A 72,089-nucleotide genomic window follows, 5' to 3' on the forward strand; every position below is an offset into this window, starting at 1 on the left:
AACGGTTACTCAAAACGGCCCAACAATGGTAAGATATGCTCACACGGCACGAGAAGCAACAGTAACACGATTCCCGACCAAGTCAATCATCGCTCTCCCAACGTCTTTCAATCACCCGCTTTTATGGCCATTATAGGCCGGCTAAATTTGCATACTGCGAGAATTCATTTGACTTTGCGAGATATCATCCTTTACAAAAGACGGCGGCCGCCATCTTGATCTTTCTTTATCTATTTTCGGTCGGCGATGCCGAGCCAGTCCCGAGGTAAGTCTTTCCTTTTCGTCCATCTCTCTTACGCACCTACACAACACACAAACATGCGGGCGCTTGTCTCCTGGATGCACATTACACTTTACTAATTATCTTAGAAGCCGACGTGAAAACATTTTTCATTATGAACTTTTTTTTATGTGTAATTTTTTCCAATATAGATATTAACTTTAGACAATAATCTTTCAAACACAATCAAGAAATAATGGGGAATACATAAAAAATATATGATAAAATGACTTTCTAAACTATGTTCACCTATCAGTTTCACCATTAAATTGCACGTGCAACGAATTAGAGAATTAATAAAGATGAAAATTTTAGCTGTTCTCTCTCATGTAAATATAAAAATGTTAAAATTTTATCCGTAATATTCACGAAATAGATCGACTATATTTCGAAATGATTTCTTTTTTATTTTTCCTCTTCAATTTTGTTTTCTGCAAACTTGCTCTTCCGTTCGTCATCTTGAATGTTAACTTGAGTTTGTAAAGTCAATCACATTTGAAAAATCGTTTCCTTTATAAAAGCAGATAAAGTTAATCGAAAGCAGATTATAAAACAAAAACGTAAGTATTACTACATGAATTTAGTATCGATTTTTGCGCATTTGCAGAGTAAGTTAAATATGTAAGGAAGATAACTCCATTAACTAAGCAAATAATCCTAATGAAAATGTTGATTTGTTGGTGAAAACGTTTTCGCTGTCAATGTTTTTGTTTTTCAATACTGACTTAAACATAAAAATAACTTCTTTATCATTTACCAAGGAAAAAATAATTTTATAAATTTTAAACGTTTTTAACTATTTCAAAAGTTTAAAGTAAAAAAAAATTCTTTTGCTTTCTCATTTTTTTCTCTGGATTATTTTATAGTTTTTCGGGTGTGCTAAAAACAAATATATACTTCAAAAGTAGCACAGAGAATTATTTTTCATGATATGAGTAAATTACTTTTTCAAAAAATGGGGATCAGTTTTCTATATAAATTTAATGTAAAATAAGCACCCACTTTCTGGCCACATGGTGATAATTTTTTTATGTTTTGTTGGGCTGCCTGAAAGCCGTTTTGGTACATTGTTATTTACTTTCCTCCTTAACGATCATCTTTAACCTTACAACTTCCATAGGTTTTCTGGTATGCTGAAAACAAATATCGCATTTAAATTTGCTGCAAACAAGTAAGTAACCCACCGACATTTACCAATAAGAACACCATTTAACATTTTTCGGATATTTTACTGTTTATATTGGCGAAGGAGGCAGGGTGCGAGGTGGTGTTGGGGCGCGAAAGCAGTAAAAGTTAAAAATGTTATTTTTCTTTTCTAGATGCAAGTGCATTTATTTATTTCAGTTTTTAATCTTTATTTCATTGTTTTATTTATTGTATAAATGGGTTTCTCGTGAAAAAAATGTTCCGATTCTATCTGGCAAATTCATTTGAAATAGAGCATAAATAGATCTGAAAATGCTGTTCTCTACCCCCCCATCCCGTCCAAAAGTTACTACTTATAAAAGAACATGCTTGTCCAAGTTGCAAGCTATATCACGTGATGATCGTTTTCTTTTCAAAAATGAAAAGACTGAAGTTTATTTCAAGCAAAATCAACTCTTATTTGCAGTCACGAAGGATGTGTTATAGCAGTTAAGTTATGAAGTTGTAATATTTTTCTTTTCTAGATGCAAGTGCTAATATATTTATTTCAATTTTTAATCTTTATCTTTATTTCATTGTTTTATTGATTGTGTAAATGGTTTTCTCATGGAAAAATGTGCGGATTCTATCTGGAAGGTCATTTGGAATATATATAATTTTATTTTTTTATAATAGATTTTTCTTGTCCATAAATGTTGTTCGTATTTTCCAAGTTGATAGCAAAAACAGATTAGGCAATTATATTCATTTTCACTTAGTGAGAGGGGAATCTTTCACCATACCTTCCCTTAAAAACGCCAAATGGAATTTTAATATATATTTTTTTAATGGAGAGTAGACAATGCATTGTAGATGCATTATCGGTAGCTCCCATTACTATTGCTTCTCTTTATTTGTCACTCAGTCCTCATATTTTAATGAGTGATTTTTCTGACAAAGGGAGAAGAAAAAGCTGTATTCTAGGTTGGCAGTATATTCCATGAACAGCTGCCAGAGATGTCGGAAAATTTCTGTTTCTATGTAGCCATGTCACTAGTAAGGGTGCTGGAGGAAAACGTTTCATCTGGGCTGACGTTATCCGCCTGATAGTCAGTGACCCGAACCTTGGATTAGCCACTAAGGAGGCTGTCCTATCAGCAAGTACTGGGTCTGCCATTTGGATTCTGGACCATGCAGTAGCTTCTGGTGGGGCCTCTCGATGCCATATTAGTGGCTAATTGTTACGGCTTTACCTTTTCATGTGCTACAAAAAATATTTCTCTATTTCTATTTCTCTCTTACTTTCCCTTTTTTCCCTGCTTCAAGCAAGTCTTTCGACCTAGTCCACAAATCCCAAAACTCTATCATGAAAAGTTTCAATAAAAAATACACAGTTAAACCCGGATCTCTTACTTCTAACATAGACTTCCACTAACATGTCTCATTCTCGAACATCAAGGGTCTACGTTCTAACCTTCCAGAGGTTTAAACCCAATTACAGGAGACAAAAGCAGACATATTTCTTAGCGAAACTGGCATTGAACAGACTATTTCCCTAGGTCTTCGTTCTAACCTTCCAGAGGTTGAAACTCAATTACAGGAGACTAAACCAGACCTTTTATTTTTAAGTGAAACTGGCATTGGACAGGCTATTTCCCAAGATGAGTTTGCAATTACAGGATACTCTAACTTAACTTCTAAATCTGACCCCCAAGATCGCCATGGGCATGGAATATGTGCCTGTATTAAAGATAGCTTTCCATGTGGGAGAGACATCTCCAGGGAAGATCCTAACTTACCCTATATGTGCTTCCGGGTTGCTTTAGCTCACACTACTGCATTTATATTTACTCTCTATCGCCCCCACAACAGCGGAGTTACTATCTTTCAAAGCATATCTGAGAAAATTGACCAAGTCCTTTCTACTTATCCTTCAGCTAACATTCACGTATGTGGAGACTTCAATGTTCACAATGTCGAATGGTTGACCCACTCAAACAAGACCGATGATGAGGGGAGGTTCTGTCATGATTTCTCCATTGCCTATGACCTCACTCAGATTGTTCAGGAACCTACCCGTGTGCCCGATAATGACGGCCAGTATGCGAGCCTACTAGACCTTTTTCTCACAACTTGCCCTGAACTATGTTCAGTTTCTGTTTTGTCGCCTCTTGGATCTTCCGACCACTCTGTTGTATCAATTAAGATAAAAATGAAATGTAATAAGTCCCCAGACGTACCTCTTCATCGTACAGTATATCGATACACTAAGGCTGACTGGGATAGCTTCCGTACATTTATATCTGATCTACCTCTGCATTCCATGTTTAAAAAGGATGTGTCCTCTATAGTATTAGACCTGACTGAATGGTTAATTGTAGATATTGACCATTTTATACCCTCTAAAAAGTTTCAGCAAAAACCTAACATCCAGCCATGGTTCTCTCCAGAATGTGCTGCTGCCATTGCGCACAGAAATCACTTTTTCCACTGCTTCAAACGTAATGTATAGAAACTGAAGCCGTTTTCAGGACTGCCAGCAACCATTGTAAGAAAGTAATAAGGAACGCAAGAGAGTTGTATGCTCAATCTGTTAAGTCCAAAGTAGCTGAGCAGCGGCTTGGTTCCCACCAGTTTTGGCAAATAGCAAACAGAATCCTGAACAGAAGCGTGTGCTCCATCCCAACTATTATCAATGGACCTGAGGTAATCTCGTCAGCATCAGACAAAGCCAAACTCGTTGTCAAGAACTTTGCAGCAAATTCTACCCTTTGCGACCAAGACCGCCAACCCCCAATATTTCCTCCTGTATCAGAAAACACGCTATGTGATATACGTATATCTGTACGTGATGTTGCGAAGCTAATCAAAAACCTTGATTCGAGTAAAGCAACTGGCCCTGATGGTATTCCAATTATAGTACTCAAAAAACTTCAACCTGAACTAGCACCCATACTTACAAAACTGTTTAAACATTGTCTTAAGGAGAATAGTTTCCCATCTCCCTGGAAAATCTCATCAGTATGCCCTGTATTTAAGAATTCAGGTGATCGCTCATCCCCCTCTCAGTACAGGCCAATAAGTCTCCTGTGCGTCATGAGTAAGTTGCTAGAATCTGTGTTAAATACAGAAGTAATCAACCATCTCAACAAAAATAACCTTCTTAGTGACACTCAATATGGTTTCCGTTCTGCTAGATCTACAGCATATGTCCTTACAGTTATATCGCATAGGATTAGCAAATCTCTCGACGGTGGCAATCTTTCTAGGGCAATTGCTCTTGACATATCTAAAGCCTTTGATAGGGTATGGCATAAAGGTTTACTTCATAAGATCGCTAGCTATGGTATAGCTGGAAAAGTCTTCTCAATTATTAAATCATTTCTTTCTGATAGGTTCATAAGAGTAGTAGTTGAAGGGCAAAAATCAGAAGCTCTCATTATTAATGCTGGTGTCCCTCAAGGATCCATCCTGGGCCCAACTCTTTTCCTGATCTACATTAATGATCTTCCAAATCATATCCTTACATCATTTGTAGACATTTATGCTGACGACACTACCATTTATGGTACCACATCTAAGACAGTAAACGACCAAGTTCTCTCCAATTCTCTCTCCTCTGATCTTGAGCATATAGTACAATGGGGAAAGGAGTGGCTGGTTACTTTTAATGCATCTAAAACCAAGCTTCTCTCTTTACATCATCAACATTCTAATTCACATTTGTCATCAATTGAAATGAATGGCTCTCGTCTTCAGGAGGCCTCAAGTTTTGACAAGCTTCTGGGCTTGACCATTACTCCTGATCTTAAATGGAACACGTATATCAAATCTGTTGTCAAGGCCGCTGGAAAAATGGTGGGATCTTTCTATCGATCCGGTAGATATCTCACTGCTGATGCTATTCTCTATCTATATAAGAGCCAGGTACGTCCAAGGATGGAATACTGTTGCCACATCTGGGCAGGAGCTGCTAGAAAGGACTTGTCCTGCCTTGATAGAGTTCAAAATAGACTTCGTAGCCTCATAGGAGATGTCCTTTTCTCCTCCTTGCAACCTCTATCTCACAGAAGAGATGTTGCGAGTTTGTCTCTGATGTATCGTTATTTTCATGGAAAGTGTTCAACTGAGCTTCAATCTATGGTCCCCCCTCGCAAAACTTTCACAAGAAACACTCGTCTAGCTGTAAACACTATCAATAATTCCCCCCACTCTTTATCTGTGCCTAAACCTAAACGTAGATTCCATGAACAAAGCTTCTTTCTTAGAACTGCACGCCTGTGGAATTGTCTTCCGTTTTCCTGCTTTCCGGCTGACTACAATATGGTTGTGTTCAAGTCTAAAGTAAATAAGTTCTTGATGAGCCGTTCCATGTAGGTTTTCAAATTTTCCAAGTTTTAATTACTAATGATTGTTATATTGACCGATTTCTACTGTACACTCTTTAACCCTTATCCTTGAGTGGCCTCTTGGCCTTGATAATGTGGTGATGCCTTTGTAAAAAAAAAAAAAAAAAGGTGAGTTTGTAATTAAAGGATACTCTAATTAAACTTCCAAATCTGATCCCCAAGATCGCCATGGGCATGGAATATGTGCCTATATAAAAGATGGCTTTCCATATGGTAGGGATATTTCCAAAGAAGATCCTAACTTACCCTATATGTGCCTCTGGATTGCACTTGCTCAAACTACTGCATTTATATTTGCTCTCTACCACCTGCACAACAGCAGAGGTACTATCTTTAAAAGCATATTTGAGAAAATTGACCACGTCCTATCTGCTTATCCTTCAGCTAATATTCATGTTTGTGGAGACTTCAGTGTTCACAATGTGGAATGGTTAACTCACTCAAACAAGACCGATGATGAGGGGAAGCGCTTTCATAACTTCTCCATTGCTTATGACCTCACTCAGATTGTTTACGAACCCACCTGTGTGCCCGATACTGACAACCAGTATGCAAGTCTCCTAGATCTTTTTTCTCACAACTTGACCTTAACTGTGTTCAGCTTCCATTCTGTCTCCACTTGAATCTTCCGACCACTCTGTTGTATCAGTTAAGATAAAAATGAAATGTAATAAGTCCTAAGATGTACCTCTCCATCGTACAGTATATCGTTACTCTATGACTGACTGGTATAGCTTCTGTACATTTATATCAGATCTACCTATGCGTTCCATGTTTAAAAAGGATGTGTCCTCTATAGTATCAGACCTGACAGAATGGTTAATTGTAGGTATAGACCATTTCATACCCTCGAAAAAATTCCAGCAAAAACCTAACAGTCAGCCGTGGTTCTCTCCAGAATGTGCTGCTGCCATTGCGCACAGAAATCACTTTTTCCATTCCTTCCAACATAATAGATGTACTGAGATTAAAGCCGCTTTCAGGACTGCCAGCAACCAATGTAAAAAAGTAATAAAGAACGCCAGAGAGTTTTATGCTCAGTCTGTCAAGTCCAAAGTAGCTGAGCTGCGGCTTGGTTCCCGCCAGTTTTCGAAAATAGCAAACAGATTTCTGAACAGAAGCGTGTGATCTATCCCAACTATCATAAATGGATCTGAGGTAATCTCGTCAGCATCAGACAAAGTCAATTTACAGCTAATTCTACCCTATGTGACCAAGGCCGCCAACCTCCAATATTTCCTCCTGTATCAGAAAACACGCTATGTGATATACAAATATCTGTACATGATGTTTCCAAGCTAATCAAAAACCTTGATTCGAGTAAAGCAACTGGCCGTGGCAGTATTCCAATTATAGTACTCAAAAAACTTCAACCAGAACTAGGGTCCATCATTACAAAACTGTTTAAACAATGTCTTAAGGAGAATTGCTTCCCATCACCCTGGAAAATCTCATCAGTATGCCCTCTATTTAGGAATTCAGGTGATTCTCAGTACAGGCGAATAAGTCTCCTGTGCGTCATGTGTAAGTTGCTGGAATCTGTGTTAAATAAAGAAGTAATCAACCATCTTAGCATAAATAACATTCTTAGTGACACACAATATGGTTTCCGTTCTGCTAGATCTACAGGAGTCCATCCTGGGCCCAACTCTCTTCTTGATCTACATTAATGATCTTCCAAATCACATCCTTACATCATTCATAGACATTTATGCTGATTGCACTGCTATCTATGGTAGCACATCTAAGACCATAAACGACCAAGTTCTCTCCGATTCTCTCTCTCCTCTGATCTTGAGCAATGGAACAATGGGGGAATACTAAAAATTGTTAAAGAAAAAACTGTATGTTCTTCCAGTCTGTGTAAGTGTGATGTGAAACTACATTCGATCATTTTCTGCGCAAGGAGATCCATTTTCTGCACTATTTGTACATCTAGAAACCAACCTTAATACACAATCTTTTTTGCATTTGTTTTGATGGCAGTTTCTTCTCCTGACAACAAGCATGGGTGTTTTCACTTCTTTTTCTAACATGCATAGATTTATTTCAGCGTCTGCCTTTTTGTGTTTTGAAAGTTTGAAACTAAATTTACTTGCTCGCTTTTTTGTTTATTCACTTTCTTCTAATTCGAAAGCGCTTTTTATCGGCTAATCAAACGCCCAGCCAATGAATTAAAAAATAATTAGCAAAACTGTTGACCTCTAAACATCACCGAAAAAATACTAAAAACATAAATAAATGAAAAAGTCGATTTAGTGTTTCAATAATTGAACAATGCTCAGCTTAAACGGATGATGTTTTGATGGCAGGTTCTTTCCCTGACAACATGCATTTGTTTTCATTTCTTTTTCTAACATTCATATATTTTTTCTGTGTCTCCCTTTTTCTGTTTGGCGAGTTTGAAACTAAATTTGTTAGCTTTTTTGTTTATTCACTTTTTTCCAATTCGAATGTCGTCTGCTTCCATTTCAATAGTGTTTGTTTTTATCGGCTAATCAAACGCCCAGGCAATAAATTAAAAAACAATAAATAATCAGAAAAAACTGCCGACCACTATACAAGTCAAAATCAATATTTGTTAAGAAACAAAAAGGAGAGAAAAAATAAGCTTAACTGAATATGACATTTCTTTATTATGTATGCACAGTTACGTATAGGCTTCTTTATTCTTTGTTAGAATAACTAGTAAAAAAACGGCACCAAATGAAGCTATTGTGCAGTGGATTTTTCGTCAGCCAGAAAACAAAATTGTACACTTCATTTTGTATAAAATTTTCACACCTTTTTTTCTGTTTCTTTACTGCGTCATATGTGTGTGCCCTGCTAAAGATGAAGAGTGTGGGCCAGACGGTGGATAGATTGAGCCATGCTTGTGACATTTTGATTGACGGCTGATTATAGACCTCTCTTGTCTTTTGCCTTTTTCTCTCGGCTATACATGTGACCTGCATTTGCAGGTTCGCTTACCTTTAACAGCTACGCATGTAAGAAAAGTTGATCTTTAACAACTGACAATATCAATTCTGACAACCTGACCCCATCGTTCAGTGCATTTACTACTGGCTGTCATGCGTGTGACATGACACAAAGGAATTAAACTCTTGTCGCTTTTACTTTCCAAGTCATATGATGCCACATAGGGTTAACATCATTAAAAGACTCATAATACAACAACAATAATAATATATAATACCTTTAAATATGTAATCAGTATCAAAATTCCTTCTCTTCTCTACTGCATAGGTAAAATTCTTAATCGAGTTACGTACTTAATATCCTGGTAGCTGCATGATTGGTCCTAGTGATGAGGTTTTGGATTGAATCTATATATGAAACGTGCTACAGGAGGAAAATGTTGCTTCCTTTCAATTTCATTTTGCAGGGTCATTTACCTTTAACAGCACCAATTCTGACAACTTGACACATAGGGTTAACATCATTAAAACATTCTCATGAAAACATTCTCAGAAAAGTTGATCTTTAACCAGTGACAATACCAATTCTGACAACCTGACCCCATCGTTCAGTGCATTTGCTACCAGCTGTCATGCGTGTGTGCACCTTCAACATGTGACACAAAGGAATTGAACTTTTGTTGATTTTACTTTCCAAGTCATGTGATGCCACATAGGGTTAACATCATTACAAGACTCTCATAACACAACAATAATAATATATAATACCTTAAAATATGTAGTCAGTATCCAAACTTTAATTCTCACAATGTATATTATGTAAAGAAAGTAACAATCTGTTTCATACAACACTGAACAAAAGCAATATGTACTAATAACAATACATATCAAAAATCGCTCCTGAATGTTGCTGTCATGTTATATGGATAACAGTTTGTACACCATACATGAAGGTATACTTAAAAACTACTAAATCCTAAAAAATCATGCAAAGAAGAAGTAGTCTTATTACGTATTTGGATAGAACACACATACATCACTCACTTCTACATACTAAAAAGTGAAGAACATCCCAAATGTATACCATGTCCCAAACCTTATACAGTGAAAAACCTTTTACTTGACTGCTATGACCTCATACAAATCCGTCAACACTACTACAAGGCCAGAAACTGTAAAGAAATCTTCGAAAAAGAAAACCCTAAAACTACTCTTAATTTCATACAAAGAGCAAACGTTTACCATAAAAATAAATGCTATCAAATAAACTGTTCCAAAACATCCAAGTGAAACATCTGAATATACCCAAATCGACTCAGAAAGTACGAAAAAATGTAATCCTTACATGCAGCATTAAATGATCCAAAGAATATCGATATGTTGGTTACAGTATGAAACAAGCATCAAAATTTTGTATAGATTTCTATGTTCAATAGAAAGATTCCAAGTTCGACAAAATACACCTGAATAAGATCGAAGATAAGATAGAAACGTTGTGAAAATAACACCCAAGATGAGAACAGTATTTTGAAGAATCCAAATAATATGAATAATCAATTCTCATCTCTACAACGAATGAATATAAATATTTTAGTTAAATATTTGAAAACAGAAACAAATTAATTTGTAAACAAAGAAGTATTGATTAAATATATAATCATTTTATTTTATATTTAATTAATAATAAATTTATATAATTCAATTTTACTAATGTATTCTTTTCAAATTTATTTTATATTTCCAGAATTTGCAACAAGGAAAAGAACTCCGTTAATGCATCAGAAGGACCTTTCGTCATTTCTTATTTCAATAAGTTTATAACAATCAAATTTCTTCATATTAATTTTATAAAGTCAAAATTTATTAGCATATTTCATCATACTATCCATTGTTTATAATTTTTGTGGAATTATATTCGGGCAAATATGGGAGACAAACCTCATTCTTGTGAAGTATGTGATTATTCATTCCCATGGAAATCACATTTGTTGCGTCATATGAAAACACATATGGGAGACAAACCCCATTCTTCCTTTGCACAAAAGTCAACTTTGTTGCGTCATATGAGAACACATACGGGAGAGAAACCATATTCTTCTAAAGTATGTGCTTCGTCTTTTGCAGAGAAGTCAACTTTGTTGTGTCATATGAAAACACATACAGGAGAAAAACCACATTCTTGTGAAGTATGTGGTTCTTCCTTTGCACGAAAGTCAAATTTGTTTAGTCATATGACAACACATACGGGAGAGACACCACATTCTTGTGAAGTATGTGGTTCTTCGTTTGCACGAAAGTCAACTTTGTTGAGTCATATGAAAACACATACGGGAGAGAAACCACATTCTTGTGGAGTATGTGGTTCTTCTTTTGCATGGAAATCAAATTTGTTGTCTCATATGAAAACACATACGGGAGACAAGCCACATTCTTGTGAAGTATGCGGTTCTTCTTTTGCATGGAAATCAAATTTGTTGTCTCATATGAAAACACATACGGGAGAGAAACTACATTCTTGTGAAGTATGTGGTTCTTCTTTTTCACTAAAGTCAACTTTGTGGCGTCATATAACAACACATACAGGAGAAAAACCACATTCTTGTGAAGTATGTGGTTCTTCCTTTGCACGAAAGTCAAATTTGTTTAGTCATATGAAAACACATACGGGAGAGACACCACATTTTTGTGAAGTATGTGGTTCTTCTTTTGCAACAAAGTCAACTTTGTTGAGTCATATGAAAACACATACGGGAGAGAAACCACATTCTTGTGAAGTATGTGGTTCTTCTTTTGCATGGAAATCAAATTTTTTGTATCATATGAAAACACATACGGGAGACAAACAACATTCTTGTGAAGTATGCGGTTCTTCTTTTGTATGGAAATCAAATTTGTTGTCTCATATGAAAACACATACGGGAGACAAACCACATTCTTGTGAAGTATGTGGTTCTTCTTTTGCACGAAAGTCAACTTTGTTGAGTCATATGAAAACACATACGGGAGAGAAACCACATCTCTGTGAACTATGTGGTTCTTCTTTTGCACATAAGTCAAATTTTTTAAGTCATGTGAAAACACATTCGAAAGCCTGACATAGTGTTATGGAGCAAGAAGGAGAATATGGAAACCCTAGTTGAAGTAAGCGTCTATTATAGAAACAACCGGGATAATGAAGAAGAATTTAAAAAACTATCTTGCGAATATACCTGATGAACCAAGTGCAAAAGAAATATAAATAATAGCACTTAAAGGAACGGTTAGAATCTTAAAAATATCTCTCAGTTGGAGTAATTTAACTAATGGGAGAATGTTTGGCATCCGCTAGAATGCCCCATCTCCAGGAAAAACAAAGTAATACGAAAACTGAAAATAAAAAGCGACAAATCTCATTCTTTTGAAGTACGTGGTTCCTTTGGACAGAAGTCAGATTTATATGCTAACACATACCGGAAACAATATCTGATGATCTTCCAAAATCCATACCTCAAAATCGTATACAAGTATCTTGAAGCGAGAGCCAGGAGGACAACCTCTATTACATAGTCAGCCAACTATTTTGCACAAGACTGTTTTACAAATATGTCAGAATCAGAAAACAAGTCTACTATAGAAATCACCAAAACAAATCTTTGAAAATACTCGAGAACTTTCATGAGAGAAAATTGGACACATGAGCCAAACAATAACATGACAAATATTTTCTCGATTTATTTACCCAAGAATTTTTAAATAAGGAAGGTTTTATAGACTGGCTTAAAAGAGGATAGCGCTACTATTATCAGGACATAATTATAATGGCTGCTCACGATCAAAATTTTGTTCCAAATGCTTCTAATAAGATTAAGGATCTCAGCATGACAAGTGTAGTTTGTGCAACAGAGAAGTTAGTTTGAGTGGTTTGACATTTGCTAGAGGATGGCTACTATATAATGAAATACAATGGATTGTGTAAATATATCCACATCATCTATAAAATGTTGAATATTGAATGCTGTTGGAAGTCCTGGGAACAACAGTTGGACATATCATACACCATCGACTATGACTCTACGATTCCTACAGCTACATGCTTAGAAAATGGAGCTATTAAAGCTCACATAATAAAATGTGAAAAGTAAGAGAAAGAATCAACGTTAGAAGTTAATGTCCCCAATATTATTTGGTTAAACATAGTGACAAAAAATACAACGAAATACCAGGTTTTTATGTACGACATAGAAAAGAAACTGTAATTCTTAGAAAATCTGTATTCCACTAAGATTTGTTGAGAAGGAACATTTGTTGTGTCATATGCAAAAATATACTGAATACAAAAGAACTTTAATAGAACGTACAAATATCTATGTATCTCATATAGAGTTTTAGTCTGACCCCAGATAAGGAGCCCTCTGATTTCTGAGAACTTCGAATTATCAGATTAATTCGATATTTTTAAAACTTCCAATTCCAAAATTTAACATTCTGCTGTTAAAACCTGCAACTCAAATACTTACACTTTGTTTTCAAAACGTCCAAATCCACAAGACAAGTGAAACCTATTACCTCCAAAACCCAACATTCTGTTGTCAAAACTATTAACTTTACAACTCGACATTCTGTTGTCAAAACGTCCAACTCCAAAACTCGACACTTTTCAAGTTCACTTACACATGCATACATACGTAGCACATTTTCTTTTAACTCGTCCTCTATTCTGTACAAATCTTTTTGATTCACCTGTTTTTTTTGCATAGAAATGGCGACATTCTGCATTGTTGTCATGACCGTTACCCATAAAACCAATTGACTTTAACCATTTTATGCTTTCAATTTTTGTAATACGATCAACTCATTAAACACATGTTAGCTAAGTAAGTTTCGATCTTGCCTTCAAAGTAAAATAATAAAAACTAAAAAGCCATATTTTTGTAATGTATGTTGGTCTTCTCTGATGAGAGAAATAATATGATCCTTTGATTATGTTAATAATTCTATTTAAATATTTTTTTAAATTTAATAAATCTAAATAAAATTTAATACACTTCAATAAAATTTAATGAATCTAAATAAAATTTAATACATTTCAATAAAATATAATAAATCTAAATAAAATTTTATACATTTACATAAAATTGGGAAAGAAACTCAATAAAATTTGGAAAAAAATCAATAAAATTTGATACATCTAAATAAAATTTGATAAATCTCAATAAAATTTGATAAATCTCAATAAAATTTAATACATCTCAATAAAATTTAATACATTTCAATAAAATTTGATAAATCTCAATAAAATTTAATACATCTCAATAAAATTTGATACATATCAATAAAATTTAATACATTTCAATAAAATTTGATAAATCTCAATAAAATTTAATACATCTAAATAAAATTTGATAAATCTCAATAAAATTTAATACATCTCAATAAAATTTTATAAATCTCAATAAAATTTACTACATCTCAATAAAATTTAATACATTTCAATAAAATTTGATAAATCTCAATAAAATTTAATACATCTAATTAAAATTTGATACATCTCAATAAAATTTAATACATATCAATAAAATTTGATACATTTCAATAAAATTTAATACATTTCAATAAAATTTAATACATTTCAATAAAATATGATAAATCTCAATAACATTTAATACATCTCAATAAAATTTGATACATCTCAATAAAATTTGATACATCTCAATAAAAGTTGATACATCTCAACAAAATTTCATACATCTCAATAAAATTTTATACATCTCAACAAAATTTCATACATCTCAATAAAAGTTGATACATCTCAATAAAATTTGATACATCTCAATAAAATTTGATACATCTCAATGAAATTTGATACATCTCAATAAAATTTAATACATCTCAATAAAATTTGACACATCTCAATAAAATTTGATACATCTCAATAAAATTTAATACATCTCAATAAAATTTGATACATCTCAATAAAATTTGATACATCTCAATAAAATTTGATACATTGGTTGTTGGCAAAAGAGGGGACCTAAGTATTTTCATTACACCCAGAACTTCGGCAACACCCCTCCCCCAATTGGTGAACAACTAGCTTACCAGTCGATCATCAAATTCTGAACGACCTGGTATAGAAGAAAAAGAAATAAACTGACACTTGAAATTATTGAAGATAAAAGGGGTTTTCGGTCTTAACAAGCCTCTTTTATTATCCTTATTTGAATGCGTCATTGGGCTATCATTTATTGCCCCACGATCTCTGTCCCAACCGAATTCTGAATTACTAAAATATCAGTAAAAGCAATAAAAATCCACGTGGATTCACTCGCAGCTGTCATCCTCAGATTGTTTCGTCTCTCACAATTGTAATATTTTAGATGAATACTTGACAACCAATATATATATGGCTAATCAGTTCATAATTGTTTAAGACGTTATCTTTGCAAATATATATATATATATATATATATATATATATATATATATATATATATTTGCAAAGATAACGTCTTAATTTAGATAGTAAGTTGTGTAGCAGTTTTATTTTGCAGGATAGATTTATATTTATGTGAACAAATCTTTCTAATAAGAATAATTGCTCTATTATTATCAGAAAATACCTTGTATGAGGTGTATTTCCAACTGAGCTATTTACACACTTTTCTCGTGTCTAAATCATGTAACCTGCAGTACGGCATATTTCTGGTTGACGACAGTATATATATATATATATATATATATATATATATATATATATATATATATATATATATATATAAGAACAGAGTTGCAAAGTAGAATGTTACAAAAAATTTTAATTGTTCGGTAGAATACTCCAAAGCTGGGTGCTCCTTAATCCGCAGCGTTCAAAGAATGCTATTTCTTCTCATCAGAGGAAAAAATTGTTAGCAAAATAATCGGAAAGTCACGTTAAAAGTTTAAACATTTCTATATATTTTCTGGTTGTGTGATACTATAAAGTGGCCCTGAGGTGGGCTTGAGCCACTAAGTGCTGAGGGGGGGAATAGACAAAGGAATAGGAAATGGTTTAGAATAAGCAAATAAATAGGAAATATCCTACAATCAACGATAGGAAGTAGCATACAATAACAATAGAAACCTACAGATAAAACAGGGGTGGGCGACCTGAGATACCAACGTAGAGGCGACAGTCAGTTGACAACTACATGCCCTTAATGATGAATGGGAGTTGATAACGACAACAGTTGGACATTTAGAGTTGACTGTGAAATAGAGATAGAGACGAATGTAACATCGATAGAACGGGGAGATGACACACACACTCACAAGTCCAACAATGTATATGTGAACATTGGCGTTTGTGTTTTTCCGTTCTTTGTTCCACGATTTATCATATTTCTACTTTTGTGAAACCACGCGTGTGTTCCATCGACAGTCGCCAGTGAGAAAATGACAATCAGGCCATAAGAGGAATAGTCGAACGAAAAATCCACAATACACAACGTTGGGAGTCAGCGATCTGTCAGGGGCACACGTTTGATTACAGTTGCTGCATAGATTGAAACTTATAGTTTTAAAACTTAAAAACACAAAAGATGTAAATATGGAAAACTGTTCATGGGACAGTTCATTCAGAGTTTAATATTTCAATAAAAATAAACAACCGTATTAAAAGTTCAGTATAATGGAGGTTAACATTTGTAGCTAAATGAAGCAGTTGGTGTTCGCCTCAATAGTTGAAAAAAGAAAAACCAAGCGTGAAAATTTAGAGTTCAAAGAATTTGAAGACAGCCCCAAGAAATGCTTCCATTTTTGCTCTACTACTCTCATCGAATGTATTGAGCTTTTTTATTTGGTTGGAATCAAGATACAAATAATTATATTTATATTTGGTTTTGGAATTTGATTTTCTTGATTAGTACATTCCTCCTCATAAGGTTTTCTGTATATATATATATATATATATATATATATATATGTATATATATATATATATATATATATATATTTAATATTTTTTTATTCAATTCAATAATTACCTGGTATCGCAAAATCATTCGAATGTATTTATGTGATGATTGCTTAAAATGAAGACAACAAAAGGATAAAGTTTGTCATTTTAACATTTAATAAACAACTTTATTTGCCATTCTTCATTAGTAGGAGAGAGAAACGTATAAGAGAGTTCAGTGTTGTTCGCGCACATGATTTTATAGTCGTGAAAAGTTCGTTGAAAGAGAGAATTAATATCATGCCGGCTGGTTGAAGAAGAGAGAACAGTTCCGTTCAATGTGTTTATAGGTAGTAGCCATCGTTGCAAATGAAGCCGGTTAAAAGAGAAAGAAAATGCAAAGACTTCAGTGTATTATTGTTTTGGCGTGCATCAGAGTATGAGTTGTATATTCTTAAGCATGACAATGAATTTCGTTTGGATAGAGCACGTGGAAATAAATGGTAGTTAGAAGAGAGCCATTGTTAGCTTGTAGTACTCACGTTCAGCTTGGGGACCAAAGCCCCCACCGGCGATGTGTGCTGCCTGGCAGGGCCGCGAGAAAAAGGATTGGGAGTTAGGGATTTCGCCTTTTATATACTCTGTCACATGATAAAGAGCTGGCTTGTGATTGGACAAGCCAGGAGGAAATGAATTTCAAATCTCGAAGTCGTGAGAAGTAGAAGTTTGTAGCGGGTGTCAGCTGCTACAGTTCTTACTCATCAGATCAGACTGCCACCTCCGACCTGTTATCCAATTTAACCGGTCACCGCCTTGTAAAGATTTGCTGTTCTTTTTATAATTCCCGTTCGTCTTCATATGTTCCAGGCATCCTTGTTGTTCTTTTTCTTAACTGCCCAAAGTAGGAGAAAGTTCAGCTTAAAGTTTCTGGGCATCAGTTTTCTTCCCCGCTCGTCATGAATGAAGGAGAAAATAGCGAATGTACTTTAGGAAGATGAATACAATATTTTATTGTTTTGTTTGATTTGTGTGCAGCGTAAAATAAATATTTCAAAATATTTTAAAGTTTCTTTTTAATTAAAACAATGCGAAAATATTATCTCGTTATTGACAAATGAGGGTTGTTCTTTGTTTTTGTGTTATGTTATAATAGAAACAAATGAAACAAACGAACGTTACGTCTTCCATAAAAGGAAACATCTAACACTAACATCTACATAATTACTAGGACACATGAAAGCCAATGAGGGTTTACGTCCTGATCCTGAAAAACTAAAGGCCACAAGAAATATGTGCAAGGATTTCGAGGATTTGTGAATTATTATTATTATTATTATTATTATTAGTAGTAGTAGTAGTAGTAGTAGTAGTAGTGTCATCATTGTTATTATTAGTACTATCATCATCATAATTATTATTACTATCATTATTATTATTATTATTACTATCATTATCATTATTATTATTATCATCATCATTATCATCATTATTATTATCATTATTGATAATAATAATAATAATAATAATAATAATAATAACAATGTTGAAATAGAAGGTCCACACTTGAAAATAGGTGTGTCAGAAATTTCGTGAAAAATATTAAATAATTCCACGCCGTCTTTCCAAGCTTATAACTCCTCGAAAAATGTAATTCAAGCCCTAATCTAATGCTTTTTTTTAGTTCTTAAACTTCAGACTTTAAAGTTAAATTTAAAAAAAACAGTACTTTTTTGTTTTAAATTTGAATATATTATTTATTGATCTGTTATCTTCAATTTGTGATATATAAAACTTTGGTGAGTAAATTAATCATTTACTTTTTAATAGACACTTGAAAATGGAGGGGGAGTGAATTAAAAAAAAACATTTGTCTAAAATATTATGTTCAATTTATTGGAAAGAGCAGAAAATTTTACATTGACCCTGAAAATATCGTAAAAATTGAATGAATAGAAGAATTTTGATAGATTTTTAAATTTTAAAAATTGAAAAATACTGAGCTCGTAAAATTCAATTAATTCCATTACTATTTAAAAAAAAATTCCATTACTTATGAAACAACGTTAAATAGTTTATTTTGGAAGTATAATCCATAAAGAAAATAAACAACCCACTTTTAAAAGAGAGATTACGAGTTTTTTATATTTTATTCGCAGTTTCGTTTTAGAGGTGTCAAAAATTCCTACAAAAATTCTGATACACCTATAAATGGAGATGATGCTAGAATGTTCTGGAATGAGATTTGGTCTGTCGAAGGGCGACATAATGAGGAGGTTAGCTGGTTGGGAGAAGTTAGAGCAAGACTATCAGGAATGCAGCATATGGAGAACGTTGAGATAACTAGTGATTATGTGAAGGATGGCATACGAAGGATGGCAGACTCGAAGGCACCTAGTCTAGATGGAGTGATAGGATTCTGGTTCAAACAGTTCCAATGCCTTTATTCACCTATATCTGATGCCCTGCAAATGGTTGTAAAGTCGAAAGATGTTCTATATTAACTTGTGAAGGGAGGAACAACACTGATTTGGAAGGATCCTGCAAAGTGAACCGCTGCCAGCAATTACAAACCAATTACATGTCTACCATTAATGTGGATGCTGTTAACCGGAATCTTTAAAAAAAATGATGGGCATTTTGTGAGTAATGAACAGAAATGGTGCCGGCAAGGCTCGAGCGATACCAAGGAGCAACTAATGATTGTTAAGGCAGTAATGCAGGATGCAAAGAGGAATCTGAGTGCAGCATGGATCGATTTTAGAAAGGCATACGACATGGTTCCTCATTCATGGAAGGTTACTGGGAATGTGATACGACTTTTGGAGACAAGTATGAATCAATGAGAGGTGATTGGACAGGTTGACATTAAACGTGGAATATTCCAAGGAGATTCTTTATCTCCACTTCTTTTTGTAATGATAATGATGACACTGTTCATCCTCTTGAAGAGAGGGAAGCTCGAGTATAACTTTGGATCTGGTGGCAGAAGCCTCGACTATCTACTGTTTATGGATGAATTGAAGATATTCGGTAGAAATGAGAATGAAATGGAGAGACTGCTAGAACTCGTAGAGACATACTCAGAAGACATCGGGATGGAGTTTAGGATTAGTAAATGTGCCGTGCTGGTGATTAAAAGGGCAGTAAAGGTTCATTCGAATGGAATAGTGCTGCCAAATAGAAAAATTACTCAGAAGACATCGGGATGGAGTTTAGGATTAGTAAATGTGCCGTGCTGGTGATGAAAAGGGCAGTAAAGGTTCATTCGAATGGAATAGTGCTGCCAAATAGAAAAATTACTCAGAAGACATCGAGATGGAGTTTAGGATTAGTAAATGTGCGGTGCTGGTGATGAAAAGGGCAGTAAAGGTTCATTCGAATGGAATAGTGCTGCCAAATAGAAAAATTATGAAAAAATAGAAGATACAGGGTATAAGTATTTGTGAGTGCTGGAGCGTGTAGGCATCATGAACAGAGAGACGGAAGAGAAAGTCAGGAAGGAGTATCTTAGAAGAGTGAAGCTAAATGCGAAATAAAAATTGTATTGAGGAAACCTAATGAAAGCGGTGAATGAATGAACAGTTAGTGTTTTGAGATACAGTGCAGGAATTTTAGAATGGTCTGACAAGGAGTTGCATGCCATGGATATAAAAACAATAAAAGTTTTAGCAATGTTTGGTATATTTCACATTCGAATAGCGTACGAGGCTGTATCAAAAAGATGGTAGGAGAGGATTGAAAAGTGAAAAAGATTGTGTTAGAACTGAGGAGATGTCGTTGAAGGAGCATGTGCTTAGAAGTGAGGAGTGGATGCTCAAGGTTGCGGCCAATGAAGTGATGTGAGACCAAGAAATTAAACGTATGGACAGAGAAAGGGCAGGGAAACTGACTAGGAAGAAAATGCAGAAGTGGCTGATGAAAGATCATGGCAATGGCTCAGAGCTGGATATCTGAAGCTTTTAATTTGTGCAGCACAAGAGCAGGAATTAGGAACACGATTGTTCAAAAAAGTGGTTCTAGGAGAGGAAGTTTCTGCAGAATGCCGGATTTATGGTAAGGCCTCACAGTTAATTACGCTCCTTGCAACAGGATGTAGCTAATTGGCCCAGAGAGAGTACCGCAAAAGACGCGATCGCGTGGGACTCTGGATATATTAGGAGGTCTGTAAGAAGGTTGGGGTGAAGTGTGCTGGTAAGTGGTTTGAGGAGGTGGTTGATGAAGTGAGAACAAGTGAAGATAGAAATGTAGAGGTATGCTCGGACAAAGGTGTCATAACGTCCAAGCAATAGGAACATAATCGTTTGGATTTGGTCGTTATTAACAAGATCTAAAAAAAAAATTGGCAAATTGTAGACTTCTCAGGATAATTGAAAAAACTACGAATCCCCGATGTTTTAGGTGGCCTTCAGATCTCTGCTATTGTAGGTATAACCAACATCCTTAAGAAAACCCTTGATCTTTGAAGCGCCTGGTTTGGAGCCGGGATTGAGGGAAATCCTCTGGAAATTAATCCCATCTCTTTTCAGAGAGACGTTGATAAATGAAATCAGAATTATTATTATCATTATTACTATTATTATCGTTATTATTATTATTATTATTATTATTATTATTATCATCATATAACTATTATTATCGTTATTATTATAATCATATCATTATTATTATTATCGTTACTATTATCATTATGATTATTGTTATATCATTATTATTATCATATCATTACTATTATCATTATCATTATCATTATTATTATTATTGTCATTACTATCATTATCATTATTATCATATCATTACTATTATTACTATTATTATCATTATTATGGGCTCGCAAGGAGCTACACACTCGTTATCAAAGATCTCATTGAATACAGCCTGTGATGTTCCCTGGAAGATAAGTGACAACAAGTCTCCCCCGATTTTCCAGTACTCTCTACATCTTTCAATACCACTTGTAGCACTGCGGCCTGTCAAGTTTCCGAGTTGATTGATGTGACGGAAGACAATCACGAGCCAATTGGTTGGATCCTCCACACTTATAGCCGGTTGTAGCTGTTCCCAGGTCCTGCAATCTAACCTGTGATTGTTGTACAGCTGCCGCTTGGTCTATAGTGTTAGGGCTTTTCTTTAGTATTGCTCATGCCCGCGCCAATACTTCCGATATGTCCATCACGTCCACTGAGGATGAGGCATGGAGCAGATCTTCCACACTCTTAGGTAATCCTGCAACAAAGGCGCACACCAAGCCTTTGTCTGACATCCCTCCAAAAAGGACCGATAGCTTTTTTAGCTCAGCCAGATACACATCCACCGTTTCCCCGGGATGTAATTTTCGGGCCATGAATACCTTTCATGCAGTAACTCGATCTAACACAAATGCTGTAAAAAGGGCGCGCTTGATGCAGGCAAAATCTGTTTTCTTCTCATCAACCAACTGCTGGTATACTGCATATGCTCCCCCAGTGAGACGCATTGGGACCACGCATTCCATACGCTTCACCCCACTGAGCTGACATATTAATTCTGCTTTTTCCACCCATTCCTGCACTGAGTGATCAGTGCTACTGCCATCAAACAGAGAAATTAGCTTGGGGTCAAATCCTGACGTCAAGCCGGAATAGCTTGTGTTCGTTACAATTCTACTTTCAACAGAGTCATTGTTTGTTTCGTTCACCACACTCTTTTCTTCTACCTCTTCTTTTACACACGTCCATTCACTTTATTGACTAAAAATCGTCTGTCCTCCCGCTTTCCTTTCCTCGTTATTTATGGAATCAGAGTACGAGATTCTCCGAGATTCCCGAGACTTTTCTCCACATAAACGCATGCGGGCGTCATCTTGATTCTCAATTTGTGCTTTGCATGCACAAACACGCAGCCGCTTTAATGGTAAGCCACTTATTTCTCCACAGTTTCTGCTGGGTTGTTCAGGTTGCCTGTTCGCTGCTCCTGCAAATGTCTATCTCCTTGTCTAGGGTGAGTCCAGATTCACTGAGGAGCCTGGCCGGAACATTATTATTACTGGTGCCTCTTACTATTCGGTCATGCAGTAGCTCATCCTCAAGGGCACCGGAGTCGCACGTTTTTATTAAGTATTTTAGTTTCATCAAATACGCGTCAAATTTTCCGCCCTGTTTCTGTGTACAGGAATTAAACAAAGTACTCTCTCAGTGTTTCCAATTTTTTTTGTATCTGCTTGTTCCTCGTCCGACATCGCCAGGTTTTTGTATATTTGCAGACATTCTTTGTCAATCAGTGAAAGAGGTGTACCTACCTGTACGTTTGCTGCTTTTTCCCCAATTTCCATTGTGACCGTGTAGTTCTCCCATGTTAGTTTTCTCGCAAGTCGCCATCCATTTTCATTTTTTCTGGTGGTGGAATTGCATACGCCATGTTTATTGATGAATAGATGTCAAAATTCCAAGCTTGTTTAAATACACGTTGTCCGATAAATGTCTCTTCCATTAGGAGACGAGGGTGTACGTAAGACAAGAGTCAAGAGTATTATACTGCATGGGTTTTTGCCGAACATGTGTTGGAATTGTTCACTGAGTGTATGGGTAATTCCGAAGAGAGAAATCCCGCTGACACCCCGTTAAGTAGCGAGAAGCAGACAGAATATGAAGCCGATATTGAGTTAAGAATATGCCGCAGCTTTATTGCCTGAAAATGGTGGCCTGCAAACCTAGTCGTGTTTTCGCATGCATAGTTTCGCAGGAGGTTGTAGTCGCAGATACGTACTTTTTTGTAGCCGTAGCTACGTACTTCATAACATCTTTGAATTTTAAAGTATTCATCCAAACATGTCCTTTGTTTTTAGTTGTTTTTTTTACCACAGTGGCGCAACTGAATCATTATATATGTAGCGTTTGCTTGCTCTTTGAAGTGTGTGGAAAAGTGAAGAGAGTTTTATTAGCAAAGATTTTAATCCGATGATGAGCTCAGATGAGTTAAACTAAGGTACGCGCAAAATAAATGGCCGATCCCCAAAAGGTATAAACATTTTAATTCCACCATTCATTTAAAAATTCACGAAAGTTCAGGAAATGGACCAATTTTTATGGAATTTTCAGTATTTAAAAATCACAGAATAAACTGAACTCGTTAATTTTATGAATTTTAGTGAAAATGTATTATTTTTGTAAACCAAAACACAAAGGTAAAGTTTTAAGAATAAAAAAAATAACTCATTAATACATGTTTGCTTTATATATATATATATATATATATATATATATATATATATATATATAAAATAAAACATTGTAGATGTTAACAATAAAAATATTTTTAATATTTACGGAACATTACGATAAGCAGTATTCATTCAATATTTTCACAAAAGATAATATAATTATAAAAATATTTAATGTGGTTTTAATGATAACAATTCCCGCAAAAATTTCAAATGTAATATTATAATATTTTCTTGTGTTAATGATTAGGTTTATCAGAAACCGCCATTAAAAATGCGTGATAAGAACTTGAATAATTAAAGTTACTATATTTCGAAAGTTATACCTGTTGTAGAACCAATAGTAATACCCCCATCCAGTCTTCCTCCCACTCCTCTCCCATAACCCTACTTCCGGTTTCGGGCTCACCGCCAAGCAGTTCCGGTTTGTAAGATTAGAAAATAAACGCGTTTCATTCCAGTCTCTCGGCGTTCTAATTAATCACTAATCATCAGCACATGTAAATAATACATGGTGTTAGAAGTGATTAAATGTAACTAGATATCTACGGTTATAGTAGAGAGAAAAAATTTAAACAAAAAAGAGAAGAAAAAAAAACGAAAACCAATCGACCCTGTCCACGTGCGACCACGACGCAGGAAATCAAAAACATTGTATCATCACGGTGTAAAGTGAACTAACGAAATACACGCGTCAACTGAATAACTCAACAACAAGGAAATAAACGAAGTCACAGACTGAGGAATAAAAGTAATAAAAAAAAAACACAAATAAAGACAAGACACGACACAAGGTAGGCGATTCGCTATTGTTATTATCTTTTATAAAAACAAACAAATACCGTACGCCAATCAGACACTTAAAAAAAGAAAGGAAGAATACAGTTAAAAAAAAAGAAAAAAAGTGAAGACAAGACACGACACAAGGCAGGCGATTCGTTATTGTTATTATTTTTTACAAACACAAACAAATGCCATACGCCAATCAGACACTTTTATAAATAACAAAAAAATCTTATTTCTTCAGGTGCTAATTCCTTATCAACAATGGCTTGTCAAATACCGCCCCCTTCTATGGATTGGCAGAGTAATAATGTAGCAAAAGATTTTGATAGATTCGTTCGACAGGTCATGTTGCACTTTTACGGACCCCTCAAGGATGTAAGTGAGGACGCAAAAGTTAATTATTTGTTATTGTGGCCAGGGATTGAAGGACAGGATCTGAGTGACACATTTCAGTTTGAGGAAAGTGAAACACGTAATGTAGAAAATTATATTAAGAAATTTCGTGCATATATAGAGCCAAGATCCAACTTCCGCGTCTCGAGGTATCAGCTTATACAGTGTCGACAACAACCTGATGAACCAGCCCACGCATTTCTTAAACGATTAAGGCAGATATTGAAACAATGCGAGTACGAGTCCCCCGTTGAAAAAAACTCTTCTGGTAGATATTTTCATTTTATTGGACTGAACAATAAGTCCACACAAAAATCGTTACTTAAGGAAGGATATAATCTCAACGTCGCAGAAGCACTACATGTTGCAGAGACAGAAGAAGCAACATTGAAACAGGTAGAGGCAATACAAAACACACATAGTGTCCCACAATTTTCCGAGGAAAAACCACAAGATGCCCATGCAATAAAGGCTGGGAAAGAATATTATAACAAATGCTATTTTTTTGGGAAAAGCCATTACAGAGGCGAATGCCCAGCAAAAGGGAAAACTTGTGGGAAGTGCAGGAAGACGGGACATTTTTCAGTCGCTTGCCGCACCAGAGACACAAAAGATTCAACTTGGAAACAAGACAGGCCCCCAAGAGCAACAAGAAACACAAGAAACAGAAACGCCCATAATATTACAATGCAGAGCGATGAGGAAGATGACCACTCACCAACAGAGGTATATTTCCATACTATATCAGGGCCAAAAATAACAAAATCCCATGTCCCAGCAGATGCTAGAGAGGCATATGCAGACTTGAGAATAGGGAACAAAAAATCACAAATAAAAATAAATGCGAAGGTGGACACAGGAGCCATGAGCAACCTTATCCCAGGGGAGTGTTACAAACAACTCAAACATGTGCAACTTCTAAACACTCCAATCAAACTATTTGCCTTCGGTGGTGTCCCAATCGACCAAGTGGGTATATGTCACCTAGGAGTCAGATATGGCGACAAATTTATGAGTTCTAACTTCCACGTGGTAAAAAGCAGGGGACCCGCACTACTTGGCCTCCAGACTTCTAGAAAACTGGGACTAGTTACCCTTAATTTTACAATAGGGACCAATACAGTGGAGCATGACCACACCGATTCAACTGCAGCAACGCATTCAAAACCAGGAGACATGAAAGAAAGAAAGCGCATACTGAGAGAGTTTTCTGACGTGTTCAAGGGCATCGGGTGCCTGCCAGGGGAGTACAGCATTAAGATTGACCCGTCAATACCTCCAGTAATACACTCACCCCGGCGGGTGCCAATAGCTTTAAAAGAGAAATTCAAAGCAGAGCTAGACTCCCTTGTAGCCCAGGATATAATAACTCCCGTAACAAAACCGACATCCTGGGTCAACTCCTTTGTGTGTGTCACAAAACCCAATGGATCTGTAAGGCTATGCCTGGATCCTAAAGATCTAAACAAGACGGTGTTGCGACCACATTTTGTCACACCGACATTTGAGGAAATCATCTCCAGACTCCATGGAGCAAAATGGTTCTCAATAGTCGACGTGAAATCTGGCTACTGGAACATGAAACTGGATAAGAAATCAAGAGAACTAACCACTTTCATCACCCCTGAAGGACGCTATATGTTCAAGCGCTTCCATATGGGAGTTAAGAGCGCACAAGACGAATTTCAGCGAGCTATGTTTGATGCCTTTGGAGACATCAAGAATGTTCTCTCAATATCAGATGACACTGTTATTGTCGGATTTGAGGAGGATGGCAGCGATCATGACAAAGCGCTCAAGGAACTACTAGAAAGAGCTCGGTCTAAGAACTGCAAGTTCAACCCAGACAAATTAGTGGTCCGCGCACAAGAAATTTCTTTTTTTGGACATGTCATATCAAGGGATGGAGTGAAACCAGACCCAAAGAAGATAGAAGCGATCGTTCAGATGAAACTACCAAAAGATGAAAAACAACTAACAAGCTTTCTTGAGCTAGCAAATTACTTAGACAAGATTTCACCACACCTGGCAATGCTGACCAAACCGCTCCGAGACCTTCTGTCGACAAAAACGCAGTTCATCTGGACAGAACAGGAACAGATGGCATTCAACAACATAAAAGAGGAAATAGGAAAAGCAATTTTGCTCAAATCTTTTGACCCAAAAGCGCCAATCAGTATACAAGTAGACGCATCATCACTGGACTGGGCGCAGCCCTCATTCAAAATGGAATGCCAGTCGCTCTAGCAAGCAAAACCCTGTCAGGGCCAGAAACAAGCTACTCCAACATAGAACGTGAAATGCTAGCAGTGGTCTTTGGATTGGAGAAATTTCATCACTATGTATGGGGCCAAGCAGTGACAATACAAACAGACCACAAACCACTAGAATCAATAGCCTTAAAGAATCTGGCTAACGCACCACCAAGGCTAGCAAGAATGTTACTCAAAATCCAGGGCTATGAATTCACAGTTAAATACAATCCAGGAAAGTCTATCCCAATAGCCGACTGCATGTCCAGGGTATCACCAAGACCAGGGGAACCAATCAGAGATGTAGACATCAACATACATCTACTTAACGCACACCTCAATAAATCTCCAACTCGCCTGCAAGATATCAAGGCAGAAACATTCAAGGACCCAGTACTACAAGAGCTCACCAACACCGTTACGTCGGGATGGCCAGCAAATAGATCCAACTGCCACCCTCATATACAAGCTTTCTGGAACTATAGGGACGAAATTGGACTCCAGGAGTGGATACTCCTTAAAGGCAATAAAATAATTATACCTCTCTCACTTCAATCAGACATCCTACAACAACTACATTCGTCCAACCAAGGGATAGAGAAAACACGTTTACTGGCTCGAACATCAGTTTTCTGGGTCGGTATCAACAAGGACATAGAAGAACTAATTAGAGACTGTTCTACATGTCAGAAGTACCAACCCAGTATCCCATCAGAAACACTACACCAGCATGAAACCCCTTCTTACCCATGGCAGTATATCAGTACAGACATCTTTGCTATGGAAGATAAGGAATTCTTACTAATGGGAGACCATTACAGCCGCAGCCCATTCATACGGCGGCTCCACTCCACCACATCAGCCGCAATAATTCGACAAATGAAACTCCTGTTTGAAGAACGTGGTGTCCCAGAGGTGGTATACAGTGACAATGGGCCACAGTATTCCAGTACAGAGTTTGCAGATTTTGCCAAATCCTACAACTTCAAGCACACTACCTCGTCACCACACCACCCCTGGTCAAATGGATTCGCAGAGAGGATGGTGGGTATCTGTAAAAAGCTATTGTTGAAAGCTCGAGAGACAAACACAGACAGCCACTTAGCAATGATGGCTTACAGGGCCACACCGCTATCAGCTCAAATCAAATCACCAGCAGAGTTACTGAATGGGAGACCCATGAGGACCCCACTGATATCGAAACAACAACTAGGAGATGAACAAACAAAGGTAGAGCTTGAGAAAAACAAAGAAGAAACAAAAAAATGGTACTACCGAAAGAATAGCCACCAACACATAGAGTTACAGACCGGTCAACAGGTTTATGTTCAAGACAAAAGAACCAGACTCTGGGAACCCGGAAAGATTGTACAGATTGCTGATGAGCCAAGGTCATACCAGGTGAAACTTGCAAGTGGTGTAATACGCCATAGAAACAGACAGTCATTAAGGCCAACAAAGGGCAAGGCAGCCAATATGAAGTGTCAGCACCAACTGAAAACTTATTGCGTAACACACAGAGTTCCGTATCTTCACAACGCTATTCCAGCACAAAACCCAGGGCAAACCGATGGTCACCTATCAACCATCCCAAGGACACATCCATCAGTTCCATCGACGCCTGCCAAACCACGCAGATCAGGCAGGCCGAGCAAACCTATAAAGAGACTCGACCTGTGACACATAACAAACGATCTATTACCCCCTCCCCACAAACCGTCCCCAGCCCATCACAACCCAATATACTTCTCCTTCAATAGAAAGGGAGATGTTGTAGAACCAATAGTAATACCCCCATCCAGTCTTCCTCCCACTCCTCTCCCATAACCCTACTTCCGGTTTCGGGCTCACCGCCAAGCAGTTCCGGTTTGTAAGACTAAAAAATAAACGCGTTTCATTCCAGTCTCTCAGCATTCTAGTTAATCACTAATCATCAGCACATGTAAATAATACAATACCTACTTGAAAAATGTAATTCAAACCCTATTTTTTTTACAATTAAAAGAGCAAAGACGAAGTAAAAAAAAACAGGTTTAATAGCAAATTATGAAACATTTCTTTTTTTCAAATTGTTTTTATTTTTAAATGATTTAAAGAAAATCAACGAAATGTTACTTACTTCGATTATAAAATCTAATATATCTGCAAAAGTGAAAGTGTCTGTGTGCGTGTGTGTGTGTGTGTGTATCTGTGTGTGTACATTTACCTACGGAGTAACTCTGTTAATTTTAAGTCTACAGACTCGAAATTTGATATACAGGGTACTGAAGTTTGGTAAAATCGATGTGATCGGTTTTCGGCCAGAAATTTGGCGATTAAGGGGTCAGAATTCAACGATTTGCCGTTTGAGAATTCTACCAAACTCCTCCGACAATTTTCGGTCTAAACATTTGAAATTTTAGATATGGGTTCATTGGACATGTATCTAAGTTATAACTTATTTGAGCCCAAAACAATAAATTTTAAGGGTTCATAATAGGGGTTAAATTTTTTTTAAAATTGACCGTTTTTGTTCAACATACACCTCCAAACACCTGGGCAACGTCGGGCTGAAATGCTAATATATATATAAATTCCAAAAAATCGCTTACCTATAAAAAATACAATTCAATGGGTACTTATAGGTAAGCGATTGTTCATTGTTAAGAATTAATCCATATTTATTGTTAAGAATCCGTCCATATTTACACTTATATTCCAGGCCCTTTTTAAATAAAATACTTTGTGAAACAAGGATTCGAAAAAACAAAAAAAAGGAAGAAAAAAACGCGAACACACGTTTTTCACTGTTCAAATAAATATTTTCTCCTTTATCTTCTGGTTGCTTCGAAGCGCCACAATTAATGTCTTTTTCTATTGCGTGCTGTAAACCAAAATTAGTATTTTGGGACCACCTTAGATAAAAAAAAATGAACACATTCACTTACCAGTTTTTGCCGGTAAAAAAAAACACTCTACCGATTTTTTTATTCTGTTAATGAAATACATGAGTTTTCGATTAATATATTTTATTTCTTCTTTATCGAGTGATGTTTTTATATCTAACAAAAGAAAACATTGAATGAAATAGAAAAAATGTCGTCAGCGTCCGATATTTACTTGACAATCTAAGCATGACATGAGCGTTCATTTAAAAAAAATCAATGTGGTTTAAAAAAAGAAGGTTTTACACTTTGGACTTTTTTTCCTAAAACACTTCTTTTTTGTTTTAAATTAGAATATTTTATTTATTGATCTCTTATCTTTTATTTGTGATATATAAAACTTTGGTGAGTAAATTACTTATTTCATTTTAGTAGACATTTCAAAATGAGGGGGGTGAATTAAAAAAAAACGTTTGTCTAAAATATCATATTCGGTTTATTAGAAAGAGCATAAAGTTTCACATTGACCCTGAAAGTATCCTAAAAACTGAACCAAGAGAAAAATTTTGATAGAGTTTTAAAGTTTAAAAATTGAAAAATATTTAACGCGTAAAATTCAATTGGTTTCATATGTAAAAAAAAAATGGCTGCATGAAGGCGCGCCGGCACTTTGTAAACACTGTTTTTTTTTAATAAAAAATAACTTTTCTATTATTTTTTAAACAACTTTAATAGTTTATTTTGGATGTATATTCCATAAAGAAAATAAACAACCTACTTTTAAAAGAGAAAGTACGAGTTTTTTTTTATATTTTATCCGCAGTTTCGTGTTAGGGTGTCAAAAATTCTCCCCAAATTCTGATGCACCTAGTGAATGATGGTGAATTTTTTTTATAATGATAAACACACGAAATTTATATATATATATATATATATATATATATATATATATATATATATATATATATATATATATATATAATTTAAATCCAGTATCACTAAGAAAAATAACTTAAAAATGGTATTATTTTTAATAATGATTAATTTATTTTAAAAAGTATTAATTTAGACAAATACGGATGCGTTGTTTGATTCTACTAAACTCTCGCTTGGCTAATCTATATAATTATAAAACTCAAATGACCTTGTAATGATGTATGTAACCCACGTTCCGGTTTACGACATCCGGTTGCTCATGCGCACATGACCTACACACTGAGATATTAACGTTATTATTTAGAAATTATAATTTACCCTGGAAAGAGTGGGGTTTAAAATAACTTAAAAGTAGGCACCGCCAAAACTGGGGGGGGGGGCAGGTCAGTACTTTTTGACGGACCGTCTTTTTAAAAATCTACTAAAAATCAGGTAATTATCCGATCAATACGAAATTTTCAGTGATTATTAGGAGAAGAATGAACTTTATAACAGTGTACTTATTTTTCATAAACGATATTTATATATATATTTTTTTTTGCTTACAAAACCCCCCCCTTGTTTTAAAGTGGGAACAAATATGCTTAAAATAATCATCTGAAACTGAAATCAACATATTGTGTTGTTGTAAGGGACAGAATTATAGATTCAAAAAAAAAAAAAAAAAAAATTGTTTGCATACTTTATTTTGACGTCTGAATATCAGAACTTCGATTGTCTTTAATTATCCCGCTTTTGAGTTTTGAAGTGTGAAATTCGGTGAATATGTTAAGTAAAATAATTAATTTAAGTTAAGCAAAACAAAAAAAAAATTTTTTTAATATTTATACGAAAAAAGCTATTTTAAAATTTTTGATAAATAAATTAACAATTTTTTTTTAGCGAGCCGAATAATGCATGACCATTATTAAACAGGGCATGCTTTGAATAATCGATACCAAAAAAAAAAAATTCGATAAATATTGTGCCCTTTGTGTTAAAAATAGCATCATTTTTTCGATCCCGTTTGAAAACGTTTGCCGCCTTTCGACTACGGTGGACCAAACGCGCTGAAATAATTTTTTTTTATTCTGCTTTAAATCCCCCCCCCATTTTGGGGAGCCTGGCCCCCACACACATACACATTAAAAACCAAACGCATACAAATGGTCACCCATCTGGTACTGGCCAGCCTCAGCTTAATAATACATTGAAATTTTCGTCACTGAAAAATAAGTTTTTTTTGGCCTGTTTGGTCTTCCATAGTTTGCATTTTATCAAACGAAAACGTAAACAGAGTCGATCTGAACTCTACGTAAACGCGAAATATCTGGTTACCTATATGAATAAGTGGAATTATTTGAAATTCAGGTACTTATATTATAATATTTTTGCATATTCTCTTAGAAAATCATCCTAAATCTTAGTTAGACAATAAATAAATTAATTAATTATTTCAAAAACCCTTTTTTAAAAATATTTAAGTACGTTTTTTGTGCAAGACAAAAAATGTCAATTGTTAACTTTTTGGGAAAATTTAACATTTAAAATTGAATTAAAAATAGTAGAAAAAGTTTTACATTATTCTGTTTTCTATATGATAAAATTCAGGGTTTTATCTTTCTGGAAAAAAAAAGTTACTCAGAAATAATGGATTTTAATAAATGTAATTTCGTTTTAAAAAACAAAAACAACTTGATTTTGCGGCCATTTTTGGCGGTGCCTACAAATGAACGATGTAAAAAAAAAAAAGCAAACAGTATTAACAATTGTTTATTTGGATAATTTAAACATGAAAAAAAAAAAAACAACAACAGAACAATTGGGACGCTGAAATATTTAGGTTATTATTTCGAAATTATTAAACATGGGAGAGTGAGGTTTAAATTAACCTAAACGTAATACAGAAATGAACGATGTAAAAAAAAAGCAGATATATCAAAATTTGAATTTAACTATTATAAGTTGGTATCTGTTCAGTGCACATTTACCTATAAGTATAGCCAACCACTTATAATTCAGTAACTGTAATTTTTTTTTCAAGAATAAACAATTATAATAAACAGAACGACTCATAGAAATCTATCTATATTCTTTTTTCATTTTAATATATTTTCATAGAAATGTTTCTGTTATGTCACAAGTGTCACGCTCATACATGAATTCCATAGCTAACATACTGACCCAACGGGTAGTGAAGTTATGATTTTTTGACCACAAACAAGTGTATTTCTTTACTTTACAAATTATCTTTGAAATAGTCCCAGAAAACTAATATTCATTTTTCAATAGATTTTTACAAGAAATTTATTTAACTTCTAAATTTAGCTGAATTAATCATTTTCATTTGTTAGTTTCTGACGACGCCGTAAAAACATTTTTCAGAATTATTTTTTTTTAACATGTAATTTTTTTTCCGTATAGATATCAACTTTAGGCACGTACAATATAGTTCTTTTTCAATATCTTCATTTTTAATGTGTTTGATAAACTCCACAAGCACCAGATAAGGCTTAAATGTTTCAAACACAATAAAAAAAAATCAAGAATATAAAAAATAAAATAAACTAAATAAAAAATAAATCAATAAATATACGAAAAGGCGGCTTTAAAAACTATCAGTTTCCGTCATTAAATTGTACGTGCAATGAATTAGAGAATTAATAAAAATGAAACTTGTAATCTGTTCTCTCTCATGTAAATATTAAAATATTAAATAAAATAATACTAATTTTATCCGTGATATTCACCAAATAGATCGGCTCTGTTTCGAAATGATTTCTTTTTTTATTTTTCCTCTTCAATTTTGTTCTCTGCGAACTTGCTTTTCCGTTCGTCATCTTGAATGTTAAGTTGAGCTTGTAAAGTCAATCACATTTGAAAAATCGTTTCCTTTATAAAAGTAGATAAAGTTAATCGAAAGCAGATTATAAAACAAAAACGTAAGTATTACTACATGAATTTAGTATCGATTTTTGCACATTTGCAGAATACGTTAAAATGTAAGGGAGATAACTACATTTATTAAACGAATAATCCTAATGAAAATGTTGATTGTTTTCAATACTGACTTAAACATAAAAAAACTTAATCGCTTACCGAAGAAAAAATAATTTCATAAATTTTAAATGTTTTTTTTTTTACTAATGTTGTTTATCTGACGTAAAGCAAAAAAAAATCTTTACAATGGAACCTTTTTATAGATTTTCGGGTGTGCTGAAACGAAAATATACTTCAACAGTGGTGGTGCAGAGTGGTGCACTCACTGGTGCGTGGTGCAGTGCACTGTGCAGAGAATTAGATTTCATGATATGAGGAAATTATTTTTTCCAAAATTGGGAATCACTTTTTTTTTTATATATATAAATTTAATGTAAAATGAGCGGTACTAGTGCACTTATTGATCCATGCTGAAATAATAAAATGGAAAGTGTTCAACTGAGCTTCAATCTATGGTCCCCCCTCGCCAAACTTTCACAAGAAACACTCGTCTAGCTGTAAACACTATCAATAATTTCCCCCACTCTTTATCTGTGCCTAAACCTAAACGTAGATTCCATGAACAAAGCTTCTTTCTTAGAACTGCACGCCTGTGGAATTGTCTTCCGTTTTCCTGCTTTCCGGCTGACTACAATATGGTTGTGTTCAAGTCTAAAGTAAATAAGTTCTTGATGAGCCGTTCCATATAAGTTATTAAATTTACCAAATTTTCATTACTAATGATTACTATATTGACCAATTTCTACTGTACACTCTTTAACCCTTATCCTTGAGTGGCCTCTGGGCCTTGATAATGTGGTGACGCCTTTGTAAAAAAAAAAAAAAAAAAAAATGTTATTTTTAGAAAGCCATTTTTAACATGGGGGAGAGGAGGATGTTTTGTACCTATTCTGTACTTTATCCTTACAATTTAATAAAAAAAGATATCATAAAACTTTAATAAACTTGAAAATACTATTTTAAAATAGCGCGGATCAATAAGTGCACTAGCACCAAATGAGCACCCACTTCAGGCCACACGATGATAATTTGGGTGGGTGGGGGCTGCCTGAAAGCCGTTTTGGTAAAATGGTACTTAACAATCATTATTAAAAGATGAAACTAGAAAAAGAAATTTCATCTCCACGCACTAGGTTGCCATAAAGTGGGTGCTCATTTTGCATTGAATTTATAATGAAAAGTGATACCCCACTATTTAAAAAAGTACATTTTTCATACCATGAAAACTTTATCTGCACAACTGTTAAAGCATATATTCGTTTTTCAGCACCCCCGAAAACTTGTAAAACTTGTAATCACAAAATTTTTGTTGGGGGAGGAGGGGTGTTGAAAGATTCTAGACAATGACCAGTACAACTTCTTCATAGTTTACAGTGAAAAAAAATTATTAATTTTAAATGATGTTCACTGGCTTAAAGTAAAAAAAAATGTTCGACACATGCATGGAAGTGGTACGCTCCTGTGTACTTGTCACTAATCTACCAGATTATAAAAAAAAATTCAATATTTACAATTTTTAAGTTGTGCTCTGTTTCTAATGCAAATTTCTAGTAAATCGATCTTCCATTTTGGAAACATCGACTTTTTCAACCAATTTTACGTATTTAGCCTCTTTTTTTTAGCCTTTTTTATATTTAGTTTTTTCTCCTTTCTTTAATTAAATATTTGTATTCTCGTCTAGTGGTTTCAATATGAGGGATCGATGTATTCGAAACTGTGTACACACATAAGTATACTAAAGAGTTTTCCTGTTAATTTATTTGGAAATGCAGTTATCAAATTTTCTGTTCTTTTGTTTAAAAAAATGCTAATAATTAAAGAAACTTATGTTGTATTTTTAAGTTCTCTCAAAAATACATTCAACAAACCTTACAAATAACTTTGACTAAATTAAAAAAAATAATCATGATTTTTAAACAAATTATAATATTACGGTTCTGTATATATATATATTAATTTATTTTTTATTTCGGACTATTATTCTCATCTTTATTATTTGTTGTTTTCATCTTATTGGTTGTTGTTTTTTCACGTTTTAGCCAACTATTCCTCTGACCTTCGTCAGGTAGTAACCGCGACGGATATGATCTTTGAATCTCCTTACTGCATTCTATACTATATTACGGTCCTGTTTCTTTAGATGAGGAATGATTCTTTGTATTGTTTAGATTATTAAGACTACTATTCTCATCTTGAGTGTTATTTATTGTGCAAACATTTTAAAAATAACATTAAGATGAGAACAATTGTTCAAATAATCGAAATAATAGGAACAAATCACAATATGTATTTTTTACATTTTTTACATGTCGAAAACTTGTTTTTGTTTTTACTTGCAATAAAGGAGATTCCTTATTTACCTACTGGATTGTAATAGGAGCCTTTAACTTTAATTCAATTTTGAAAAGTGAAGATTACATAAAATTAAATTATTTTGTATTTTGGGGACATTAACTTTGATAGATGAAAAGGAAGTTATTATAAATGAGGCTGTCATAAGTAGATGTTCTCAATTTGTGTATGGAAAATCGTAACTTGGCTAACATGTGTGTGTGTGCTTCAAAGGATTGCTCAATATGACCAATCCTTGGAAGCACAAAAAACAAAACAAAAAAGAAAGGAAAAAACAAAAAAGAAAAGAAAGAAAGCCTAAAATTGTGGACATACACTTATGCAATGCAGACTGTTTCGATTTAAAAAAAAAATGTCCTAAAAAGAACACCATTTCTCAGATTAGCTTGAGAAGAAGCTGATCATTTTCTGACATTTGCAAAATCATCAAAATGGTTTCTGCCCCACTCCAAATTTTCCTTCAAATCATGAGAAAGTAACAAAAATTCTTTCTCAGCCCCTCTTTCCACAACCAACTTATATAACTATAGGTAAAACATATAACTATAGGTAAAACATATAACTATAGGTAAAACATATAGCTATAGGTAAAACATATAACTATAGGTAAAACATATAACTATAGGTAAAACATATAACTATAGGTAAAACATATAGCTATAGGTAAAACATATAGCTATAGGTAAAACATATAACTATAGGTGAAACATATAACTATAGGTAAAACATATAACTATAGGTAAAACATATAGCTATAGGCAAAACATATAACTATAGGTAAAACATATAGCTATAGGTAAAACATATAACTATAGGTAAACATATAACTATAGGTAAAACATATAACTATAGGTAAAACATATAACTATATGTAAAACATATAACTATATGTAAAACATATAGCTATAGGTAAAACATATAACTATAGGTAAAGCATATAGCTATAGGTAAAACATATAGCTATAGGTAAAACATATAACTATAGGTAAAACATATAACTATAGGTAAAACATATAACTATGGGTTAAACGGCTTTCTTCAAAAAGAAAGAACAAGTGAAAGAAGAGAAAATTAAGAATATGCAATCAAAAATGCAAATTGAACAATTCTCTTGCAGTAGGTCAATCATCATGAAATCGAGTTACTCATTGAATGTCATGACAGCTGCACGATTGATCTTCTGTCCATATAGGAAGAGCAAGAGAAAGAAGTAAAAATATATGCAATCAAAAATCCAAATTGAACAATTGTCCTGACCAGGATGGGTCCTAGTGATGAGGTTGTGATTTTAGTCTAATGGCATATAAAACGTGTTAAGGGTATATGAAACGTGTTAAGGTTATGGTTGGAGTCTAAGGGAATATGAAACGTGTTAAAGTTATGGTTGGAGTCTAAGGGTATATGAAACATGTTAAAGGAAGAAAATGTTGATTCCTTTCATATTTCACCTCTCTTAGCCATCACCAAAATTATGTGATTAAGACGGTTCTAATTAAAATACATAACTAATTTTACAAAACTTTGAAATTGACACCCATTATAGGTATTGGTGGTCAGTCCCCGAGTGATAGAGTTAAAATGGGCCAATATTTTATGGGATATGCTATTGATATTCTTAACCAACTCAATAGCATTCAGATTAGATAGTATGAATGAGCAAGGCTTGATTGTCTGCCTTTGCAGGTTTTGAGTGTCAGTGTATTAAGTTAAGCAAGAATGATGGAAGACAGAAGAGATTTATTCAATTTGATATTCGTTCAAAATGACTGAATAGTGTGTTAGGGGAAACAGCCAATCGTTTATTATCATTTTCATGCATTGCTACAAGTGAAACGCATGTTGCACAGTCGATTTTTCATCATCCAGAAAAAAAAATTGTACACTTCGTTTTTGTATAAAGACAAAAATATTTTCTGTTATTTACTGCCTATATGCATATACCCAGCTACACATGGAGATGTGGACCAGGGGATGGGTGGATAGAGCCATACATGTGCGATGTTGATCGCACATGCATAAATCAGATCTTCACATCTAGAGATTTTTTTATCCAAGTCCTCTATCATTTTTTCCTAGCTTTCCAAGTGTTATGCCTTACCAGAGCGATGTATTGTTGCTCATCACCATGAGGAATTAATATATTATTTAATGGAAGGATCACGTCTCTGTGATCATTATTGTAATTGTGCTACAAATGCGACAGTACATATCACCTTATCACTTGTTCGTGGTCGGGTTTTGTTCCCTAATAAAATCTAAACTCGATAGCGTAAAATGTTTGTGCAATACTGATGAGTCCTCAACCTGTTTATACGACGCAAACTCTTTTGATTCAAAAGGATTTGAGTTTCTTGCACCTGCCGAGTAATCCCTTCAGTCTATTTTTACTGGGGAACGTCATTATCTTGGCTCGAATCCATGGTGCATAACAAGAGATTCACACAAACATTGTCCTTCCCCTTCATGTACTGTATGGTGCAGTTATAGCCAGCCATACTCAAAGCTAACATCTGTATTTTCCTATTCTGTATAGGTGAGTTTAATAAATATTCTAAGGATCTGTGATCGGTATAGATGGTGAACCTTGCACTATGCAAATAGTGATTCAACTTATTAATTGCATATTGTATATCGTCTGCATATCACTAAGTTTATGGGATAAGAAGTAAATTGATTTGTCAACCTCTTTATGCTCCCTCTGGTCATATGAAGGAAATGCCTCAATCATGTACAGTCGGTAGTCTTTCTCAGGTTGTGCTTACGAAAACTGGCTAGTATCCTATTTATGTGATCTAAGTGACTTGCCCTCGTATTTGAGAATATTTAAATGTCATCCAAATATGGTAATGCATAATCTTCCTGTCCCTGTAGAACTATGGACCTTTATTCCTAGAAGACCCCAAGGCCATCCCTGAGTCTGAACGGTAACACAAAAAAGTGAAACAAACTTTGATGGTAGGTGAACACAGTTTTCTCTTTATTGTCCTCATTTTAATCTGCCAGGCGAGGCTAATATATGGACATCAATTCCTAGAAGACATTCACGAGTCTGAACGGTATCACATAATAGTGAAAAATTCTTCGATGGCAGGTGAACAGTTTTCTTTATTGTCTCTGAATGAACTCATGCATTCCAGTATAGATATGCATCTCCACCGTATCAACTCTGCTGAATTCCTTATCCTCCATAACGAACAAATCTCTATTATGTTTCAGCAACATATCAGCTTCCATCTTGAATTCTTCATGTACTTTTATTTCATTCTTTTGTTCATCAAGCATGGTAATCTCTGTAATGTTGACTTAGCTATTTGGCAGCCCCATCTCAAGGTGACTGGTTGGTGTTGTTCATTAACCTTTACCACTACATTAGCTACTGATACTCTGCTAAGATTGCTAATGAATCGACTGATTATTTGTTCTATTTCGTATTCTAACATTTAACCATTTCTAAAACTTGCACAAATCATGCTTGACTTTTAACATAATTTTCTGTAGTAACCTAACTATTGATTACATATGGGTATCTTCTTCCAGAGCTATATACTTGTCAAATAATCTTATCAACCTAAATCGAAGTACATCCTCACCTCATTTTTCTTAATCCAGTTACGGTTTTGTATCAGACTTGTGTGAATATTTTCTACAACAAAGAAATCCTGGTGGGTAGACTGACTTATTATCCTTACTCTCAGTCGAACGATTAATCTTCTACAATTAATGGGGATGCATTAGCTTTTCTTAAACTAACTTTTTTATCACATAGTTCAAGTCCCTGTGTAAGTGCTTTGAAAACATAATTACTGATACCTCTGCTTCTCAATCCACTAGAGGTCTATAATTCTTTCCCTCAATTCTAGCCAAAAAGAAATTTGATCCACCAATGTTACCCCCGTATGATGTTGTTCAGTAACACCTAATCTTCATTACTCTAGTTTTTAATACTAGTCTCCTACTCTATACTTTGTTTCCTCTTTTACATCTGTCTCTATATCTTGGTGGACTGGACTCATAGCCTTTATGAGAATTTGCAGTCCTGTGTGACAAACCTCCATGGGCTTGTCTTCATAGTCCTGGTTTACCTCGAGCCAGATCCTCCATTTAACTTCTGCTATTGCTTTCTGATAAGTTTATTGAATAATAATAATAAATAATAATAATTTCTTATAAGTTTATTGAATAATAATAATAATAATTTCTGATAAGTTTTTTTGAAGATCTTGTGGCTAATGTCTCATTACAAGCAACTTCACCTCTCTATCCCTGAAACACTCTATAAAGAAGACCATCATCTGTTTTCTGATTAGTCTGCTTCTCTGTCTATCCCACTATATTGTTTTATATCTATAAATTGTCTGACTGAACCCTTTGTGGTAAGGAGAGCTTATATTTTCCCTTATTTCACTGCTCTGGTCACCCTAAAATACTAGTCTATATCATCCATTCAACTCCTGTAAACTTATTGATCTTGTTGCTGACTCAACTGCTTTTAAAAATAAAATTACAAATCAAGAAGAATTTTGGACAAACATTAAAGAGAAGTTGGATGCCCTTTCACCGGAGTATTGCCAAAGATTAATTCAACAAATGCCCAAAACATTGCAGGCTGTCAAATTGCAGATGGGTTATATTACTAAATATTAACTAGTTAATTGTATTCCTGTTGTATTTGTGTTGAGGTAATGTTCTAAAATTATATTAAAATACAATTTTCCATAGTACAGAGTTTCTTTATGCCTTTATCGATTTGAAGTTATTTTTTTAAATTGAGGTGAACACTAGAATACTGCAGTCAAATATGAACAGGTAAAATTCTAAATGAGTAACATGAGGTATAGGTTTTTTTAAACTGTTACATTCAATTTAGCTTAAATTTAACATAATTTGCAGTTTCTGAAGAAAATGACAAGAGTGGAATTTTCGGTGTGCCACTATATATATATATATATATATATATATATATATATATATATATATATATATATATATAAAATAAATGACAAAAATTATTCCAAAACTCATGATGTTGACCATCTTATAATTCATTCCTTTAATTCAGTTGACTTATAAGATTCAACTGACTTTAAGGAATAAATTATAAGATGGTCAACATCATGAATTTTGGAATATAGTTTTTTGTCATGTATTCTCTATATTGCTCTGTAATTACATTGAGCTTCTTAAATAAGGATTGATATATATTATAAGAAATATATTTCTAGAGATATATTCATATATGTATATATATATATATCTAAGTAAAAATTAGTGATAAAAATGTTTCAAAATTTCATACAAGGACTCGTGATTCTATGGTTAGAGTACTTGGTAAAATTCAGTTGTAAGTTACATACTCCTGAATATTGAAGTTTCAATCCTCAGTGAGACTTAAAATAGAATTTCAAATTTTTTTACTTGGTAAAATTCAGTTGTAAGTTACATACTCTTGAATATTGAAGTTTCAATCCTCAGTGAGATTTAAAATAGAATTTCAAATTTTTTTACTCAGTCATTGCTACCAACACGAGAGCATTATTCTCTCATGTACCAAATAAAGGGTTTCATACAGATTTCTAATTTCAAGAGAAAGCATCCCACGTTCGACAAAATTCACCTAAGATCGGAGGTAACATAGAAACATTGTAAAAATGATACCCAAGATGAGAACAGTATTCTGAAGAATTTAAATAATATGAATAATCAATCCTCATCACTAAAATGAAGAAACGTAAAGATTTTTAGTTAAATATTTGAAAATAAAAACAAACTAATTTTGTTACTTAACCAGTATTGCATATAACTCATTTTCATTTTTTGAATTTCATTAACAAAATAAAACCCAAGATGAGAACAGTATTCTGAAGAATCACAATAGTATGAATAATCAATCCTCATCACTACAATTAGTTAAAATAGTTTGAAAATAGAAACAGCATAGTTTGGTTAACTAACCAGAATTCCATAAACCTATACTCATTTTCTTTTTTGAATTACATTAACAATAGTTTTTTGGATATTTTTAATAAGAATCAATACAAGAAATTTAATTTTACCACATGAAATATATTTTCTCAAATTTATTTTATATTACCACATGAAATATATGTTAAAATATTTTTAAATTTATTTTATATTTCCAGAATATGAAGCAATGAAAAGAAATTCATTAATGGATAAGAAGGACCTTTCTTCATTGGTGATTGAAAAAGGTTTAAAATAATTATAAATACCATCATATAAATTTTGTAAAGTAAAAATTTACAAACCTTTTCATCATACTCTACATTGCATATACATTTTGTGGAATCAGATGCAATCAAACATGGCTGACAAACCAAATGCTCCTGAGGTATGTGGTCATTCTTTTGCACAAAAATCATATTTGTTGAGTCATATAAAAACACATACTGGAGATAAACCATATTATTGTGAAGCATGTGGTTCTTCATTTGCAAAGAAGTTAACTTTGTTGAGACATATGAAAACACATGCGGGAGAAAAGCCACATTCTTGTGAAGTATGTGGTTCTTCTTTTGCACAAAAATATAGTTTATTGAATCATATGAAAATACATTCAGGAGTAAAACCACATACTTGTGAAGTATGTGGTTCTTCTTTTGCACATAAGTGTAATTTGTTTAGTCATATGCGAACACATACGGGAGAAAAACCACATTCTTGTGAAGTATGTGGTTCTTCTTTTGCAAAAAGATATACTTTATTGAATCATATGAAAACACATACAGGAGAAAAACCACATTCTTGTGAAGTATGTGGTTCTTCTTTTGCACATAAGTGTAATTTGTTTAGTCATATGAGAACACATACAGGGGAAAAACCACATTCTTGTGAAGTATGTGGTTTTTCTTTTGGACGGAAGTCAGATTTGTTTAGTCATATGAGAACACATATGGGAGAAAAACCACATTCTTGTGAAGTATGTGGCTCTTCTTTTGCACGGAAGTCAGGTTTGTTAAGTCATATGAGAACACATACGGGAGAAAAACCACATTCTTGTGAAGTATGTGGTTCGCTTTTTGCACAGAAGTCACATTTGTTGTATCATATAGCAACACATACTGGAGACCAACGACATTCTTGTGAAATATGTGGTTCGTCATTTGCACTGAATTCAACTTTGTTGAGACATATGAAAACACATACAGGAGACAAACCACATTCATGTGGAGTATGTGGTTCTTCTTTTGCACAGATGTCACATTTGTTGTGTCATATGAAAACACATACGAGAAGCAAACCACAATATTGAGAAGTATGTAGTTCTTTTACACAAAATCAGAATTTTTGCGTGATATGCTTATACATACAGGAAATAGTATCTGATTATCTTCCAAAATCCATACGTCAACATCGTATACCGACCTTATGAATCAAGAACTAACAAAACGATCTCTATCTCGAAAATGGCCAACCATTCTATTTTACAAATATCTTCAAAAATCCAAAATCGTATAACAGCCTCATAAATCAAGAACTAACAAAACGATCTCTATCTCGAAAACAGCCAACCATTGTAATCAAGTCTGTTTTACAAATATGACAGAATGAGAAAACAAGTCTGGTATGGAAATCACTGACAACCATTGTTTAAAATACTTCAGAACTTCTACTACAGTATATGAAATATGCTAACTGACCTAATGAAAAATCCTAAGAAATATTTAGACACAATGCCTAGAAGACCAAACTTTAACAATGAAGCGATAACTGGGATAATACCTGTCCATAAATGGCACTCTGTTGTCAAAACGTTCAACTCAAATATAAATTCACAAGTATTTTTCTGTTTTGTGTCACACAACCAACCCTTTGAAGCACGCACACATGCTTGCCAAATAAGTATCGATTGTCCTTAAAAAGTAAAATAAGGAAAAACTAAAAAGCCATATTTTTGTAATGTGTGTGGCTCTTCTCTAAAAAGAGAAAATATGATCCTTCGATTATGTTAATAATGTTCTTTAAATATTTTTTTATTCTTATGTAAACATTTAAAACAGTCTGAAAGAACAGCCGTTTAAAATTTTTTTTAAATTAAATAAATCCCAATAAAACGTCTATTTTATATCAAGTATTTATGTCTAAATATTGGTCCGATCAAGAAGAAATGTTGCATATGCAATGAGTTTTTTTTACATAGGCATCACCACTTATCAAGGCCAAGAGGCCACTGGAGGATAAGGGTTAAAGAGTGTACAGTAGAAATTGGACAATATAGTAACCGTTAGTAATGGAGATTTCGTAAATTTGTTAACTTATATGGAACGGCTCATCAAGAACTTGTTTATGTTAGACTTGAAGACAACCATATTGTAGTCAGCTGGAAAGCAGAAAAACGGAAGACAATTCCATAGGCGTGCAGTTCTAAGAAAGAAGCTTTGCTCATGGAATCTATGCTTAGGTTTAGGCACAGATAAAGAGTGGGGGGAAACTAGTGATAGTGTTTTCTATTAGACGGGTGTTTCTTGTGAAAGTTTGGCGAGGGGGGACCATAGAATGGAGCTCAGTCGAGCACCTGCCATGAAAATAACGATAAAGCAGAGACAAATATATCTCTATGGATCATGTGGCGAATTACAATTGTGAACTATTTGTTTTTTTCTGATTTTCAAGTGTTTGAAATTAGTTAAGTGTGAAATGGTGCCTGTCAAGTGTCGTGCAGTGATCAATTGTCTTATTTAAAACCACGCACACCACAGGAAACTTTGATGAAATGAAAAGAAATGTCAAGTCTTATTATTCTTGTAAAACGTTGACATTGTGAATTCTAATATGTTATGAAATCTATAGGAGCAGCAGCTAGATCTGGTTGCCATCCATCTGTCATTACGGTGGCAATTGTGAGGCAACCTTTTTTGAAGATCCATGCTTGACTATTTGCCAGATCGCCTAAAAGTTCATGACTATTGCAGAGTGTGTTATGGATTCTAACAACTTTCCAATTGATTACCATACTTTAACGAAGAAGTATTCATCTTTGGTGTTTTAAACCAACAATTTACAGGAACTTATTACGCTTCAATTTACAGAAAATATTTTAAAGCTATCAAAATCAAGAACCGGAGCCAGGTCAGCAAATATCCCCTGCAAGATATCACTCTGATCCACAGCACACATTGTTTGAGATCAGAGACGCAGAGTCTATGAAATCCTTTCCATGCATCACTTTGTACCATCCGAATTTCACATTTGAAGCCAGAAAATCGTTTTTGAAAAGAAAAGACTTGCCAGATGATGCAGATGTTCTCATCTAGAAAACAAGCATCATCAATACTAATAACTTCATTAATCATCTAGAAAACAAACTAATAACTGTGCAATTGTCGTTGTTCTACTTATATAAGAAATTAGACGTTAGGGCATTACGTATTGAACGCCTGTCATAACATAAATTTTATATTTTTACGAACATCTTTCATGGACAATCATACGATAAAACAAAAGTGTTGAACAATCGATTATAAAAATTCAACAATTATCAACTGATTAGCCATATACAGCCTCGACGTATATAGTAAGTTGTATAGCAGTTATATTTTGTGGGGTTGTTTTATATTTATGTAAACGAATCTTTCTACTTAGAGTAATTTATTTATTATTATCTGATGAAAATACTTTGTGTGGTGACCTTATACTGAGCTATTTACACAGCTCTCTCGTGTCTAAATCAGTTGGCTTGAAAACATTAAACCAGTCGTGTAAACGCACCCATCCCAGTCACCATCGATATGACATTGAATTTGGTTTAAATAATTTCTTAACCTCTTTCTGTTGTTCGAGGAGTGAAAACGGGAAATAAAGTTTTTTTTTTTTTTTAAATGAGACATTTTCATTAATTTAACTTTGAATTTTAAAGTTTTTTTCGGCAATTTTTTATTGTTCCATTTGCACACGTAATTTGCATTAAAAATTTAGTTTCTTTTTTCCACGAATCATTGCTGGACATTTGCACACGTAATTTGCATTAAAAATTGTGTTTCTTTTTTTCCACGAATCATTGCTGGACATTTGCATACGTAATTTGCATTAAAAATTGTTTCTTTTTTCCACGAGTCATTGCTGGACTGAAGAAATTTGCGAAAGAATCATTGTGAAGTGCATATTTATTAAAAAGGAAATAAAACATTAATGCGGTTATCAGTTAGCAAGTGCTAATTCAAGCATGAATTGAATTTTTGAAATTGAAAAAAGTTGAGGAAAACAAAATGTTATAACAAAACATGTCTATATCTACAATTTTCTAAGGATATAATAGTTATTTTCAATAATTTAGGGTTTTTATTAAAAGTCGTGTTTGGTACAGAAAGCAAAGTAATCACAAAGCTTTGTATATGTGTAAGTGGATATGTTTATAGCGTGAATAATATGTACATGTAAGTAATGTATGTGTTTGAGTGCATGGCACTGCGTATGTGTGTTGATTTACCTTGTTCTTTTTAGTTCGTGTATAGTATTGCGATACACATTTGTGCTATTTTAGCCAAACCAGCTTAAGAAATCTGAAGAAATCTAATTTTGTTTAGCAGGGCACTAGTTATATAGGCTTCGTTAATTTAATTTAATATAAAATTCTAATGTTCAACCAAACTTCGTAAACGTATGGTTTTTTTCTCACTTGCCTTTTCGCCTTCAAACGATCAACGTTTTGTTTTATGGTCGATTTAAATATTGTCTCTTACTTGCCGTCACTGTTGTAAAGCACAATAAAGATTTCATAAGTTTAAAGTTTTTTATTTAAAAATAAATTGTTCAAGGGAGGAGAGACTAATATATTATTAACTAATTTCTTTCTTAATCCGTTTTTCTATGTTAGTATTAAGGATGTGAATTTAGAGATGCAGACAGCCAGACATTTTGCCTATCTTGCTTCCTGATTCGGATTGTCTGAAAACTTTATCCCCCATTTGCCGACACTTACATTTCTAATGCATTTATATAGGGAACAAAACTTTCAATTATTCAACCTGCAGCACGGCATATTTCTGTTTGCCGACATGTTATCCTGAGATGTACGACTCTAACCCTCGCCAAAATTCATACGAATTAACAAAATTGTTACGGTTCTAATATTTAGGATTAAGGGTTTTATTTTTCAGCTTAAAACAACTGTCGCAGTTTAGAAATATTTTGAGTCAACATGTTCTTATGAGAACTAACTTGTTTTTTCATAAATGACGAAAGGAATTTATCACCACTAAAAACTATACGTAGGTGTTTTATCGTGTTTCGTGGCGATACAAAAGTGCTAGCTCTGTATACTACTCCAGTAGTGTCCGCCATGTTACTTTATAGTGTTAACGTTGGATCCGAAGTATCGTTCTTTTGTGCTAATAAAAAGCTTATTTAAAGGGTATACTCTATTTGTTTTACTTACAACAATTTTATTAGCACAAAAGGGTAAAAAATAAAGGTAAAAAATAAAGGTAAATTTTTTTTTAAATGGATCGTACCTTGAGACCTTCTCGATTGGACGTAAACCCTTATTCATCTAATGCCGAGGGAGAGTTTAAGCAATGCCTTGCGACGTTCAAATACTTTTTAGCGGCACTAACCCAGGAAAATCTCAACAAGTTGTCAGTCTTGATGAATTTTATTTCACTGGATATTTTCGAATATGTCAGCGATTGCGGAAATTATGAAGAAGCCTGTCTCAAACTGGAGGAACTCTTTATCAAACCAAAAAAACGAGATATTTACTTGCCACGAGGCGTCAGCAATCGAGAGAAAGTCTGGACGAGTATCTTCGGGCATTACGAGTCCTTAGCAAGGACTGCAATTTTAGGGGCGTTAATGAATCGATTCAAGATGCCTTTATTGTCGGAATTCAGTTCCATATCATTTGCGGTTATTGGAAAATAAAACGCTAGACCTGAACACTATGTTTGACCAGGCCCGAGCGCTGGACAATGCAACGAGGAATGTGGAATCGTATTCACCAGCACGGTACCGGGGAACCAACCGCTGCAGCCCTTTGGAAGGAAGAGACATCAAACTTGGATTCTAATCACATAAATCTAAGTGCTGCTAAATCAAAAATTAAATGGTGGAACTGTGGAAATTATAAACACCCAAAATCACGATGTCCAGCGAAATCGAGTGTTTGTCATCGATGTAAACGGATCGGGCATTTTGCAAAATGCTGCAAATCAAATAATACTACTCAATCAACTTCTGCCTCGGTCCTTTATCCAAGCTTAGCCTCTATAAGTTCGAGTTCGGCAGTTCCATCGTCCCTACAGAGATCCACCGTAGAAATCCACATTTTAGGTCGGCCATTAAGAGCACTAATGGATAGTTGTAGCTCAGACAGCTTTATTCATACCAAAGTAGCTGAGGATCTGGATCTTTAAATAACAGATTCAGACTTGAGAGTTTCGATGACATCGTCTGACCTCTCATCCAAAGTGGTAGGTGCTTGTTTTCCTAACGTACATTTTAACAAACGTATGTATACCAACCAGAAACTGTCAGTTTTAAATAACCTTTGTTGTGATGTGATTCTCGGACTGGATTTTCAAAGTAAACATTAAAGCTTTACCTTCAAGTACGGTGGGAGTTCAACTCCTATTGAGATTTGTGGACTCGCTGTGGCTTTGATGGAACCGCCTGGATTTTTTGCTAATATAAGTAAGAACTGCAAACCGGTTGCCACCAAGTCTAGACGTTATAGCTCAAGTGATAGCAAGTTCATTGACTCAGAAGTTAAGCGCCTTTTAAAGGATTGGATCATCGAAACCTCAAACTCCCCCTGGAGAGCAAAAGTGGTCGTGGTTAAATCCGATAATCAGAAAAAGAGAATGTGCATTGATTATTCTGAGACTGTGAATAAGTACACAAGCCTTGATGCCTACCCCCTGCCTCGGCTGGATGATGTAGTGAATAAGGTTGCTCAGTATAATGTATTCAGCACAATCGACCTGAAAAATGCATATCACCAGATCCTCATCAATGAGAATAACAACCCCTTCACTGCTTTTGAAGCTAACTCCGCTCTGTATCAGCTCACCCGAATACCCTTTGGGGTTACAAACGGAGTTTCTTTTTTTCAGCGAATTATCAATGAAATTATTAGTTCTGAGGACTTACACGACACTTTTGGATACCTGGACAAGATTTCCATTTGTGGAAATGGTCAGAAGCAACACGATGAGAATCTGGCGAAATTTATCAAAGTAACAGAAAAACGGAAAATTACGTACAATAAAGAAAAGTGTGTGTTTTCTGTGAATGAACTGAGCTCCATGGGTTATATCATTGGACCCAACGGTCAAATTAAACCCGACCCCGGGAGGTTGAAGCCTTTAAAAGAACTCCCAACTGACTGCAAATCACTCAAGCGATCCCTGTTTTTTTTTTCTCGTATTATTCAAAGTGGATCCATAGGCATTCTGATGATTCAGCCTCTTATTAAGACCAATTTATTTCCCCTTAACCAGGACCCTCGAAATGCATTTGACAGTCTAAAGCTAAATATTGAATCAGCTGTTATAAAAACTATCGACGAGAATGCTCCTCTTGAGTTGGAGACTGATGCCTCTGATGTGCACTTTCTGGAGTCTTCAACCAAAATGGTAGACCCCTTGGTTTTTTTTCTCACTAACTCTACACGGCTCTGAACTAAACTATCCAGCTGTTGAAAAGGAAGCGGCTGCCATTATAGAAGCAGTTAGATATTGGCGCCATTACCTCTTGGGGAAGCACTTCAAACTTATTACATCAGTAAAATTTGTTAACGACCAAAATCACCATAGTCAGATAAAAAACGGTAAATTGCTCCATTGGAGATTGGAGCTTTCATGCTTCAATTTCGACATTATCTATCGCCCTGGTGAGAATAATCTTGTAGCTGATGCATTGACACGTGCTTCTTGCGCTACTGTGACTAGTAACACCAACCACCTTAATTTGCATCGATCCTTGTGCCATCCTGGGATTACAAGGATGGTCTTCGTAAGGAGTAGAAACCTCCCTTACTCTCTTGAGGATATTTAGCAGATGACAAAGGATTGTATTGTTTGCAACAAGTGCAAACCAAGATTTTTCCGCCCTATTGATGGGCATTTAATCAAATCAACTCAACCTTTCGAGAGGTTGAACCTCGATTTTAAAGGACCCTACTCTACTGTAAATAAGTATATGTTGGTATTAGTTGATGAATACAGCCGCTTCCCATTTGTATACCCTTGTAAAGACACAAGTACACAGAGTGTACTGCATTCTTGCTCTTGGCATGCCCAACCAAGTTCATTCAGATAACGGGAGTTGTTTCAAGAGTGCTGAGTACAAGAATTATATGCACGGCAAACGGATCTCCACCAGCTACAGCACCTCATATCACTCGCAGGGGAATGGTTAAGTAGAGCGAATGAATAGAACAGTGTGGAACACTATTACACAGACTCCCTCCATTCCATTAATATCCACACCCACAAATGAGACACCTCATGGGCGCCTGTTTAAACACGCAAGAAGATTAGTGTCTGGGACAGCGGTACCGTCTTGGATGACCGAATCTGGTTTTGTTTCAATACGGAAACACAACCGGTTAACTAAATATGAACCTCTGGTTGATAAGGTTGAACTTCTAGATGCTAACCCCCATTACGCCTTTTTCGATCTAACGAGGGTAGGCAGATGATTGTATCTACACGTGACTTGGCCCTGTTGAAAGACTTCCAATTCACTGATCACCCACATGACTCGGAAAACTGGAATGATACACAAGCAGATCAGCAAGAGGAAAATTCATCCCCACCAGTAGAACCACCGGTTTTGCGACGGTCAGAACGTCATAGAAGACTACCAGATAAGTTGAATTTGTGATTCTAGAGTTTAGTGAATCTTTAATAAATTTATTTTGTGCATCAGCACTATTAAATTGCACTCCTTGTGCTGGCTTAATTAGTGAGTTTTAACATTGTGAACCTGAACTATTAAACTACATTCTTGCATTGGTTGTGATCAACCCACCTCTATACACTAATACTTGCATGAAATTTCTACCCACCGCAGGAACATTCTAATTTAATGGAGGGGAGAATGTTGTATTGTGTTTCGTATGGATACGAAACGTCCCAATAGCACTCTCCTTGATAAAACGCTAGCTCTGTATTCTAGTCCAGTAGTGTCTGCCATGTTATTTTATATTGCTAACGTTGGACCCGACGTATCCTTCTTTTGTGCTAATAAAAACCTTATTTAAAGGGTATTCAGAATTTGTTTTACTTACAACACTGTGATTATTTTCTCAGTTTCCTCGTAATTCCTGAGTGCCACCTTGAATTGACTAAAAATCATGATTTTTTTTCTGGTTATCACGGCTGTAAATGGCTTGAAATCACTCGGTAACCCTTTTAGGGCCATGGAGATAAACAGATTTTCGCTAATAACTTCGCCAGACATTTTATTAAAGAATTTGCAGTGGTTTCGGCTCTTATAATATAATCTGTAATCCTTTCGGCTTCCATTCGTTTTAAATATGTCAGTTCAGTATATAAAGAGATAATTTTGGGGTTTCCTTTCGATAAATAATGCTCTGTTTTATGCTATATCTTTAATGCTTTGCAACCATAGTCCAAGGCTTTTCTCATTACCAGTGTTAGACTTCGGTAATTTAAACACTGTATTAATTGTGCAAAGAAAGTTGCATTCATATCAATAAAGCCGAGTTCCTCTGTAGTTAGAAACCATGTTTAGTTTCAGAACAGTTTCCGATAATTAGTTGTTCTATACAAGTGATGAAGATGATATGTTCTCAGCAGTTGTGTTGTACAGTTGTTCCTGATTTTATAATTTTGTAGACAAAGAGCAAAAGATTCTTCCTGTGTTGACACGAAGAAAACATATGCAGGATTGCTGCAAAAAAGGTTTAATTTTTATGGAACAGTTCTGGTTCTGATTGGTTGGTAGCAGAACGTGAATTAATTTGATTCATCAGTTCCTAGTGGCATCGTTTATAAATAAAATCTCCCAACTGTGAGGGACCATACACCATTATGAATAAAAACAATATATTGCAACATACTCTAATTCTTGCCAAAATTCATACGACTAATTTTCTAAGGTTAGAAATATTTGGAGTTAGCACGTTCTTGTAGGAACTAACTTGCTTTTGGAAATTACTATAGGAATTATCCTCACTACAAAGTATACGTAGGTACTATTCTAACTTGTTTGTTCTACAATGCTCAAATATTTCACGTTCATACATAAACACAAAAAGAAATTTAATCGCCCTAAGAAACTCCTTGTTAATAATTTTGTGGTTGAATGTTATTCATCGTATATAGCTAATATATAGTGAAAACTTTCTGCAGTGACAACATACAACAATTCAATTCTATTTCAAAAATCTGCATTTGTTCATATGCCTTACAGAATGGCAAATTCATGTAATAATTGGAACCTTCAATTTCGAGGTCAATTCATATTCAGAATTAAATTGAAAAATGTCAAATTAATCTGTAGACAGCCTTTTTTAGTTATATCACCATACTTCACACGATAAGTAATATAAAATTTGTGATCCGAAATAAGTAGATAATGTCTGGGATAATGGATTTACAAACAAAACATACTTGTCTTTTACCTTCAACAATCGCTTATTATAATTCTAGCTAATACCATGAGAAACCTCTACTGTGGAATGCGGACGGGGATTCCTAGGCATGAATGCCAGGCTAGTGGACGCTGACTCTTTAAATCTGTCTTTCTGAATCACGTGTCTCATTAACTCGCCATGTGAAAGAGGATTAAATGACAAGCTTTATTCAAGATTGTCTCACTGTCACGAGTGTTGTAAATGTTATGACAGAGAAGAGGTAAAATATATGGATATCTAACAAATAACAGAAATAAACATATCTAAAAGAATAAAGACATTTAATAGAAATAAAAAAGATAAATTCCATTAAACTATAACTGCCATAGATGAATTTGTTTATTTTTAATCTTAGTTAATTTGTTTAGTTAGAAATGTTTAGATTTTCTAATTCATATTTTGATCTGTGCATATGAGAATTGCCAATTTCACCCAATTACGTTGTCATAGCCTGGGCGGTACTGTTGACACTCTCTTAAACCTGATAGCATCTAAGATAGTAAGACCCAAAGACGTCCACTCTCCAAAATAAGATGCAATACCCGGAAGTAAAGACTGTACATCATTATGTAAAGCAAGATGATAACGGCCACTGTACAAAAAAGATAAAGAATGAAAGTTTTCGGATGGCACAATAATGGTTTAGACGCTTGACAACGCCTCCATATGTTTATATACGTTCAAAACACAAGCATACAAAACAAGTAAAACAAAGTAATAACTCGGTTGCAAAATATAAAATAATAAAACAATTTTGTTGAACAAACGAAGATCGATGTTTTACATGCTTCCCACATCAGCAATATTTGACACAACTTCAATTTCTAGAAAAAATCCAGCTTCATAAAAAATGTCATCCTAATACGATAACCTGCAAAGTAATAATGTGTCCAATTACACACATAGCCTGGTCGGAATTCTTAGTAATTCTTCAAAAAAGTAGCAATAAAAGTTAAAGGCAATAAACTCAGACACACTCTTTAAGATCGAAGCAATGTTTGTGATGATAACTTCCCTAACATGAACAAATAATATGCTCCAGTAATAAACTAAATGCATGAGTTGTTGATATGCATATCACAGCAGAAAGATTAAGAGTAGTTTATAGTAGGATTCACAAAATAGGAGCGATAATCTGGCTGCAAAAGAAAAAAAAAAAGATAAAAATCACACAATAAGTTTATCAACATATAGAATACATAAAGGAAAACATGAGAAAGTGAAAGTAAAAATAAAAATAAATCAACATTTAAAAGTAAAAAATGTTAATTCATTAAACCTACATTTGTCTAAATTCGCCATTGGTTTTATTAAGTATGTTTGTCCCGTACTTATATATAGCTACAATAAATAATATATAATAACACTCTGGCGACTCGTGGCTAAAATGGGTGGGAGTGCTGATTCAGAAAAAAAATCCGGTACATATGTATTTTTCGGACCGTGCTGAGATAATAACGTTATTATTTCGAAAGCCTTCATTAACAATGGAAGAGGAGGGTGTTTTATAACTATTCTGTACTTCCACCTAGCAATTTAATAAAAAATATATCGTTTAATCTGTAAAAACTATTTAGAAGTTCCAAAAGACTTAGACTTTGCTTTGTGCCCTTTACTCATTGCCCCGTCCTTCCTCGAGCTGAACCCGCTGAACTACTTCCTTTGGTCATATGTCCCATGCTTGAAGTGCTTAGGGTCCTTGCTGATTAATCCGAAAGATTCCAGTTTCATTTTAACCGCATCTGCAGACAGTATGACTTCATTAACGTAGATGTCATCAATGTAAGCTGAAGTAGCTTCCACTGTGGTCTCATCTTGCATCAAAACAGTTTTAATGATATTAATGTCATTATTAAGGTGCTACGTTTAGACCAAAACCTAAGCGTGTCAAACACTATCGTTTTCCCTTGATTATCACTGTCTGAAATGGCCACAGTGACTCATGGATCCGTATCTGTAGGTAGACTCTCTTCAAATCTAGCAGTGCTACATTACTCCCTTCATGACGCCAATCTCAATGTTGAGCAGCGCACACATCTGCATTCCCGGTAAATCAATCCACGTCTGAAGTTCTTCTTCAGATGTAGCCTGATTCTTGTTTGTAACTCTGGAATGGTATTGCATAACCGATCTGGCGATTCGATCATGGTCGATTTCCATATCGCAGTCCAGGCCCTTTCTTTGCCGTCAAACATAGCAAAGAACGTATTTATAGCAGACAGTATTCTCACGCATAGAGGGAATCTACATTGTCTGCATAGGGTTTAGATGTTGCATGACTAGTGCCGACTGCTGATTCTGGTTCTTTAAGGATGTTTCGCGTTTGGGCCAATAACTCGTCCGTTGTAAATCTGTTAACATGTGACGACGCTTGCAAAAGTCTACTGACATCCTCAGATCAGCCCACCAAAAATGACACAGCTTAACATTTTGTCGTTGACACCACCAAACGGTGCTGATAACTTCAGTAAATCAGCTAAGTAAACGTCCATCGTTTCATTGGGATATAAACGGTGGGTAGTGAACTGTTGCCATGCAACAAAGGATCTGTACCAAATGCTGTATATAAGCTCTAGGAGTGTCAGAAGTCGCCATTAAAAATTAAAGATTAATTAGACTCGCTATCTTTCGAATAATGTAATTTATACTTTTTCTTTCAATAAAAGGAGCAAAGACCAAATTTTAAAATCATAAAAGGTTTAATAGAAAAATATACAGTAATTTTTTAAATCGGTTTTCTTTAAAATATTTCACGAAATTCAACGAACTAAATCTAAATATAATAAATATATATGAATTCCAAAAATCACTTACCTATATAAAATACTAATCAATGGTTTCTTCCATTTTTAATTTCTAAGAATTTGTCCATTTTTATATTTTATATTCCATGTACTTCTTAAATAAAAGAATTTTTAAGCAATCATCGGAAAAGATCGCCATTCTGTAAGCTATTATCCGATGTTCGCGAAGCAGTGTTTCCTTGCTTTTTTGTAGTTGTCAAATACGGATTGCTAACAGGGCCATAATTATTTCAAAAACGTAAAATCAACACATATGCGTGTTGAATGAAACAGAAAAATTGTTGTTCGTGTTCAATTTTTTCAGGACAATATTTAAAAAATGTGAGGTTTCACGTAAAAAAAATCAACGTGGTTTAAAAAAAAAAAGTTTTAAACTTCTGACTTTACAGGTAAATTTGCATAAAACTATTATTTTTGTTTTAAATTAGATCATTTTATTTATTGATCTTTTATCTTCAATTTGTGATATATAATTCCGAGGGGAGAAAATTAATTATTTTCATTTTTATAGACATTTCACTTTGGGGGGGTGAATTAAAAAAAAACGTTTGTCTAGAATATTATATTCGTTTATGGGATAGAGCATAAAATTTCACATTGCCCCTGAAAATATCGTAAAAATTGAACGAATAGAGAAATGTTGATAGATTTTTAAATTTTAAAAATTGCAAAATATTTAACTCGTAAAATTCAATTGATTTCATTACGTAAAAATTGGCTGCCTGAACGCACGCAGGCACTTTGTAAACACTGTTTTTTACAAAAAATTTTTTAAAATATTTCTATTATTTTTTAAACAACTTTAATAGTTTATTTTGGAAGTATATTCCATAAAGAAAATAAGCAACCCACTGTAAAAAGAGAGTTTTTTTTATTTTATTCGCAGCTTCGTGTTAGGGGTGTAAAAAATTCCCTCAAAATATTAATACACTTAGTGGTCATTGTTTTAAGTGTAATACACACCAGAGTAACAAGCGTCCATGTATTTGTGTATTGTATAGATGTGCATGCGAGCAGTGCCGTGACGGAGGAGGGGTGGATTTGCCGCAGAGAAGTGTTGGGTGGGAAAAGAGAAAAAAAGATGGCACCTGGTGTTTTAAAAACTGTGGTCTAGCGAGATCACAGAGGGCACACGTGAAAACTGCATAAAAATCAAGCTTGAGTGAGAGGAAGGGACAGCGTCGTTTACAGTCACGAGGTTCTTGTTTTACTATTGCGAGCGTTGGTGATGATTGAAGTTTAATTCGATACAAGCTATTCCGGCTATTGCTGTGAAAAATGACCGACTCAAAGTTTGATCTAAAACTGATTCCAGAAGTTGATGGGTCCACATCTATTGTTGATTGGGTTGAGAGGGTCGAGTTGACCTGCAATCTCTGTGTGGTAAAGAGAGTGCACACTGTGATTCCCCTGAGATTGGCTGGAGGCACTATTAGTGTGTATCAGCAACTTAATGCCACCGAGAAGGCTGATCTGACCGCTATGTACAAGGCATTTGCAATGGATCCTTGTTCGGCTTATGAAAGATTCGCCTCCAGGAAGCTCACGCCGGGAGAAACCGTGGATGTGTTTTTTGTAAAATTGAAGAAACTTGCTGTGCTGTTTGGCAATGGACATGAATTTGTGGCTGGCCTTCCCACCCATGTTAAGCAATTGTTGAGCGCCTCTACCAGTGTGTCCACAACGCCTATGGAGCACTTGATGGAACGCACCCAGGCTATCGTCAGAGATGAGGAGGACCTGGGGGAACCAGTTGTGATGGCGACAAAGGCAGCCTAGAACGAGGCCAGGGAGATTCCCAGTCTGAGCCCTGTGGCTAATGGAAGATGTTACTGCTGCGGTCGGCGAGATCATTTTGTGAGAAGCTGCACAAAAGCGGAAGCGACTGCGCTGTTTCCAATGTTGTGGCATAGGACACCCAGCCCAAAACTGTGCGGGAAACGCGTCAGGGGGCAAGATGTCAGCGCCGCCATGCTCCCCAGACAAGATCTAAGTTATGTGCAACCTACGATTACTGTGTACGTGAACCGAGTGCCCTGCCTAGTTCTTCTTGACTCCGGCTGCTCACATACCATAATGAGTGCCAGATTGTGGCGGACCTGGACTAAAAGGAACATTAAAGTCACCACAATAGGCGACGATACACAAGCATGGACTCTGGTGTGGCCACGGAAATTAATGTGTTGGTGAGGCAAGGGGATTTTCTGGGGTTCAATGTACTGTGATGGGGGGTGATCATCAAAAGAGACGGGAGTGTGCACTTTTTAAAAAAAAACCGTGTGTGCTACAATCCACGTCGATTGCTCTGACTTTAAGGTGGGCTATGACTACAGCCAGCAAGCCTGGGCTGCATCATGGAAGTAGACCAAGGGAAGGGCACCAACTGAATTAAGTAATCGCATCGCAGAATACCCTATACCTGACGAGGATCGTGATAAGTACGAGCAAGAGCTTGAGGCGTGGATCCGAGATGGATGGCTGATCCCCTACCCAAGAAGCTTGGTCCACCCAAGGGTCTGATACTTTTAATGGCGGTTATTCAGCATAGCAAGTCAAAAGTAAGACCAGTGCTGGATTATCGTGAGCTCAACCAGTACATTGAGGCTTCCACTGCCGATGCTGACGTATGCGCCAGAAAACTGAGGGAGTGGCGCCAGAAGGGCTCCAATGTGTCGATATTTGACCTGCAAGTAGGTGAGATGCTGTGGCCGTTCCAGACAGTGTGGTTTCGGGGTCAGAGGTACTGCCTAACACGACTTGGCTTTGCTCTGAATGTGGCACTACAGATCATGAAGACCATTGTGAATGCGGTGTTGTCTCAAGAAAAGACCATTAAGGACGCAACATCAATGAGAACATAAAATCTACATCGTGTGTCAGGAAAAATTGGCTCAGTTTGGTCTGCAGTGCAAGAATCCTGAACGTCTGAGGGATGGAGTGCACGTATTGGAATTAAACGTTTGTGAGGAAGACTGCACCCAATGATGGAGGCATGGCAGTTGGATTCTAGGCATCCGTTACGTTGTTATGAGGCGGACTGCTTTATCATGGTGTGCGAAACTTGTTGGACACTTACCAGCCTATTAGATGAATGGAGCGTCTGACTATGACTACAATGCGCTCATGTGCCATCAGGGAATGGCATTGCTGAGAGGAGCCATCGTAGTATTAAGAGAATTGCTGCCAGAAAGCAATGTACCATTATGGAGGCCACGTATTGGTATAACATCACGCCAAAGAATGGGAAATTACCTACAACAGTGCCGGCCAATGCCATATACACATATCGTGTAAGACTAAAGGGAATTGATGCTGCACGGCCAGTCAACCAGAAAAGACAAATATGAGGTAGGGGATCCAGTTTGGCTGAGACCACCTGGAAACCGGTGCACCAGCACCACCAAATTCAATGTGATGAACTACTGATGAACGAAATCAACAGACCAGAGAGTGATGATTATAGTTCAACTGACGCAGCGGAATCAGAATCAGAACCAGATCCGAAACCAGAACCAGAATCTGAATCTGAATCTAAACCTGAATCAGAACCAGAATCTGAATCAGAGCCTATGAATGTGCCCCTTCGCAGAAGTAAGCGGACTAGGAGACCAACCCTCTGCAGTGCACTCGGTGTGATCATCAGATCAGGTGGGAGTGTAATACTCACCAGAGTAGCAAGCGTCCGCGTATTTGTACATTGTGTAGATGTGTGTGTGTGAGCGGTACTGTGATGGAGGAGGGGTGGACTTGTCACAGGGAAGTGTTGGGTGGGGGGAAAAAAGATGGCGCCTGATGTTTTATAAACTGAGGTCTCGCAAGATCGCAAGATCACGAGAAAACAGAGGGCACACCTGAAATTAGACAGGGTGAAAAACTGCATAAAAAGCTTGAGTTAGAGGAAGGCAGTGTCGTTCACAGTCACGAGGTTATTTTGTTACTATTGTGAGCGTTGGTGACGAGTGAAGTCAAATTCGATACAGTAAGCGAAAGCGCATATTTTTGCTGGTTGCTTGGTCACAATTACCAAATAAACATCCCCTTAAAAAATTACCCCCCTCAAAAAAAGGTGGCCGTAAACTGTGTGCTCATTTTACGTTAAATTAATATATAAAAGTGATCTCCCTCATTTTCATACGATAATTTTTTCATGTCTGAAAAATTATTTGCTTCCTGAAATTTTAAACGTTGTTTTCGTTTTCAGTGGCCAGAAAACCCTTAGTAGTAGTAATTTTAAATTTGAGGGTGGAAAACGTTTAGTTAAATAGACCCCCCCCCCAAACAAAAATAAAAATAAAATAAAAAATAAAAGGAAAACAAAAAGAATTTTCATTTCGATAAAAAAAGAGACAAAAAATGAAATAAAAATAAAACTGAGGGGGGATAAAAACGAAACGTTTCGATTCATATTTACATGTTTTGCTATCAAGACTATGTTCACCAATCAGTTTCCGCCATCAAATTGCACGTGCAACGAATTAGAGAAATCTATATATATATAAAAAAATGATAAACTATTGTTCGCCAATATCTTCATTTTTAATGTGTTTGTTAAACCGCACAAGCATCAGAATAACTTTAGGCGTAAATGTTTCAAATACAATAATAAAAAAAATCAAGAATCTATAAAAGAATAAAAAATAAATAAATAAATAAAAATACAAAAAAAAAAGGCTATAAAACTACCAGTTTCCGCCATTAAATTGCCCGGGCAACGAATTAGAGAATTAATAAAGATGAAACATGTAATCTCTTCTCTCTCTTATGTAAATATTAAAATGTTAAATGAAATAAAACTAATTTTATCCGTAATATTCACCAAATAGATCGGCTCTATTTCGAAATCTAAAATAAATAAATAAATAAAAATACGAAAAGGCGGCTTTAAAAACTATCAGTTTCAACCAGTAAATTGCACATGCAACGAATTAATTAGAGAATTAATAAAGATGAAACTTGTAATCTGTTCTCTCTCATGTAAATATTAAAATGTTAAATAAAATAATATTAATTTTATCCGTGATATTCACCAAATATATCGGCTCTATTTCGAAATAATTTTTTTTTTTCCTCTCAATTTTGTTTTCTGCGAACTTGCTCTTCTGTTCGTCATCTTGAATGTTAACTTGAGCTTGTAAAGTCAATCACATTTGAAAAATCGTTTCCTTTATAAAAGCAGATAAAGTTAATCGAAAGCAGATTATAAAACAAAAACGTAAGTATTACTACATGGCGCACGTATGTGTATTTTTTATTTTCATCTTTTTTTTCATCGGATTATTATCGAATGGTCACTAATTTATCAGATTTTGTTTTCAATATTCACTTAAAAAAAACGGCCAATACATACATTGGTACTCATGCAGAGAGTGATCCATGCTGAAATAATAACGTTATTATTTAAAAAGCCATTCTTAACATGGGGAGGGGAGGGTGTTTTAACTTTACGATTGAATAAAAACATATCATAAAACTTTAATTAAACGTGGAAATACGATTTAAAAAATAGCGCGGATCACTCTGCATTAGCACCCATAATTCTTTATGTTATCAGTGGAGACCAATTCATTATGCGCTTTCACGTACAGAATTGATGACATTTTTATTGATTTTTGTTCTTTAATGTCCCTGTGTCTTTATTGAAACATGAAATCAGAAAAAAAACCCTGCTCGCCTTACTAAATGGCCATGAAGTCGGTGCTCATTTTACATTAAATCTATAATGAAAAGTGATCCCCCACTTTTTGAAAAAGTAAATTTTTTATATCATGAAAACTATTTCTCTGTGCCACTTTAAAAGTATATACTCGTTTTCAGAACTCCTGAAAACCTTAAAAAGTCGTCATTTTAAAGATTTTTTTGGAGGATCGGAAAGATTCTTGACGTGAACCCAAACAAGCTATTTATTGTTTACTAAAGAAAAAGAAAAATTTTATAAATTTTTCTTTTTTGAATTTTTAAAATTTAAATGTTTTTCACTGATTCATGTGTTTAAGGTAAAAAAATAAAACGCTCCCACTGTGTATATTGTTTATTGTCATTTTTTAAAAAATTTATTTTACCTGTTTTTAGCAAAGATTATACATAAAAAAGAATTCAATATTTACCATTTTATGGTGCACTCTGTTTCTAATACAACACTCTAGTAAATCGAGCCCCCATTTTGGAAACATCGACTTTTTTAGCCAAATGTCACGAATTAAGCTTTTTTGTATGTTTATTGGCATGCAGTTATTATTTTCTCATTTTTAAAAATTAAATGTTTGTGTTCTCGTCGAGTGGTTTCAATATGAAGAATCGATGTATTAGAAACTGTGTATATACGTAAATATACCAAAAAGTTTTCCTGTTAATTTATGTGGAAATGCAGTTATAAAATACATTCAATAAACCTTACAAATAACTGACTAAATTAAAAAAAAAATAATCATGATTCTTAAACAAATTATAATATTATGGTTCTGAATTTTTTTTAGATGAGGAATGATTCTTTGTATTATTTAGATTATTAAGACTACTGGTTTTTTTAATGTTTTTTTTTTACATGTATTGAAAACTTGATTTTTTACATGTCGAAAAATTGTATTTGTTTTTCCTCGCAATAATGGAAATCCCATATTTACTTACCGGATTGTGATAGTACACTTTAACTTTAATTCCATTTTGAAAAGTGGAGATGACATAAAATTAAATTATTTTGTATTTTGTGGAACATTAACTGTGATAGATGAAAAGGTTGGAGTTATTAATGCGACTTTCATAAGTGAATGTTCTGAATTTGTGTAGGGAAAATCATAACTTACTAAGCTAGTATGTGTGTGTGGTTCACAGTGTTAGTTGTGTAACAAAAAAAGAAAGGTTAAAATAGCAGTTGGTTTTATTGTTGACGTGTTACTATGTATGTTGTGTTTGTTGTGTAACAGACTATTGTCATCAGATCTTTAATGTCTTTTGTAGATGCCCATGATTCTTCTAGGTGTTGGTGTGTGCTTGCATGTCAACATATATACATATATAACATAACATGACGTCATACCTGTTTCTGCTACTTCTCAAAGGTTTGTCATACGTCCTTGGGGATCTCGAATCTGTTTAAAGGAACGCTTCAAGATAGGACCCAAGATGGTGTAGGATTTTATATCTCTGGATTGGGGATTTCTTCTATGCTTCAATTTTGAGACGTCTCCTTCACAAGGGTGACCCATTTAATCCCATCTGTCTTTTTCTGCGTTTCTAATCCAACTTGAGCTATGCTTGCACAAACTGGAACACATAACATGTCATCAAAAATGACTTCAAATCTCTGTTGTCAACTCATCGCTAGATAAGTAATTATATAGACAGATAGATACAGAGATAATTAGATAAACAGATAGATAAACATATAATTTTCTGCTTCTGCCTTGTTATTCTCTAACAGACGGCCACTTGTACAATACAGACTCATTATTTCTAAGCAAATGAAATGGGTGAATAAAAACGTTTGTGAAACAAACAGAAGAACAAGTTGGATAAAGGCGTGCTATGTGCGTAGTCATGTGCAAGTTAACTTGAAAGAGTGTTGAGTTTTATAGTTGGAAATTTTCACAATAGAGTGTAGAGTTTTGGAGTGTGAAGTTTTGACAACAGTTTCAACTTTTAAAGTTATAAGTTGTTGACAGAGTGTATCGCATTTACCTGAGAAATTATTAGTTCAACAATAATTTGCTAATTTATATTTATCTGCTGAAAGGATTGTAGTATAGAAAGAAAAATTCACATTTTAACATTTAAAAACAACTTCCATGTTTCCACGTATCTAACAAATGTGATGAAAAGTTTAGAGTTATTATTAATGACAGATATATAGATAGATACACAGATAATTAGATAAAATGGTAGATAGACAGATCAATAGAAAATTTACTGCTTCTGCCTTGCTATTCTCTAATAGACGGTCACTTGTGCAACACAGACTGTCACTATTTCTATACAAATGAAATGGGTGGATAAAAACGTTTGTGAAACAAACAGGAGAACTAGTTGGATAAAGGAGTGCTACGTAAATAGTTGTGTGCAAGTTAACGTGAAAGAGTGTTGAATTTTTTAGTTGGAAGTTTTGACAATAGAATGTCGAGTTTCGCACATTACATTTTGACATGTCAAAGCATCACAATCCAAAACTCGACACTCTATAGTTTTAAGTTTTAGAGTTCTAAGTTTTTGGTAGCATTGTATCGAATGTACCCAAGAAATTATTGGTTTAACCATAATTTGCTAATTTATATTTATCTTCTGAAAGGATTGTAGTATAGAAAGACAAAGTCTCATTCTAACATTTAAAAACAACTTTATTAATTTTATTCGTTAGTAAAAATGTAGAAAATAAGAAAAGGATTGTAGAATGATCCATGTTTTCACCAATCAAGCAATTAAATGTGATAGATGAAAAGTTTAGAGTTATTATTAATGGGACATTCATAAGTGGATGTTCTGAATTTGTGTAGGGAAAATTGTAACTGACTTGGCTAGCATGTGTGTGTTTTTTGTTTTTGTTTACATAGGCATAACCACTTATCAAGGCCCAGAGACCATTCGAGTATAAGGGTTAAGAGTGTACAGTAGTCAATTGGACAATATCGTAATCGTTATTAATGGAAAATCGGTAAATTTGTTTAAAAGTGGAACAGCTGATCAAGAACTTGTTTATGTTGGACTTGAAGACAACCATATTGTAGTCAGCTGGAAAGCAGGAAAACGGAAGACAATTCCACAGGCGTGCAGTTCTAAGAAAGAAGCTTTGTTCATTGAATCTACATTTAGGTTTAGGCACGGATAAAGAGTGGGGGGAATTATTGATAGTGTTTTTAGCTAGACGAATGTTTCTTGTGAAAGTTTGGCGAGGGGAAGCCGTAGATTGAAGCTCAGTCAAACACTTTCCATGAAAATAATGGATAAAGCAGAAACAAACTCGTAAAGTGTTTCAGAGAGTTTGCTAGCATGTGTGTGTACTTCAAAGAGTTGTTTGTGTAAAAAAATAAAGGAAAGTAAATCTAAAATGGCAAAACTGTTGGTTTTATTGTTGATGGTCAATTGTGCAATGCAGACTGTCGCCATTTCTATGCGAATGAAACGGAAATTAGTTAGTAGAAGCCCCATTCAGTGTGCTATCAGTACCAAGACTTGGAAAGGTTTAATCATTTTATGAATGTTATCATGTGCTCAGCTTGCAAGAGAAATCGCCATTTATTTGGTAAGCTAAAATGGAAGTTGACTGCTAGCAGAAATCAGCACAGCTTATAAACCAAAAATTAAAAATCGCAAACCATGGGGTGTTGGTGCTACTGCTATAGAAATAATAGTTTCCACCTAGCCTTGACATACTGGTACCAGCACAGACACAAATAAACAAAGAAGGACATTAAAATATGACTCCACATTTTATAAGTGGATAAGTCATTTGTTCTAGTAATTTCCAACAACACACTTTACTGTATTTCAAAATATCACTTTAGTGTCGAACATGTCTCTCAGAAATGTCCTTTCATTCATGTGTCTTTTTCACCTTCCTTTCCATTTTTTGACCATGCAGTGCATTTTCTCTTCAACTGCAGATGAGTAAAAACTCGTCCAATTGCTTTCTTTTCGCATCAAGTTCAAAATTAATTTCTTTTGTCTGTCTAATAATCCGTTTTTTACTTTGTTTAATCAGACATGGAACGACCCTGAGAAAGGAATATTCTTTTAAAAACAAAATAGATCTTACCCAACCTAAAGAATTCCATCTTAGTTGTTCCTCTTCCCCACTTCCAAACACGGAACATATTTTAAGCGCTTCTGAACGGATCCTAATATCGTCTTTGACATCTACAAATGATGAAAATAGGGGATAACTTGTGTCCAAAATATATGCAATTTTCGATGTTATGCTCTGTGTCATGATTCTCCTCTTCATCATCAGACTCCTCTCTGGTCTTTCCCATTGACGTCGACTCCTCTATATTAAGACAGCAGCTTTTTTCTGTGGCTGAATTGTAATCCAACTCATGCGCTCTTTCTTAACGGTCTATCCATGCTGGGAATTTCCCATTCCTTGACTGATGTTGTCCACGGATGTTATGCATGTACGTTTCTCATAGAGCTCATTAACTGGTACTTAATCCTATATGAGACTGGGCTTGTTTTTTTCTATAACCACATAATATGGTTTCCAACATACATCTTTCCCCGCCTCTGGTGGTTCTTGTAATAAACCAGATCGCCAATCTAAAAATCTATGGACTTTTTCTTATCAGTGTTCTGTATCAATTTTTCGTAGTTTTCCGAATATTATTCTTTACCAAAGTAAAATATTGATGCATCTCTTTTAGAGCAATTTCGTGTTGCTCATCACCATCGAGGCATTAATATATTTTCTAATGGCAAATCACGTCTCTGTTGTAGATTAAGTAGTATTGTGAGAATTTCGTTATTTCACTCACATGGAATCTGACAATCGCCAACATTTGGTTTATGTATAAATGTCATGACTGTTTATTGTTCGCTAAAATGTCATACATCATCCTATGAAATCTTTCTATTTTCTCTTACTTTAGGGCAGATAAAATGACATGCTGACTAGTCTTCGATAGTAGTCCTCTAGAGACCTCTTCAAGTCTACCCATGTTAAACTTTCATTGTTTAACATGAGTTGTTCATGAATTGTTCGACGTGGCCTCTTGTGGTTAGCAGACTAATCCGATCACCCTGGCCTGTTTTTTGTCATCTTATGTGCATCACATGCATATATATATATATATATATATATATAATATATATATATATATATATATATATTTTTTGAGCAGGAACACAAAGATAAACAAATCAAATGTGCTCTATTTTATTATTTTGTTTCTTAATTTTGCTAAACTTAACAGGACTTTTCTTTATCATGAGTTTACAGTTCATCCAGGCTCCCTTGTTCTTTGTTAGAATAACTGGTTCAAAAATGGCAGGAATCGAATTGGATGTTGTTCAGTAAGTTTTTTGTTAAACTTGCACCCTTTGTGCGAGGTTGATTGCCGACTGACTGTAGGCCTCTCGTTTTTTGCCATTTTCTCTAGGCTCTATATTTGACCTGCTTTTAGCAGGTGCGCTGACTTTTGATGACAGCCGTGCTCAAGAAATAGTTGACTTTTACGATTGATGATATCAATTCTGACAACCTTCCTCCATCCTTCAATACGTTTGCTACCAGCTGCCATGCTTGTCTTTGCATGTGTGCACATTCAACATGGGACACCAATTTATTTCTTGTCTCTTTTATTTTGCAAGTCATGTCATGTTACGTGGGGTTAACATCATTAAAAGACTCTAATAACACTCTTTAAATGGAAAAATCATGACAAAGAGAGATTGAAAAATCAGTTATGGCGGAATATATATGTATTTAAAAGGGAAATCATCTACCCTTATGGGATGAAGCAAAAATTATAAATGAAGAACAATAAAGAGTAATCTGGCTTAAGGAAACTATATTCTGGGTGATGATCAATTACTAAGCCTAGTATAGTATTTAACACCATTTGGGAACAATCAATTATAAATAATATAGTAATAAGTAGTAATCTACTAAAGTAATCGGCATTAATCCTAGCTACACAGTTGCAAGGTGGTAAAGATTCAGTTTTTGTGTGGGCGTTATTAGTGCAATTAATTCGCCAAAGTTCCTGAATATGTTGGCTGAGAATTTTCTACACTACTTTGGCAGGCATCTGGATAAGAATACCATCTTCATGCAGGATAATACTCCGTTCACACAGCTGGCAATGTAAAGATGTTTCTTGAAGAGAATTATTTTCCATATTTGGATTGGCCTGCAGAATCTCCAGACCTCAATCCTATAAAAAAACGTATGACATTACATTAAGCAACATCAACACAATGATGAAATTTTAAATATGAAAAAACTTTGGAGAAAAATTGAAGAGAAGTGACATGCCTTTTCACCCGAGTATTGACACGGAGTAATTCAAAGAAACCCCTAAAAATTGCAGATTCTCAAAGTCCAAGAGTGCTATGCTACTAAATATTAACTATTTCATTTCTGTTGTATTTGTGTTGCATTAATGTTCTTCAGTTACTTGTACATAACAATTTGCAATTGCATGGAGTTTCTTTTTACCTTCCTGGTTAGAATTTTTTTAAATTGACACGAACACTAGGATATCTAATTTAAAACTCAAATATGAAAAGGTAAAATTATAAAGGAGTAAAAGGTGAATCAAATGATTAGAAGTTATATTTAATTTCTACTTTCTGAAAAAAAATTACAAGTGCAGACTTTTTGGTGTCACTCTCTCTCTCTCTCTCTCTCTCTCTCTCTCTATATATATATATATATATATATATATATATATATATAGTAAAACATAGTGATAATATTTAGAAACAAAATAGTTCCTAAAATTTATACTAAGATTTTATGCAAGGACACATGGTGCTATGGTTAGAGTACTTCATAAAAATCAGTTGTAAGTTAAATACTGATGAACATTGAAGTTTCAATCCTCAGTGAGCCTATATTTCGCTTTCAAGGTCGAATTAATTCGCCAAAGTACATTAAAATGTTCACTGAGCATTTTCTACACTACATCAAGCAACAGCAACAAAATGATGAACTTTTAAATCTGGAAAATTAAAGTGACATGAACATTATGTCAATTAATTGTCAAATATGAAAAAGTAAAACCATAGAGGTATAAAAGGTGAATCATACGATGTATAGGTGAATTAGAAGTTATATGTAATTTAGCTAAAATTTGTAGTTTTTAAAAAAATTTGTCTGTCGTAAAAAATAGTGATAACATTAGTAACAAAATAGTTTCTAAAATTTATACTAGGATTACCTGCAAAAACCCTGGTCCTATAGTTAAAGGACTTAAGAATCAGTTGTAAGTTGTTATTGAAAGTTGAAGTTTCAATTCCCAGTGAGATTGAAAATAAAATTTCAAATTGCATAGGATTTTTACGCAGACATCGCTAATGCTACGAGATGAGAACAGTATTCTGAAGAATGAAATTATATGAGTAATTTAATCCTATAATTTGTAAAATGAAGAAATGTGAAAATTTTTGTTTAATATTTTACAATAGAAACAAGTTAATGTTGTTAACTAACCAGTATTGCATAATACTATGCTCATTTTATTTTGAATTTAATTAATAAATGTTGTGGATATTTTAATGAAAATAAACAATAAATTCAATTTTACCACATGACTTTTATTTTGAATTTAATTAATAAATGTGGATATTTTGAATAAAAATAAAAATAATAAATTGAATTTTACCACATGAATTTTATTTTTTCAAATTTATTGTATATTTCCAGAATTTGCAGCATTGAACAGAAATTAATTGATGAGAATTACCTTTCTTCATTGGTAATTGAAAAAGTTTGAAAATAATACCAAATTCCTTCATAGAAATAATCTAAATTTGAAATTTTACAGCTTATTATCACACACTCAGTAAATATACTATTTGTGGAATCAGATGCAATCAAACATGGCAGATAAACCACATTCTTGTGACATATGTAGTTCTTTTTTTGCACGAAAGTCAAGGTTGTTGAATCATATAAAAACACATAAGGGAGAGAAACCACATTCTTGTGAAGTATGTGGTTCTTCTTTTGCACAGAAGTCAACTTTGTTGCGTCATATGAGAACACATACGGGAGAGCAACCTCATTCTTGTGAAGAATGTGGTTCTTCTTTTGCATGGAGGTCAGCTTTGTTGTATCATAAAAAAGTGCATACCGGAGAGAAACCACATTCTTCTGAAGTATGTGGTTCTGCTTTTCCATGGAAGTCAAGTTTGTTGAATCATATGAAAACACATATGGGACAAAAACCACATTCATGTGAAGTATGTGGTGTTTCTTTTGCACGGAAGTCACATTTGTTGAATCATATGAAAAGACATACGGGAGAAAAACCACATTCTTGTGAAGTATGTGGTTCTTCCTTTGCACGGAAATCAATTTTGTTGAATCATATGAAAACACACACTGGTGATAAACCACATTCATGTGAAGTATGTGGTTCTTCTTTTGCATGGAAGCCAAGTTTGTTATATCATATGAAAACACATACAGGACAGAAACCACATTCTTGTGAAGTATGTGGTTCTTGTTTTGCCCTGAAGTCAACGTTGTTGAATCATATGAGAACACATACGGGAGAGAAACCACATTCTTGTGAAGTATGTGGTTCTTCTTTTGCACGGAAGTCATATTTGTTTAATCATATGAAAACACATACTGGAGAGAAACCACATTCCTGTGAAGTATGTGGTTCTTCTTTTGCACAAAAGTCAAATTTGTTGTACCATATGAAAACACATACGGGAGAGAAACCACATTCATGTGAAGTATGTGGTTCTTCTTTTGCACAAAAGTCAAATTTGTTGCACCATATGAAAACACATACGGGGGAGAAACCACATTCATGTGAAGTATGTGGTTCTTCTTTTGCACAGAAGTCACAGTTATTGAGTCATATGAGAACACATACGGGAGAGCAACCTCATTCTTGTGAAGAATGTGGTTCTTCTTTTGCATGGAAGTCAGCTTTGTTGTATCATAAAAAAGTGCATACCAGAGAGAAACCATATTCTTGTGAAGTATGTGGTTCTGCTTTTCCATGGAAGTCAAGTTTGTTGAATCATATGAAAACACATATGGGACAGAAACCACATTTATGTGAAGTATGTGGTGTTTCTTTTGCACAGAAGTCACATTTGTTGAATCATATTAAAAGACATACGGGAGAGAAACCACATTCTTGTGAAGTATGTGGTTCTTCCTTTGCACGGAAATCAATTTTGTTGAATCATTTGAAAACACACACTGGTGATAAACCACATTCATGTGAAGTATGTGGTTCTTCTTTTACATGGAAGTCAACATTGTTGTATCATATAAAAACGCATACAGGACAGAAACCACATTCATGTGAAGTATGTGGTTCTTCTTTTGCACTGAAGTCAACGTTGTTGAATCATATGAAAACACATACGGGAGAGAAACCACATTCTTGTGAAGTATGTGGTTCTTCTTTTGCACGGAAGTCATATTTGTTGAATCATATGAAAACACATACTGGAGAGAAACCACATTCATGTGAAGTATGTGGTTCTTCTTTTGCATGGAAGTCAGTTTTGTTGCGTCATATGAAAACACACACGGGAGAAAAACCACATTCATGTGAAGTATGTGGTTCTTCTTTTGCACAAAAGTCAAATTTGTTGTACCATATGAAAACACATACGGGAGAGAAACCACATTCATGTGAAGTATGTGGTTCTTCTTTTGCACTGAAGTCAACTTTGTTGAATCATATTAAAACACACACTTGTGACAAACCACATTCTTGTGAAGTATGTGGTTCTTCTTTTGCATGGAAATCAACTTTGTTGAGTCATATGAAAACACATATGGGAGACAAACCATAATCTTCTGACGTATGTGGTACATTTTTTTTAATGGAAGTCAAGGTTGTTTAACAATACAAAAAAACATACAGGATAGAAACTACATTATTGTGAAGTATGTTGTTCTTTTTTTGCACTGGAGTCAAATTTGTTGAGTCATATGAAACACGAGCGACAAAACCTGAAAAGCAAATCTTAGGAACATGTTCCAAAAAGAGCAGTTGGAAATAAATGATACACTGTGTACTTTATTTAACAGAGCACAGAGGAATAATAAAATAGCAAGGACGTATGTATAAAATGAAAAGAACCCGGAATCTTAAAAATATATGCATTAGCTCAGTCATCATAGGAGCAACCGACCTAATGAAAATAATTTCAAAAATATTCTGCCGAATATACTCGATGAATAAAGTGCAAAGAAATACAAACAATAGCACTTAAATGACGAATAGAATATTTAAAAAATCTTGGTTGGAGTAACTAAACTAATGGAGAATGTTTGGCATCTGGTAGAATGCCCCAACCCGAGGAAAAAAATGATAACAAAATTAAAAACAAAAGAGACAAACCTTGTGAAGTACGTGGTTCCTATGGACAGAAGTAAGATTTATTGTGTCATATGCTAACACATATGAGAAACAATATCTGATTATCTTCCAAAACACATACCTTGTATAAGTTGTATACTGGCATCACATAGCAAGAGCTATTGTATATGGAGGGAGATGTGGTGGATTTTATATTAATACATTTATATAGTATTGAACGGCATGGAGATGTTTTCTTATAATGGGATCAGATAAATGT

The 72,089-nt window shown here is 34.5% G+C and overlaps 1 long non-coding RNA gene across 2 annotated transcripts; it reads left to right on the top strand.

The window, feature by feature from the left end:
- Positions 1 to 738: 738 nt before the first annotated feature.
- LOC145270541 (uncharacterized) lies at positions 739 to 46,230 on the top strand. 2 transcript variants are annotated; one of them, XR_013865429.1, is made up of 2 exons: positions 739 to 840; positions 42,542 to 46,230. It is a non-coding gene; the product is annotated as an uncharacterized LOC145270541 (long non-coding RNA). The 2 variants fall into 2 exon arrangements; XR_013865430.1 differs by lacking the exon at positions 739 to 840 and adding an exon at positions 33,890 to 33,991.
- Positions 46,231 to 72,089: the final 25,859 nt, after the last annotated feature.

Source organism: Euprymna scolopes, chromosome 46, assembly GCF_053919585.1.
Source record: "Euprymna scolopes isolate OS-2025 chromosome 46, ASM5391958v1, whole genome shotgun sequence".
NCBI classification, from domain to species: Eukaryota; Metazoa; Mollusca; class Cephalopoda; order Sepiida; family Sepiolidae; genus Euprymna; species Euprymna scolopes.